This window comes from Lactuca virosa, chromosome 8, assembly GCF_052849685.1.
Source record: "Lactuca virosa cultivar CGN04683 chromosome 8, Lactuca_virosa_CGN04683_v6, whole genome shotgun sequence".
Classification (NCBI taxonomy): Eukaryota; Viridiplantae; Streptophyta; class Magnoliopsida; order Asterales; family Asteraceae; genus Lactuca; species Lactuca virosa.
This window is the reverse complement of record NC_136433.1, coordinates 256,472,694-256,544,782: the sequence shown is the minus strand read 5'-3', so window position 1 is coordinate 256,544,782 and position 72,089 is coordinate 256,472,694. Positions and strand designations below refer to the sequence as shown.

The following is a 72,089-nucleotide window of genomic DNA, read 5'->3' as shown; positions in this document are numbered from 1 at the left end:
AAGGAAATTATTTTTAAGAAGCGAAGCGCTGTCTGAGTTCGGAATCACCACGTTAACAAGTGAGTGCATAGTTACTTTCATCTTACACATAGATATGAAGTATTTAATATAAATTACGTGCTATGTATGAATATTATCTGTATACTTGCTATCTATGTTGGATGAACAATTTTATACATGTTTTAAATGATTTAAACTGTATATATATTTTATATCTACATAATATGTTGGGTAAAACATGGGTAGATGAAATATGAGTTGGATGACGAGTTGAGAGGTGATATAGACCATGAGGTAAGGGTGAAAGGTGGACGATGTGAGAAGCCTTGTTCCTAAATGCTGGCCACGTCATCTAGCAGAGTATGGATGACAACCACAGACTATTCTAGACAGTCCAGTAGAACACTAGCAGGCTCGCAACCTGTAGGTGTTGTGAACGATGTGTTCACCGGTGTACTCTAAAAACCCATTGACATGTATTGCGAGTGGACTCTCGAAAACGATACTGTCAATAAACGAGATAAACCTCAGCGACTATGGAGTTAGCGCCTGTTGAGTAAACCCCGACGACTATGGAGTTAGCGCCTGTTGAGCAAACCTTGGTAACTATGGATTTAGTGCCCGTTGAGAAAACCCTGGAAACGATGGATTTCGTGCCGATTCCTTAGGAAAATCCTTACGAATAAATGAACGGGGAATAGCTGATTCTTAGGGTAGATCCTTAGGAGTAAAGAAGATAATGGGGATGGGTAATTGGGTTGATTGTTTGATTTTTAAACATAATAATTATATTATTGTGGGTTGAAAACCCTATATACTCACCAGGTTTTCCAACCTGACCTACTCAAGCTTATTTGAATCACAGGTGCTGATACGAAGTTACTTTACACTGAGGGATTTAAAAGAGATGTGGATCACTAGTGTAAATGAATGTAAGTTATGTTTATGCTTATGTTTTCGTATTGACGATGACATCCCAAATGTTTTAAAATGGATAAAAATACATTTCTTTGGAAATACTTTGATAACTTATTTATCATGTTTTTCTTGGAAAAAATTCCGCAACATTTTTATTAAAAAAGGTACTCTGATTTTTATAAAGCATAAACAAAATAAGTGTTTTCTGGCCGTGAAAATGGGGACGTCACATTAGCCGAGTACGCTGGGCGTACACAAAGAGTATGTTGGGCGTACTAGTGAAGAAGGCAGTACGCTGGGCGTACTTTGGAGTACGTTGGGCGTACTGACCAGGATGGTCGCGAATGTTCTTCGGAGTACGCTGGGCGTATGCCAATCAGACCTGAACCCTATTTTAGGGTCTTGGACCCTATTTAAGCTCCTTATCTCATAACCTAACCCTAATATCTTCATCCTCCACCCTCTAAACCCTAGAAATCGACCATTTGCCCTCATTTGAGTGATTTTGGAGCTTGGATATCCATTGGAGGAGTATTTTGGTGTTTTTAAAGAAGAAGGTGTTTAGAGAAGAAGCAAGAGATTGAAGATAGCTTGTAGATCCAGAGGTTTTACATCATTTCCAGCCTATTAAAGATATAAAGTTCTCATTTTGGCGCTTCTACATCATAGATCTAGGTTTTCATGGATTTTGTCCCTATTTGGTTTCAAGAATGTATTTTTATGGTGCAAATTCGTTTCTGGACTTAGGGTTGCCACCCATGAAGCTATTTGAGTCCCTTGAGCAGTAAGTTGCAATCTTTAAGGCCCATTTGCATCCATGCAAGAGATCTAGACATTTCCATGAAGATAGTTGCTATTTTTCCAAGTTTGATTTCATTTGGTGGGGTGCAAGCCACCAAGTGATCAACTTTATGGGTTAAGAAGGATTATTAGACTCAGATCTGAAGTTTCGAAGTTGTCTCTTAAGGGATTAAGCAGCTTTGAAGAAAATGGATTATCAGGGGAGTAAGTTGGGCGTACACGCCAGTACGCGCAGCGTACAAGCCAGTACGCGCAGCGTACAAGCCATGCAAGCTGTACGCACAGCGTACGGAAGAGTACGCTCAGCGTACGCTCAGTCAGTGGACTTTTGTTATTGGGCCTTGGTTTGGGCCAAGGTTTTGACATAGTGGTAATGGGTTGTGATGGGCCTTTAGAAGTCAGTTAAGGGCCCAAGGATTAGTGGGCTTGGAAGGAAAACCCATTTGAAGAGTTGGGCCCAATTCAGAAAATTGGGCCATTTAGGTAATTAATGGGCCTTAGTGAGGACTAGAAAGGATTGGGCCTAGGTCATGGCCCAAAATAGATCAGAGGGGTAAAATGGTCATTTTAGCCATGGGAGAGTTATCAGTTTTTGACTAAATGTTTATTTGGTCATTATAGTCGGGGAGTAGTTAGATCAGCAGACGGTGTCACCGTTGCACGAGTTTTTCAGCAGTCAGTTGCGAGGTGAGTCCTCTTCCGGTAGGAACGGGTCTAATGCCACAATGTCGGCCCGTTTAGATGATAGTAGTTCCGGACTATGGTCCGATGTCGGGGCGGTCCCGAGAAGAGTATATGTATGCTTGAAGTCTTTGTGATTCATGCTTGTTATCTGTTATTTGTTCCGGGGCAAGCCCGATGCCCGGGTAAGCCCAATGTATGTTAGTTATATGTTATGTGTCATGTGTTCCGGGGCAAGCCCGATGTATGTTAGTCATTATGCCATATATTATGTATTTTGGGGCAAGCCCGATGTATGCAAGCTTATGTGTTATATGTCATTTGTTCCGGGCTTCAGTCTGATGTCGGGCAAGCCCGATGCAGATTATGTGATTATGTTATGTATTTATGATATATATGTTATGCTATGTATGTTCTGGGGTAAGCCCGATGCCGGGGTGAGCCCGATGCACGATACGGTCGGATGCCGGGGTGAGCCCGATGTCGGGCAGGAGTCCGATGTCGGGTAAGACGATGCCGGGATTCATCCCGATGCAGTTGGGAGTAGTCCCAGAATTATGTTATTTGTGATATGCTGTGTGGGTGGTATGTGGTAGATTGGGGGAGACTCACTAAACTTATTGATTACAGTTTTCAGTTTTGGTTTCAGGTATTCAGTTTTCAAAAGAGGAGCTCGGGAAGATTGCAGTGCACACATCATTTGTTTAGCCTGGGATGTTTATACTCTGATATATTTTGACATGTGACTTTGATACATGACTTATGATTTTTATGTGATGAGGATATTTATGGTTTTAATAATGATTTGAAAATGAAATTTTCGGGCCGTATTTTTGGGATGTTTCAAGTTGGTATCAGAGCCTTGGTTTGAGGGATTCGGGCGCACTCTTGGGTGTGTCTGAACTCAAACTGAGGATTTGGTATGAAAACTTTTAAATGTAAATTTTTTTATAAAAAGAATCTAGAAAAGAGAATAGAATTTTGAAAACACAAAAGAACTTGGAAAAGAGAAAATGGTGTGGTGCATGCAATCAGCCGAGCTCAAGTAAGTTCTCCCAAATTACCCATACATGTTTTCTTAGATATGTTATGCTTATGATAAATGCATCCTAGATTAGGAGTAAGGATCTATGAGGATGCCTTATGTGCCTGTTATATGTGTATGAGCTTTATGTGTTGAATGATAGTACAGATTCCTGAGTAGCGATAGAGCAGTATGATTGGATTATGTGGTTAGATTTTCCTTTTGTCTGAATGATACTTTCTTTGTGCTTTGTGGGACACTGAGTGATGGGAGTTAGCCATTAGGTGAATACGTCATGTCACTTGTGATCAGGGTTGAATAAACTCAGAGTGCTGGATTTGGCCCTACTGCGCAACTCTCGTCTGAGTCTAACCGTTGTAGGGATGAGTCCTTTACTCGAAGGATTATCCGAGCCTCGTCACATGTGATGGTATTCAGGTAGTGGCTAATTAGCATTATGAAGATACCTTTAGTAGCTGAGGACTGAGTGCGGGTTGGAGGTTACCCTAGGGCAAGCCTAGAATGAGAGTAGAGCTGGGAGCAGTAGTAGTAGTAAGGGACTTGGTGGAGTCGAGCAATTCTTAAGGAAAGTACGGATAGATGTGGAAGGTAGTAGGGGCCCATACTAGTGAAAGCATAGGATCTGTACTCGAGTCAAGGAGGGCTGAGATAAAATCGGGGAACTTGTAGTGAGTGTGAGATTCCTCAACAGTGATGAGTATTTTGATGATAGTTATGTTATGACTCGTGCAGTATGGTGACGCTACGGGGTAGACCAGTGGGCAGTTCAGGTGCCGAGGAGGGATCAGGCTCGGGTTCAGGAGCCGAGCAGCTCGGAGAGCATATGAGAGAGTTCATTTCAGCTGAGATTACGTGCAGTATATTGGACCAGACTCCTTTCATCTTCGGTACAGTCAAGGAGGGGAATTTGGAGCTTTTGGATAGCTGCCTCAAGGCCTTTCGGGCCGAGATCGCTGCAGGACAGTTAGGGGCTCCTCTGGGGCCCAATGTTTATGGATCTCTGGGATTCCTCGGAAGGGAGGATCCCGTTATTAGCTCCTATCATCAGGGATCAGAGGTGGGTTACACACCTATCTCCAGGATAGTCCACTACAGAATTGGATCGTTGTAGAGGTTTCGCGAGCCGTACGCGAGGAGTTACCCGTCATTATTTAGCGTGTTACTGGCAGGGTGTCGGCTAGGTTTCAGGGTCAGACAGCGACTTTGCAGGCGTTTGATGCAGTAGTCGGGGTGACTCGGGAGCAAGAGATTGGTTTGGATAAACAACCAGATAGTGTGACTAGGTGTTGTAAGTCTGAAGGTGTAGCCATAGCATTCGCTAGTAGCCAGATAGTGTTAGAGTGTTGTAAGTCTGCGGGTGTAGCCGTAGCATTCACTAGCAGCCAGATAGTGTGAGAAGGTGTTGTAAGCCATAGCATTCACTAGCAACAGGTAGTGTTAGAGTGTTGTGACTCTGCGGGTGTAGTCGTAGCATTCACTAGGTTGGTAGATATCATGGGGTGTCATCAGATCGCAGAAGGAATAGTGGTACCCACCAGTTCGAGTGTAGCAGTGAGGGCGTGACAAATCCACAGATTGGTTACAAATTTCTCCAGATGAATTAGGCTTGTTTGAGCCAGTGATGAGACTGTGGGATCACCACTGCGGTTATGAGATCAAGGAAGTAATGGGTTGTTTAGGGTCCTTTGAGATATAAGGCTACCGTTGGTCGCGTAGCAGTCACTTTTAGCCTTGGAATTTGTTAATGTCAGGACTCGACGTATGGACTCGATCTGTAGGTCACCAGGTCGTTAGAGCCACGGTGGCAAAAGAACTTGTGGCAATTGTTGATAGAAAAGGATTATGCTTGGAAGTCGTGCGGGGCGACTGTGAGATTACTCTTGACTCAGCAACCGGACGGGGCGTCCGCATTCCAGATAGGCTGGAACCAGGGAGGTCCTGGTAGACCTTGACGAAGCATCCATATAGAAGCGTGTTGTTCAGACATTTCATTGTTTTAGGCAGTTCAGTGTTTCAGGCAGTTCAGTGTTTCAGATAGTTTAGTGTTTTAGGCAGTTCATTGTTTCAGGCAGTTAAGTGTTTCAGACAATTCAGTGTTTCAGACAGTTCAGTGTTTCAGGCAATTCAGTGTTTCAGGCAGTTCACTGTTTCAGGCATTTTCGTGCTTCGTACAGTTCTATATTTCAGGCAATTCTGTGTTGCGGATAGTTTCAGAGTATCAGATAGTATTGGTGTCTTAGGATTTCCGGTACAGGCGAAGCAACTGAATGATTTGGAAGTGACTAGTTGTTTGTAGTGGGATTAAATAATCTTAGAGTAGTTGATTTGAACCTGTTGCGCAGCTCTCGTATGAGTCTAACCGTTACAAAGATGAATCTTCTACTCGAAGGATTATCTGATCCTTCTGTCAAGTACAAGTACTCTACAACTAGTTATGGACAGAGATTTTGTTTCTGATGGTAGCTTTGAGATAAATAGCAATGGGGAGTGTGCATCGGTCAGTTACTCGATGAGGTTTTGGCATGGTAGTGAGAATAGGCGGTCAGTCAGGAAGATAGACCATTATGGAACTCAGACCTTGGGAAGGTTATGGTATTTTCGGGTTTGTGGCCGTATTGTTCAGGTCGTCTGGTATATCGGGGACGGCAACAAATGATTTCGACGAAGAAATCTAATTTAAGTTGGGGAGAGTTGTAACGCCCTATTCTCAATTGACTTCTATTCTGAGGCAATGGCCCGAAGGCCGGTCATCATAAGGATTATGGCTTTTGAAAAAGGGTAAGATCTAGGCCATTTTTGGTGCGAGTGATGTATTAGAAGCGATCCGGATGTTCGGTTTGTGTTTTGGAGCCTAGGGGTATTTCGGTAAAGTGTCAGTTTGGGCTTTTGTGGAAAATGGACTTTTTATCGGAAGGTCTTGAGGAAGATATGAGTTCATAGAAGTATAGGGCTTCTCATTACCTTTTCGTGGATATAAGGATGGCCGAAAACGGATTTATAACGAAGAAGTTATGGCATTCGGAAGTTTAGTGATGTCAGGCTTAGCCGAGTACGTTGGGCGTACACAAAGAGTACGATGGGCGTACTAGTGAAGAAGGCAGTACGATGGGCGCACTTTGGAGTACACTGGGCGTACTGACCAGGATGGTCACTAATGTTCTTCGGAGTATGCTGGGCGTACCATATGTACGTTGGGCGTACGCCAATCAGACCGGAACCCTATTTTAGGGTATTGGACCCAATTTAAGCTCCTTATCTCATAACCTAACCCTAATATCTTCATCCTCCACCCTCTAAACCCTAGAAATCGACCCTTAGCCCTCATTTGAATGATTTTGGAGCTTGGATGGCCATTAGAGGAGTATTTTGGTGTTTTTGAAGAAGAAGGTGTTTAGAGAAGAAGCAAGAGATTGAAGAGAGCTTGTAGATCAAGAGGTTTTACATCATTTCCAGCCTATTAAAGGTATAAAGTTCTCATCTTGGTGCTTCTACATCATAGATCTAGGTTTTCATGGATTTTGTCCCTATTTGGTTTCAAGAATGGATTTTTATGGTGCAAATCCGTTTCTGGAGTTAGGGTTGCCACCCATGAAGCTATTTGAGTCCCTTGAGCAGTAAAGTTGCAATCTTTAATGCCCATTTGCATCCATGCAAGAGATCTAGCCATTTCCATGAAGATAGTTGCTATTTTTCCAAGTTTGATTTCATTTGGTGGGGTGTAAGCCACCAAGTGATCAACTTTATGGGTTAAGAAGGATTATTAGACTCAAATCTGAAGTTTGGAAGTTGTGTCTTAAGGGATTAAGCAGCTTTGAAGAAAATGGATTATCAGGGGAGTACGTTGGGCGTACATGCCAGTACGCGCAGCGTACAAGCCATGCAAGCTATATGCGCAGCGTACAGAAGAGTACGCTCAGCGTACGCTTAGTCAGTGGACTTTTGTTATTGGGCCTTGGTTTGGGCCAAGTTTTGGACATAGTGGTAATGGGCTGTGATGGGCCTTTAGAAGTCAGTTAAGGGCCCAAGGATTAGTGGGCCTGGAAGGAAAGCCCATTTGAAGAGTTGGGACCAATTCAGAAAATTGGGTCATTTGGGTACCTAATGGTCTTTAGTGAGGACTAGAAAGGATTGGGCCTAGGTCATGGCCCAAAATAGATCATAGGGGTAAAATGGTCATTTTACCCATTGGAGAGTTATTAGTTTTTGACTAAATGTTTATTTGGTCATTATAGTCGGGGAGTAGTTGGAGTAGCAGACGGTGTCACCTTTGCACGAGTTTTTCAGCAGTCAGTTGAGAGGTGAGTCCTCTTCTAGTAGGAACATGTCTAAGGCCACAATGCCGACCCGTTTAGATGATAGTAGTTCTGGATTACGGTCCGATGCCGGGGCGGTCTCGAGAAGAGTATATGTATGCTTGATGTCGTTGTGATTCATGCTTGTTATGTGTTATTTGTTCCGGGGTAAGCCCGATGTATGTTAGTTATATGTTATGTGTCATGTGTTCTGGGGCAAGCCCGATGTCGGGGTAAGCCCGATGTATGATAGTCATTATGCCATGTATTATGCATTTCGGGGCAAGCCCGATGTATGCTAGCTTATGTGTTATATGTCATTTGTTCTGGGCTTCGGTCCGATGTCGGGACAAGCCCGATGCAGATTATGTGATTATGTTATGTGTTTATGATATATATTTTATGCTGTGTATGTTTCGGGGTAAACCCGATGCCGGGGCAAGCCCGATGTCGGGGTGAGCCCGATGCCCGATGCGGTCGGATGCCGAGGTGAGCCCGATGCCGGGCAGGAGTCCGATGTCGGGATTCGTCCCGATGCAGTTGGGAGTAGTCCCAGAGTTATGTTATTTGTGATATGCTATGTGTATGGTATGTGGTAGATTGGGGGAGACTCACTAAGCTTCGTGCTTACAGTTTTTAGTTTTGATTTCAGGTATTCAGTTTTCAAAAGTGGAGCTCAGGAAGATTACAGTGCACACACCATTTGTTTAGCCTGTGATGTTTATACTCTGATATATTTTGACATGTGACTTTGATACATGACTTATGATTTTTATGTGATGTGGATATTTATGGTTTTAATAATGATTTGAAAACGAAATTTTTGGGCTGTATTTTTGGGATGTTTCACCCCAGATGTATTTCTCCACCTTCTTACTTTCTGGGGTGACCAACCCGGGACATAGTATGGCCAGGTCGCTGAATCTGGCAGTGTAAGATGCCATGTCAGAGCCGGTCATCTTGAGGCCCCAGAGTTCCTGTTCTAGTTTCTGAATCTCGCCGCTCGGGCAGTACTCGGTCAGCATTAGGGCCTTCAAATCCCCCCAGCCCATTGCATTCGCCACTGGAAGAGTTAATGGCTTTACGCGACGTTCCACCAGGTAAGGGCTCGGTCAGTGAAAGTACAAGCTGCGAATTTGACTTGTTAGCTTCCGAACAGGCACAAATCTCGAAGACTGAGTCAGTCTTCTCGAACCATTGCATCAGAGTGATGACGCCCCCGCTTCCATCGAAGGATTTGGGTTTGCCATTTGTAAAATCCTTGTAGGAACATTCTTTTGCGCGTCCCTGACTGTCTCCATGAGTAGATTTAATAGTACCGCTCCCCGTCCACATGGTATCGTCAGTGCTGATTTGTGACATGGCAGCTGCCACTACGGCTGTGACGGCAACCTGGAAATCAGCATGATTGTACTAGGGAGGTGGCGGCGGTGGTGGATTTGTTTGTGCTCCGTTAACGCGTCTGGTAGATCTACGAGGTGGCATCTTTCTGCCATAGAGTTTAAAGACGAAACGATGGTAAGTTTCCGATAGTGGTTATAAGTCGGGTATTCTAGAACTATGTTATCCTAATTCTCTATATAATATGCCCCGACCTTATTGTATTTGCAAACAATCCATAATAGAAGTCTATATAAATAAACTTATGAATTTAGTAGTAATGACTCAAATGTAATTTTGTGACTTGTACCATGCCTGATCATCTCCTAATATCACTTGATGTATACCAGTCGTGTGTAACTAAGGCTCAATAGGCTGTTGAACTTAATGAGTCTGCCCTAAGTCCACAACCAAACAAGGAACAGGACCCAAGGCGGACTCACCATTTCTAAGTCGCTCGTCTCTTAATTACACATAACTTTGACGTATACATTAAGTAATCATAGAGTTACCATAAGCAAATCGTTTGTAATACCAAGTAATGATATATAAGGTAAACTCCCAATGAAATAAAATGCATGCCAATATCATTTATATAATTTAGTACATATTGTTAGGAAAATTTTACCTTATAGAAGGTCTACATTATACCAATGTAAAGGGAAAATTTTGACATCACATAGACCCTTCGAATAGTGTTGTCACTTAATCGCAGGGTCGATCCTACATGCATAGTTTATAAAAAAATGTGAGTAGTGCAAGCACTACTCGAGGCGTGTGACATCAGTTGGTCCCTGCAAGGAGGCCATGTGTGTACGCATTGCCCTAACCTCTTCCCTATCCTCAGCCTCTTGGCATTCTGCTTCCGTCAATCGCCTTTCCATCATGGCCTGACGTTCTTGATATTCTCGAATTTCGCTCTGGGCGGTGGTAACTTACCTATGTAGGGCCTTAGTGTGATCTCTAGTGCGGTCATGATTCTCGTTTAAGCGACGAAGGTGGACTGCAGTGACCTCTGTGGTTACACCAACCTCCAAAATCTGGTTGGCGGATGCCCTAGCCTACTGCTCATGGCGAACAATGCGGTGAACAATGACAGGGAGAGCCATGTCTGCTGAGCCTCCTCTGTCGAGGTTGTATAAACCTCTGTCTATTCCACAAGGAGGGCGTTGGCCCTGTTCTCGGCTCCACAATCTCATATTCACTCCCCATTGGGGCGTCGGGCCCTGGAAGTCTCGTCCAGGGGCATGAGAAGGGAGTGGATCGTAAACCTCGGGTTCCTCTTCGGAGTCATATTCTTCATCCTCTTCTTCTTCTTCTGGATCTTCTTCAGGATCTTCCTCAGGATCCTCCTCATTTATTTCTTCAGGTTGTTCCTCGATCCATCCAACGTTTCCATGATTGGGGAAGTAGGGGTCTCCCGGTAGGTGAAATCCTGCCATGACGTCTGTGCGAGAATAGGGGTGTAAGAGGCACATAATGAATCTAGAAATATTGTGCTAAAGCAACATAAAATACTACTATAGTATTTTAAAGGTTGTGTTGGTTCTTAGTGCGTTTCTTGTATGGTGATGTTAGGTTATTAGACTTGTTATCCACTACGACTATCCCCCAGAATATGCGAGTCACTTCTGGAACAAATATAGTTGATCCGGCTATATTCCTCCCAGACTTGATTACATGTCCCAAGGCATAATCATAGTGTACAACTTGTCCATTTTTATTTTTCATGTTTTCTTAGATGTGATACTATACCATCATGCATGCATGTACCTATACTTTTCATAAAAATATTGTTTTATTTTTAAAAGTATAGTTGTATGAAAATGTTTAATCAGAGAGTTTTAGTCCCAAAGTGTTTATAGTTGATATATCTTATGTGGTTCGATATACTTAGTTCACTATAAACAATGATCTGATACCAATTTGTCACACCCCCAAACCAAGGATCGTGGAAACGTCCGGGGGTGGCGGACTTCATGTATAGTATCATAACAACGAGTATAATAGTGATCACAGTACATACAACCAATCATAAATATAATCGAGAAGGTTACATGGTTTCAAGTGTTACATGTTTCAAAATCGATTACAATATGATGTCAAAAATAGTTTGTCAAACGCCATAGCGTTCCATCCTCAAAAGCTTGTAGTTACTTGACTTCATTGATTACCTGAGAATACAAGTAATTTTGAAAGAGTGTCAACAATTAAGTTGGTGAGTGCATAAACTTTTTGTAGGTATGATAGAAAAACCTTTCTTTGTGAGTGTAGTGTATGTTCAAGAAAAATCCAATATTTTCCTTATAAAATGAATTGTAGTCTTAGTACCCAAAGACCGAGATGTATAAGTATATTTTCCATACTTATGATAGTGTATGTAGTTTTATATAAATAAAACCCCTTTTGAATGTATGTAGTTTTAAATGAATAAAACCCCTTTTGAATGTAATAATTTCCCCGTAAACTATATGTGTCGTTGTCTCCCTATGTGAGTTATTATAACCTTGCAATTGACATAGTAGGCCTGTTACGACGTTCTTCAGGCGTCGGAATGTTTTGACATTTGTCACCCCAGACCTGCCGGTCTAGCTGTTGCATGCTGCTAAAGTGTGGGATTGGCAGTCCCAATATAGATCTATACACAAGTATCACGCTCTCCCTACAAGAGACTAGGGTTATAATACAGGACTTTAACCAATATTCTAAGGAATATAATGAAGTAAGTGTCTCACAACTTTGATTCAACGAGTTTACGTATTGTAATCATGAAAACCTTTTTGTAGTGTAATGGAAACTTCCTTAGTATGTTTGTATGTTAATGTACCATAAACTATACCTGTTATAGTTTATCGTGTGTATTTGTACTTGATGAAAATTCTTATGATAAATAACTACTTCTATTTCATGAAGGTAAAAAAGCATGAAATGCGATTTATATGTAGCTAAACATTGTTATACACTTTGCTCAACATGTTACAAAGTGTTAATGAATATACAAACTATTTTACTAGTTTAACATTTCTATAATTGTTATTAGAAAAATCACAGAAAAATCACTATAAGTCAAGAACTGATTCCGTAAACTCTGAGATTTTAAAAACGTGTCTAGTTTGTTCATAATTTTTGTCATGAATTTTAGAGGTCTCTAACCAGTGTGAAAATGTCCATCTTCACAGACTGGTCCGAAATCATTTCAGAAATGTTAGGCTGTCTTGTAAAAATCGCCATCAATTGTAGAAAATTTGTATGAACGAGTGCAAGTAGTAATTTGAAAGGTATAAACCTGAACTAATTTAATATTAAACAGCTTTGAAAGAAATTAAGTTTAATTTGATCAAAACAGTTTGTGAATGAACCTTAACTTTCTGTTGAAAGTTGTTGGTTGTATTAGAGTATGTTTTTGGTGTTGTAACTTGTATTCTCCCCCTTAAAATTTGAAGAAAACATAAAAAGATAGGGTATGAACTCACCTTGAGTGATTCCCTGAGATGCATGTTGAAGTAAAGAGGTTTCCAAGTCAATAACACTTGGAGAATGCTTGAGGATTTGAAGATCCTAAGAACAAATATGACGATATTTGTATAAGGAATCCATGATTTGAGTGAAGGAGTGTAGAATATTCAAGATTGGAAATAAAGAACTTACCAACAATGGAGGAAGAGCTCGTGACTTCCTGAAGTTCTTGGTTCCGGGGAGAAATAATTGAGAAGGAAAGAGAGAGAGAGAGAGAGAGAGAGAGAGAGAGAGAGAGAGAGTATTTGTTTTAAGAATATGGTGGATGATTCTTTTGGGGAGTGTGTGAGATATAGATCTTTTAGGTGGATTTGGTGTAAGAGATTTGATGGAGTGTTTGGGGATGTGTACAAAAGGACAATGATTTTACTAGGTAAAGTGTGAATAGTGGCGTAAAGTAGGTATGGTGTCATAGCTTCTTGGAAAAGTCAACAACTCCTAGATAATATCTTGTACAAAAGATATTACCTATAGTAAAGATTTCCCCAAAATATGATTAAAATATGAATTTGTGGCGTCTAATATGTTAAAATATGAGTTTGGGTGAAAATCCTCCGTCAAAATCATAAAAAACGAGCTTATAAAGCGAAAGTGGTCGAAAACCGGGAAAAAGGGGCGAAGCTGCGAAGTTCCGAGGGTCAGAAGTGAAGGTTCGGTCCATGAGGCTGAGACCCGAAGGTAGGTTAGGTCTGAGAAGGCTCTCAGGCGAAGCTTGTCAAGGCGAAGCGAACCTTGTCGAGTGCGAACCAAAAGCGAGATGAACCGAGGACCGAAAGTGGGTCTCGGTTAGGGTTCCGTTCTAAGAGGGGCTTCGGCCCTATATGGTTGTTTTTCAAGTAATATTCCCGTTTCGAGTGCTTTTTGACTAAGTTAAGGGTCGGGATGCCCCGAGTGAATATAAAAAGTTAAAAGAGATTTTGAGAGAGATTTGGGAGAGAGAGAGAGTGTGAGAGAGAGAGAGCGAGAGAGATTGAGAGAGACTTTGTTTGTAAACCTCATTATGCCTCGCTATTAGTGTTATACGCCCCCGAAGGGTATGTAATAGTGTTTTATCGAGTCGTTGCACCACTTACCTTGTTTAGGGTTTAGATTTCCTGAACATATGAAACCTCTAAATGATACTTTGTATTAACATCAAGAATTGATCACTAGAATTTTTAAAGTAAGCCCTAACATACAAGAGCTAGTTGAGTGAACCGGTTTGACCCTTTGACTTTATTTGACTTCGACTTGACCAGAAATTGGCGGTTGTCACAGCAAGTTTTACCAAAACTCTAAAAGTGCTTAATGGCTTAAGCACTTAAGCCCAAATTCCAGATCCATCGACCAAATGTGTCTTTGAACCACAAAGTCTCGAACTTTAATACTTTGGATGTCCAGAAAATTCTTAATACATGGTCTTAACCCATTGAGACCTTCCTACTATATGCACGGGACATTTTAAGCCATTGGGACATCATTTTTATCACTTAGGACCCTTTCTATGGTCTAAAAGGACATCTTATTACGTTCAAACCATAACATGCACCAGCTTGGGACTTTTGGGACAAGAAATGGTTTCATAAAGCTACTAAGGCTAGATCTACATCATACACACATAAAGGTTGGAGCTTTTTACCTTCTTGAGCTTCTAGATCACACAGAAACTTCAGATCTACAAGCTAGTCCTCCTTCTCCAACTTCTTGATGCAACACCTTCTTCTCCAACTACTCAAAGCACACTCTATTAGCTCACACACTCAAGAAAGAGGTTAGGGCTTGGAGAAAACGGCTCAAATCTACGGAGGCTGAGGTGATGGAGGGTTTTGAGCTCATAAGGATGTTTATATAGCACTCAAACCCTAAATATTAGGGTTTCCATATGTCGTGAGTACGCTTAGCATACACAAGTGTACGTCCAGCGTACTAGGGCGCGCCTAGTACGCTTAGCGTACTCATATTGTCTTCAAAGTTTCAACTCTATCCCTTACGCTTCTCATGGCTCGACTCTTCCAGCCCTAGGGAATACAAATGACAAAATAAACAGAGAGGATTCAGAAATATCTGCAAAATCTCAGGATGTTACAGAACGGAAATAAGTGAAGTCTAAATGAATCTCTGTTAGTTCCTTGCGGAGTATTCGCGTTAGCAATTGCAAGGAACTCATAGAGGTGATTGTATGGATCGTCATTTTTATGAAATCTAAAGACAGGTAAGACACTAATTAGTTGTGGTCTTACTTCCACATGGTGCTCATTTCCTTCCGCGAAGAGTATAGGTGAAGCATCATCATACTCTCCCGTTTGAAAATGAGACGCCACAAAGTGTCAATGAGGATGTGGAAAATAAAGATGGGGGAATTGGTTACCTTCATTGTAGTACCCTCCATTTTTATTATTGAATCCACCATTTGGATTCCTTCGGTAATAATTCACAAAGCCTTGATTCCCGAACCCATCATTGTACTCATTGTTGCCACCGTTGTGGAAATTCTAGTTGTTCCTGTTGTTGTTGTAGTTCCTATTTCCATCCTGATTGCCTTGATTCCGCCTATTACCACTGTTGTGAACTGATTCCAACCATTTCCATTGTCACTTCCATCATCAAAGTCCCAGTCATCCTCGTTACCGCAATTACCACCATTAACAAATTGACGACCAACATTTCTAGGATTAGGGTTCTGATTTCTACCATTACCGTTGTTGTGGTTTCCTCCATTGCCTCCCATATTTTTGCCCAATTTCCTCCGTTTCTACGGTTGTTTCTATTCGGTTGTGGTTGTACCGGTGGGATGATTGGTGCATCGGTATTATTGTTGTTTCCGTTGTTGTTGTTGTTTGGGAATTGAGGAGCTACTAGTTGAAATAGTGGTGGATAATTGTTGACTGCATCCTCATGATCCCCGGTCACAAATTCCACGACCACATTGACTACACTCATTGTGTTGATGTTCCTTCTGGTGACCCAATTTGAGCGAGCTGTTCGTTCAATTTCTGAATCAAATGAAAGCAATGAAGAGCCTCCACTATGTCTCGTATGTATGTACCAGTGTCCCTGCACAACAAAAATAAAGAAAACGTGAACTGGAAACAAGAAATAAAAATGAAAACAAAAGACTATGACTACTTAAACGCAATAGTTCAAGCGCAAAATCTTCGTAGCAATGGCGCCAAATTTTGATCGAGGTCGTTGTCTCAATCAAAAATAAACCAACTAACCTACGTAGATAGGGTAAGTCAGGTCCAACCCACGAGGAGATCGTGGTCAAACCTTGTGTTGAATAGTCAATAAGGAAGAAATTATAATTTCAACTGTTATAAAACAAATTAAACTTAAAACAAAGCAAAAAGCTTGAAACTTTGTTAACTAAGATGAAACTTTTAATAAGAAAAGTAGGGTACTCCCGCTCCAGTTGTCGGACAGTGGAGATTCACACACTTTCTTCAATAAAATCCTAGTTCAATTACTTAGATGTAATTGGGGTTCATTATCTAGTAAACCATAGTTTGGGTACATCATATGTTCATTCAACTAGCAGGCTTACTCCTTAGTTCCAATTGGATTAGGAACATTTAGTGAATTGGCAATAGAATGTCTTGCAACTACTAACTACAATATTAAGCATTCAATATCACAAGTTGGAATAACACATGTGGATTCAACCAATTGTATTTATTCCTAACCTACTTGAACTTGGAACAATCAGTGAGTTGACAATGCACTATTTTAATTATGAAATAAAACATATTTGTATAACCCAATTTCAATCATTATCACCAAAAGATTATCACTTGAAGCATGAAACAACAATCGAAATTAACTAGAATAAATTAATAATCAAGTATGTTCATCCAAAATTCCTAAACATTCCCGGAAGTAACCTAATAGTTTAGCCTGCCATTGAGTTTATAAAACAAATAACTTGAATGAAATGAACAAAATGCATACTAGAATTCATAGAATAACTTGAAATCATCAAATAAATGTAACCTAATGATTCTTAATCTTTGAAACAACAAAATCTTTAGAAACAAGTAAGAAAATTCTGGAGATTAATGAAATGAATAGAGATTCACCGGTTGAATGATCTTCAAATGTTGATTGATAATGAAATCGATGAACTCTCGTCTTGAATATGGATTGAAATAGAATGGAATAGAGTTTGGAGATGTTTCTAAGGGTATGAAAACCTCAAAAACACAGGAAAAATCATAAGGAAGAAGGGGAAAAGTACCCTAGGGTTTTGGAATTAATGGGTATCTATAGGTGATAAAAGGCTTGAAATTTCGTGAATGTCCATCACCTTATTTCTCATCACCATCCTATTAAATAACCCAAACCGTCCTACTAAAAAAGTAGGACGACTTTTGATTTTTCTTTTTCTGTTTCTTTCTGTTTGAAGTGTCCGAGAAAAGGACCCGCCCGTCCAAGAATAAAAGTAGGACTACTATGCTTCTTATGTCAACGTCCACTTTATGAATCAATTTAATTTCATTCCATATTTCATATTTGATCCTTCTCTCCTTTTTAGTATTCACTTCCACCCCTTATCTTTAATGCATTTATTTATTTCTTCTCCATTCTCTTTTAACTAACATTGTTTTGTCTTCATTTACCCATTTTGCCTACAGGTTCCGCCCAATTTCTTTACGTTTGATTACCTGCACATTTATTCAACAATTCATCAATGTAGTGTCATTCTTTGGCAAATACATATCAATTCAACATATTTAGCACTATTTATTATGTTTTAAATATAAAACAATCATTTGGCCCCTGGCATTTGCATGTAAGACCAGGGTTTGGCTCTTAGCAATTGTATGGAAGACAAAGATCTAGCCCATGGCACTTATACAAGTAAAGACCATGATTTAGCCTATGGCACGGAGTAAGAATATGATGTGGCCCATAGCATCATCTTGGGATTGAAATAGACCAGTTTTGTTTTGTATGGTATGTGGTATTTTTTGGAACTCACTAAGATTTGTGCTTACAGTTTTGTGGTTTAAATATTCCAGGTACTTATGGTTCCAAGGGGAAGAGTCTGACATGATTGCATCGTATCCACAGGAGATTTCATACTTATAATTTTGTCACCACTATGATGTTATTGGAAATACTATTGATTATATATTTATTATTGGAAGTAATGAATAAATGTCTTGGTTGATTTAAAAAAACATCTAGTATTCTTAGGATGTTACATGCTTCTATAACCTTCATCCTTGAGAGGCATTGTATTGGCATCATCAATACACCAGTAGCACCTCAGGTATCATTGACTGGCACCCCTTATAACTTAGTGGCACCTCCTGCCACTTGGTAGCACCTCCAGTGCATGGATCTTTGAGGTTCCATGAAGTAGCACCTTATCACTCGGTGGCACCTCCTATGCATGTCCTTGAGTATCTTCACCTTTTGAGCATCCATGGACAATATTAAGCATCATAGTGTATATCATAGCATAAGTGACACATTCAAGGGGTGTCATGGCACATCAGGAACACATGTGGCACACAAGGAACATGTGTGGTGCATCAAGCCACCTAATGGAAAACTATGATGACATATTGGCGCATCATGATCATTAGTGGCACATCTATGTTTCACTAACACATCAAAAGAATATCAATATTTCGGAGTACACCATGGCACACTAGAGTTGTGTACCTTGTTCCCAGGAATGGTGCATCCACCTTCAATATGGAACAACCTCCTTAAGATGGCATATCCTCCTTCAAGATGGTGCATCTTCAGCAATTGTGGCACATGTTCCTCTATGTTGACACATCCTCCTTGTAGATGGAACATCTTGATTCCAAATTGGCATACTTTGTCTATAGATGGCATACCCTCTTACTAAATGGCACATCCAGCATTCTAAGTGCCACACCTACTCTTAATGTGTGCATATTCATCATGGATGTCGCATCCATGCTCCAAGATGTACAATTCCTTTCCAAATTGATCCATATCCCCTTTAAGATGATTCGTTCCTTTGTCACGTGAATCATTGAACTTGAAGTGCTCCATTAAGTTCCAGGTGCTCCAAATGTTGGACAAGAATGGTGCATCCACCTTTAATATGGAACAACCTCCTTCAATATGGTGCAGCCTCCTTATTGTGGCACATGTTCCTCTATGTTGACGCATGCTCCTTCGAGATGACACATCCTCCTTCTAGATGGAACATCTTGATTCCAAAGTGGAACACCTTGTCTATAGGTGGGATACCCTATTCCTAAATGGCACATCCAACATTCTAAGTGGCACATGCACTCTTAAAGTGGCACATCTTCATCATGGATGTCGCATCCATGCTCCAAGATGTTCCATTCCTTTCCAAATTGCTCCATACCCCCTTTAACATGACCCGATCCTTTGTCACATGAATCATTGAATTCACAGTGCTCCATTAAGTTCCAAGTGCTCCAAATGTTGGACAAGACTTCGTACCCCAATAATATCTCTCCTCTCTCTCTCTTTCTCTCTCTATCTCTCTCTCTATCTCTCTCTCTCTATCTCTCTCTCTCTCTCCCTCTCTCTCCTTCCAAATCCTTCTCTTTAAACTTGTGGAAGGCCAGTTGAGGCCATGAAAAGGTTCAACTTCTCAGTGGTAAACACCTTTGTACCTTTAACTGTTGATTTCATCATACTAATGACTTCTTTCAGCTTAACAGTCACTTGGTTCATTACATTGAACTCTCCGGTCAGCCACATATTTAGCTTATTGATTTTCTATGTGTTGGAACTAGCTATCAACACAACATCAACAATTAACATGAGGATGATGTAGGAAGATCTTAACTTCTTTCAGTAACAACCGTTATCAACTTCACATCTTCAAAACCCGCTCCATTTCATGAAGTTATCAAATTTTAAGTACCACTGGTTAGATGTTTTTTCAGGCTATAAAAGTTTCTTTTTTTATTTAACATCGTTATTTTCTTACAAGTTGTAAGAGCGCTTTTTACTCGTGCCTTCTATATGTATCCTTCCAGGTTATCATCAAGGAGATCAATTATATTCACATCTAGTTACTATAGATGAATATTATCAGATGAAACTGCATTCATGGTGAAACTGATTATAGTCATCTTCGCAACTGGAGGATTTTCATCCACCCATCTTCCCTTGCAAGTTTTCCGTCATAAATCTCATACTAACCTGCAATCCATTCAACTCATCATCCATAGCCTTCTACCACTGTATGCAGTTCATCTTCAAGGCCTTTGCTTTTGACCCATTCTCACACATCAACAAGTCATTGGTTGATGGAGAATACCTCACTGGACTACTTTTCTTAGTGGTCCTCTGGATAATAACAGGTCTGGTCTTTAAAACACCTAAAACAACAACTTCATAACTATTATTACAATAGCTCCCACTCTTTCTATATTTATAAGAGCTCCCACTGCTTCGTGAATATTTGACTATTTGTTGACCAATGATAGGTCTTGCATGATTCTGGGATCCTCCCACTCAAGTAACTGAAGTAAGATTGTGACAATTTTGAAATTCAGGTCATTCTCTAACTCGAGCATCTTTGCATAAACTGTATACACACCTAATACATTCGACTTAGTAGTAGAAATTAGGTCAAAAGCTTGTAGAAACATGGATTCAACTAAAATCAAGAACTAATATACTTGTCTCATATAATTCGATTGAACTGTTCAACTACTGTAGGAATGCCAATACCCGAATTAAAACAAACTACAAACATCATTTATAGTTGAAAAGGAGTTATGAAACCCTAAAATAAATTAAAATCTTCTAATTTCACATCAATATGTTGTTAAATATCTAACAAAATCACAAAATCCGGAAAACCCTAAAAACTCACATTTTAAAACTTGAACAATTAAAGCTCCATAAAATTTTATAAAACTTATGACATCAATTAGAATAATTAAAAATTGGAAACATGATCAAGGAAATAATTTTTTTTAGTCATTAGCATTAACCCTAAATTTTTAGATAAAAATCAAGCATTTTATAATAAGCAAAATTGTTTATTATTAATATTATTATTATTATTATTATTATTATTATTATTATTATTATTATTATTATTATTATATTGGAAGGTATATAAAAATGAGTGTTATTTTTATAAAATTAAAAGAGTGAGAGAGGGCATTATGCCTCTCAAATTTTGGCCCTCTCACATCCCCAAGAATCCTTCTCCCAAAGCTAATCATTTAATCCAAAACGTCACTCCTTCTTTCACTCATTCTCTCTAACACTCTATCACCATCACCACTCAAACTCTCTCATTTTCAGATTTGGCAGCCAAGAACACACTCTCAACCACAAAATCATCTTCATCAAATGTTAATCTTATAGGTAATCACGAAAACCCCTTCTTCCTCTTTCAAAGTTACACCATTTCATGCATTTCTTTCTACTTCTACACCATTCTATAGATGGATTATGAATCATATATCCGCTAACCACGATTTTGATGATGGTGGTTGTAGGATTTCTCCCAAAAAACAACATACATGTTGCAGATGGTGAAATCCCATTATCTAAACCTATGTCAAAATCAAAATAAACCATTTTTATACTAGTTTTCATGAAAGAATAACAACATGAACCATAGTTTTTTTTCAAAAACGATTTTTAAAACTTTTCAAACTCATCAATGGCCTTAAACCAACATGCATGTGTTGATCTCCAAGCCAAAGATGCTTGATGATGAAAGTATGTTGATAAATTAATGGTTCAAACTTATACATCAAAGATTTTAAATCCACCAAACTATCTAAAACTCATTTTTAACCCAAGTCTTATTTTTCTCAGAAACTCATCAACAAAATAAGAAGATCTGGAAATTTTTAGAAAATAATTTATTTTTCTTAAATTATTATACTTATTGCAAGAAAATAGAGCAATAATTCACATAAAAGACTTTTTGAGGTCAATAAATTCTAGGAAAATTTTTAGATGACTTATACATTGATCAAAGACATTTTATCAAGTTGCATGAATTTTTATGGCTATTTTCTATTTGTTTCGTTTTAGTTTTTTTTCAAAGAGAAATAAATAGTAAACTATAGTTATGAATATCAAAAACCATTTTTGATAAGTTTTCACCAATGGTACATCATAAAATCTCCATGCAAAAATTTACATATTTTTCCATGACTATATCCTATTTTTACCAGATTTAATGAATGTTTAACGAGTTAAATTGATAAAAAAAAATAGCTACACTTATCCAAAAATTTTAAAACTTTATAAGAATATCATATATTACATATGAATCTTAAATAAAAACTTTAGTGAATTTTATTTACTATTTAATAATTTTCCACGAATTAATGAGTATTTATGAAAATAAATCGAAGAAAAATAGTTACACTATTCTAAAAATTACATAAAATTACAATAAAATCTTGTATTTATTTCCCTTTTTGATAGAATAAATACAAAAAAATTATAAAATCCATTTAAACTAATTAAAAACCAATTTCGATATTTTTCTCAATTTGTATTACATTAAGTAACAATTGTACAAAAATTTTGAGGAATTATCTAATCTTGTTACTATTTATGTTATTTTTCTTACATTTAATACACATAAATCATGAAAACCAAACTCTACTATATTAAAACCACTTTTGATATTTTTTTCCAGCTTATATACATTGTATATCAGTGGCACAAAACGTTTGGAGAATTTTTTTTAAGGTTTTTCTATTTTTCATGAATTTGTGTTGATTTGAGGAATTAAATAATTGAAAAACAACTAACCATATCAAAAATTCAAGAAAAAATTTATGGAATACCTTCACTATAGTTGGAATGAAAATGTAAAGTTTGAAGATCTTTAGAAACAGTTTAATAATATTTTTGGATTTTTCTTAATTAAAGCACCTTTGAAAGTATTAAAATGCTCCACAATTAATAACACAAAAATCTGGAAAATATTATCTAAAATTTGTTACTAAATCACATGAGTTATAAAAATTCAACATTTCAGAATATTATTTACCAAATAAGTAAAACCAAACTCTTAGAATAAAATTGGCATTTCTCTATATATAGAATTTAGTATATTAGTGTTAGATTTTCAACAAAGAAACTCACTAGCGTGTGTTGTTATCATAGGATCCCAGTAGTAAGACGTGTTGGTGTATCTCGAGGTATCACTTTTGACTTTTTGAAGCATTATGAGTACTCACGGCCCCTATTTTCGGTTTTTAATATTTTTGGGTGGAAAAGTATCGGTTATTCAATTATCTTTGTTGTACTTATTTTAAATTATATCAAATGTGATTTGGTATGTATGTATATGCTAATGTTACAACATGAGGCCTTATCAAATGTGATTAGCAATGCACATTCATTTATTGAAAATTATTTACTCAATTTAGCAATGCACGTTCATTTATGGAAACTTTTATCAAAACATTGATTATGATTCCTGAAACCACTATTTTTGTAAACATGTTAACTCACCAGCTATTTTCGTCGTTGACGATAGTTTTACATGCTTTTTCAGGGATTACTTAGTAAGTGGTCGAAAGATTCCTCATCATAAAGCATGCTTCAATATCGAGAGTATCTCCACCACAGGTTATTGGAATGCCTGTTCGGCAAACATGTCTAACCCCGAAGGAGTCGATGAGGATTCAGTGGATGGCAGCAGACCTACGTAAAAGTCAGACGGTAATTGCGGGACAACAGGAGACATTGGATGAGCTGAGACATGAACGGATATCATGCATCAGTATGCGGCAAAGGCTACCATGACTGCCAGGACTGTAGAGACAGTTGGGGGTTGCTTGATGACCGCATGTTATATGTTTAGGGGACTGTTACTGAGCATGATATTTATGTTTCTTGTTGGGATCGCGATCCATGTTTGGTTCTGATTTATGTACTTTATTTTATCATGTATTGAAAACCCATGTGGGATGTCTTTTGGAAGAAAACTAAAACCTTATTTTGGTAGTGATGTATTGTTTTAATAAAAAAACTATTTTAAATGATTATGGAAAAGATTATGGTATATATATATATATATATATATATATATATATATATATATATATATTATAAATTCTGATGTGAAATCAAACCCTAAAAATTTTTTAGTCAATGACCAAATGAAAGATCTTTTGTGGAGTCTCAAATCTATATGCATAGTAATAATGAAAGGGGTTATTTGGCAGTGTACGTAGTTTAAAAATGGTTGTGAACCAAATATTATACACTATTTTAAAACAATTACTTATATGTATTTTATTATTGTGTTTTAGAAACATGCCTCTAAGAAGGCCTAATCGCGAACATCGACAGGACGAAACACCCAATGTTGCTCAATTGGTAGTACAACAACTCGTGGCAGCAATGCCAAACATTGTCACTCAAGTAACTGCAATTCTCAATGCGAACCAAGGAAACAGAGAAGGAAACTACAAGTTATTCATGACATGTAATCCTAAGGAATTCTACTGGGAAGAAGGTGCGGTCTGGATATTAAAATGTATTGACAACACCGAATCGGTCTTTCACATTCGATTATTGATGTGATTCAAACTGGGAATTCGGTAAAGGGAAGCTCTAGTAGCAAGAGGAAGCCAGAAAATCAAGGAGAAAAGGAGACGGGAGATCAGTCAAGAAGGAAGCAGAAAGTCACAAGAATTTTCATGATGAATGCTCTGGAACACGGACCGGTGAAGATCCAAGAGCGAGGTGGAAAAGTATCGGTTATTCAATTATGTTTGTTGTACTTATTTTAAATTATATCAAATGTGATTTGCTATGTATGTATATGCTAATGTTACAACATGAGGCCTTATCGTGGTTATGTCCCTGGAAGCATTTTACACAACTCATTAACTCTTTTGAGCCTATTGTCATTATGGATAGCGATATTCGGAGGTAGACAACTCTGCACTCGCACGGTTCGCGGAGTGCATTTTGCCATATTTATCACTATGTAGCGATAGACAAAGTATTCAAGAGGGCACCCCTCGATCATTAGGGTTAGGTTGTGAACTCATGGTTTGATTATTATGCACATATGAACTTTGTGTCTCATTTTAGCAATGAACTTTGTTTCTCATTCCGGAAATGAATTTTGTTTCTCATTCTAACAATGAACTTTGTATCTCATGTTAGCAATGCACTTTCATTTATTGAAAATTATTTACTCAATTTAGCAATGCATGTTCATTTATGTAAACTTTTATCAAAACATTGATTATGATTCCTGAAACCACTATTTTTGTAAACCTGTTAACTCACCAGCTATTTTCGTCGTTGACACTTGTTTTACATGCTTTTTCAGGGATTACTTAGTAAGTGGTCGAAAGATTCATCATCATAAAGCATGCTTCAATATCGTGAGTATCTCCACCACAGGTTATTGGAATGCCTGTTCGGCAAACAGGTCTAACCCCGAAGGAGTCGATGAGGATTCAGTAGATGGCAGCAGACCTACGTAAAAGTCAGACGGTAATTGCGGGACAAAAGGAGACATTGGATGAGCTGATACATGATTGGATATCATGTATCAGTATGCGGCAAAGGCTACCATGACTGCCAGGACTGTAGAGACAGTTGGGGGTTGCTTGATGACCGCATGTTATATGTTTAGGGGACTGTTACTGAGCATGATATTTATGTTTCTTGTTGGGATCGCGATCCATGTTTGGTTCTGATTTATGTACTTTATTTTATCATGTAATGAAAACCCATGTGGGATGTCTTTTGGAAGAAAACTAAAACCTTATTTTGGTAATGATGTATTGTTTTAATAAAAAAACTATTTTAAATGATTATGGAAAAGATTATGTTATATATATATATATATATATATATATATATATATATATATATATATATATATATATATATATATTATAAATTCTGATGTGAAATCAAACCCTAAAATTTTTTTAGTCAATGACCAAATGAAAGATCTTTTGTGGAGTCTCAAATCTATATGCATAGTAATAATGAAAGGGGTTAATTTGGCAGTGTACGTAGTTTAAAAATGGTTGGGAACCAAATATTATACACTATTTTAAAACAATTACTTATATGTATTTTATTATTATGTTTTAGAACCATGCCTCTAAGAAGGCCTACTCGCGAACATCGACAGGACGAAACACCCAATGTTGCTCAATTGGTAGTACAACAACTCGTGGCAGCAATGCCAAACATTGTCACTGAAGTAACTGCAATTCTCAATGCGAACCAAGGAAACAGAGAAGGAAACTACAAGTCATTCATGACATGTAATCCTAAGGAATTCTACTGGGAAGAAGGTGTGGTCTGGATATTAAAATGTATTGACAACACCGAATCGGTCTTTCACATTCGATTAGTAATGTGATTCAAACTGGGAATTCGGTAAAGGGAAGCTCTAGTAGCAAGAGGAAGCCAGAAAATCAAGGAGAAAAGGAGACTGGAGATCAGTCAAGAAGGAAGCAGAAAGTCACAAGAATTTTCATGATGAATGCTCTGGAACACGGACCGGTGAAGACCCAAGAGCGAGGATAGTACTTAGGACCGCACTCAAAGTGCGACAAGTGTAGGTTCCATCATGAAGGAGCCTATCCCGTGTGCCAAAAGTGTAATCGAATTGGCCATTTCCCCAAGTATTGTAAGCAGAAAAAGGATGGGAAAAGGGCATGTTACAAGTGTGGGAGTATTGATCACTTTCGAAATACTTGTCCCAAATTGAACAAAGAACCAGATAACAATGGTCAGAACCCAGCAATGTAAAATTACCAAGGAAGCCAAGGTGGGCATGCTAGGGGTATAGCCTTTTTTATTGGTGCAGAAAAAGCTCGTCAAAACCCTGAAGTGATAACATGGAGGTTCCTCCTAAAAAATCACTTTGCCTCAGTAATATTAGATGCGGGAGCATATAGGAGTTTTGTTTCCTTAGAATTTAGACCATTAATTGACTTGCAATCGAAAAAGATGAAGAATTATTATGCTATTGAAGTTGTTGATGGATATGAAATTAGGGCTAATGATATAATTCTGAATTGTACTTTGAACTTAGCTGATAAACTCTTTAACATTGACCTAATTCCCATAGATATAGTAAGCTTTGACATAATAGTAGGTATAGATTGGTTATCCAAGATTAAGGTGGACATTGGTTGCTAGGAGAAAGTCATTAGAATACCTCTTCCGAACGTGGAAACCCTTATGATACATGGTGAAAAGCCGGGAAGAAGCCTAAACATTGTGTCGAGCATAAATATTCACAAGCACCTAAAGAAGGATTATGTTGCATTCATGTCCCATGTGGTAGAAAGAAACCCGAAGTAAAGAAAATCAAAGATATCCCGGTGGTGTAGGACTATCCCGAAGTGTTTCCGGAGGAATTTTCCGATCTTCCCCCAGAGAGACAAGTCGAATTCCGGATCGACCTAATTCCTTTAATGGCACCTGTATCAAAAGCTTCATATTGCTTAGAACCATCCGAGATGCAAGATTTGTCAGGGGAACTTCAAGAACTTCTAGACAAAGGATTCATTTGACCGAGTTCTTCACCTTGGGGAGCCCTAGTCTTCTTCGTCAAGAAGAAAGACAGATCGTTCTGGATGTGTATCGATTATAGAGAATTAAACAAGTTGACGATCAAGAATCGTTATCCCCTCCCTCAAATTGACAACTTGTTTGATCAGTTGTAGGGTGCTACATACTTCTCAGAGATCGATCTTTGGTCTGGATATCATCAACTAAGATTTCATGAAGGAGACATTCATAAAATAGCATCTAGAACACGTTACGGACACTATGAGTTCTTAGTCATGCCTTTTAGTCTAACGAACACGCCAGCCGTATTCATGGATTTAATGAATACGGATTGTAGACCGTACCTAGACAATTTGGTGATCGTATATATTGATGACATACTCGTTTACTTATAAACCAAAGAAGATCATGGACGACGTCTGAAGCTAATGTTGGAACTACTCTAGGAGCAAAAGTTGTATGACAAGTTCAATAAGTGTGAATTCTAGATTCGGAAAGTACATTTCCTTGGTCATGTAGTCGGCGAAAAAGGAATTCACATAGATCCAGCTATAATTGAGGCAATCAAGAAGTGGGAAGCCCTAAGAACTCGGACAAAAATACGACAGTTTCTGGAATTAGTTGGGTACCACAAAAACTTCATCGAAATTTTTTCAAGCATTGCTCAACCATTAACATTTTTAACCCAAAAGGAAAAAAAGCCTTTGGGAAGAGAAACATGAAGAAGCTTTTCGAATTCTGAAGAACAAGTTGTGCAATGCACCAATTCTGGCCTTAATAGAGGGATCAGAAAACTTTGTAGTGTATTGTGATGCATCTCATCAGGGTTTAGGTTGTATGTTAATGCAAAAAGACAAGGTCATTGTGTATACTTCCATACAACTCAAACCGCATGAGAAGAATGATATAACCCATGATCTAGAACTAGGAGCAATAGTTTTCGCTCTTAAGATATGGAGACATTATTTATACGGAACCAAGTGCATCATTTATACCAACCACAAAAGCCTTCAGCATATCCTAGATCAGAAAATGTTAAATATGCAACAAAGGAGATGGGTAGAGTTGTTTAGTGATTATGATTGTGAAATACGATACAACCCATGCAAGGATAACGTATTAGCCGACGCACTTAGCAGGAAGGAAAGAGCGAAACCTTCAACATATCCTAAATCATGAAACTCGGACTCTACAATATGAAAACCACTTTTGATATTTTTCCAGCTTCTGTACATTTTATATCAGTAGTACAAAAAGTTTGGAGAATTTTCTTAACTTTTTGCTATTTTTCATTAATTTGTGTTGATTTGAGGAATTAAATAAAGGAAAAATAACTAAACATATCAAAAATTCAAGAAAAATATTTTGGAAGACCTTCACTATAGTTGGAATGAAAATATAAAGATTGAAGATATTTGGAAACTGTTTGATAGTATTTTTGGATTTTTCTTAATTAAAACACCTTAAAAAGTATTAAAATGTTCCACAATTAATAATATAAAAATCCGGAAAATATTATCTAAAATTTGTCTTTAAACCACATGAGTTATAAAATTCCAACATTTTAGAATATTAGTTACCAAATAAGTAAAACCAAACTCTTAGAATGAAATTGGCATTTCTCTATAGGTAGAATTTAGTATATTAGTGTTAGATTTTTGACATAGAAACTCACTAGCGTGTGTTGTTATCATAGGATCCCGGTAGTAAGACGTGTTGGTGTATCCCAAGGCATCACTTGTGACTTTTTGAAGCATTGTGAGAATTCACGGCCCCTATTTTCAGTTTTTAATATTTTAGGGTGGAAAAGCATATCGTTTATTCAATTATACTCGTTGTACTTATTTTAAATTGTATGAAATGTGTTTTGTTATGTGTGTGTATGCTAATGTTAATTCATAAGGCCTTGTCATGGTTAAGTCTGTGGAATCATTTTGCACAACTCATTTACTCTGTTGAGCCCATGGTCGTTATGGATAGCGTTATTATGAGGTACACAACTCCTTACTCACACGGTTCGTGGAGTGCATTTTACCATATTTCTCACTATGTTAGCGATAGACATAGCATTCAAGAGGGCACCCCTTGGTCAATAGGATTGGGTTGTGAACTCATGGTTTGATCATTATGCACATATGAACTTTGTATCTCATTTTAGCAATGAACTTTGTTTCTTATTTTGGCAATGAATTTTGTTTCTCATTTTAACAACGAACTTTGTATCTCATGTTAGCAATGCACTTTCATTTGTGGAAACTTTTATCAAAACTTTAATTATGATTCAAGAAACCACTATTTTTGTAAACATGTGAAGTCACCAACTATTTCCATAGTTGACGCTCGTTTTACATGCCTTTTCAGGGGATAATTAGTAAGTGGTCGAAAGATTCATCATCATAAAGCATGTTGCATCAAGTGGAAAATGTTATGTCATTTTAATTTTTGAACAATGATGTTTTGGAGACTTTTCTTTGATGTGTTTAAATTTGGATTGTAAACATCAAATGTTTTTATTATGGTAATGTACTTTTAACTTTTTCTATGAAAACTTTTATTACTGTCATGCCTCGTGTTTCCACTTTAGCGGGGTGTGACACTTCCTCATACCTTCCTCACTCATATGAACAAGTATTTGGTGGCATAGAGTGGATGTCCCAACTGCTGCAATATCGTGTGTTTCATCTTCAGAAACCTCCACCATATATAGTGTACACTTTTTCTGTCCCTTAGCAACGATCAAGTTTCCCTTTTTCACTTTCCACTTCTGATCACCAAATATAATATCATGAACTTCATTATCAAGCTGCCCAACTGATATCAACATCCTCTTTAGGTCTGGAATGAACTTGACATTCTTCAAAGTCCAATCCATACCCAATGTCGTCTTGAGAAGCACATCTTCGACACCTATGATATCCATACACTTGTTATCTGCTAGTTTGACCTTCCCTTGTTAACGCCTAAATTTCTGCATTACATCTTTGGAATGCCTACTGTGACCTGACGCACTAGAATCCAAGACCCAAGATTCTATTGAGTTTCCAACTGAACAAATGAGTGTGTCACTTTCAAATATGATGTCACATTCATTTCTTTTTTACCTTTATTTGTCGTGAAAATTGGGCAATAAATTATTACATGACCACTCTCTTTGTAGTTCCAATATGTAATGTCCCTCTTGTTGTTCTGTCTACCTCTCCTTCTCAACCTCGATATTCTACTACCCCACACCCTCTATTAGACTCCCTTCCTCTGTATTTAGTACTAGAACACTATTAGAAGCATGTCCACCACTCCATCTACTCACATCCTCACCAAGGATTAAATATCGAATGCATGATAATGTCAACTTAGCACCCCTAGTTGAGCTATTAACCGATGTCACTGTATCGGACCAACTATCAGGAAAATATGATAATAGTAGCACTTCTTTGATTTCATCTTCAAATTTAATCTCAATCGACATCAACCTTGATAGGATTGAATTAAATTTATTAACATGATCAATCACAGACCCATCCTCCTTTATCTTTAGATTTACCAATTGTCGAATGAAGTGAAATCTTTTCCATTGAATTTGTGGATCTTAACTCTTTTATCTATAACCATAGCTCTGATATCAGTTTCTTGGGATGACAACAAAAAAATTTAAGCACTTCAAACAAATGTTAAAGAAACATTGGTGACCCGTAAGGAATAAAACTTCTGAAAAAATTAAATTAAAAACTGAATATAATATTAAACGTGGCTCAGTCAATGTGAGCTACATCCACGGGAAAATGAGAGAGAGAGAGAGAGAGAGAGAGAGAGAAATGATTTTATTAACTTTTAGGAACTGTTACAAACACTTAATGTGGTATCTCACTTTGAGCTCTCATTAAAATATAGTAATTTACAAAGATGGGGATTTGAACCTATTTATAAGCAAGCATTGGAAACCCTAATTCTAATGGGGTAGGCCAATCCATAACTAGCCAATGAAGGGGATACCCTAAACTCTAACCGATCATGGAATTCCATTCATAGGGTTCTAGAACCTTCATTCTTGAGAGACATTGTATTGACACCATCAAAACACCACTCACATATCATGGGTCATTGAGTGGCACTCTTTATAACTTAGTGGCACCTCCAGTGCATCAAACTTCGTTGAGGACCCATGAGAGCACATTAGGTGGCATGGAGTGGCACCTTTTCACTTGGTGGAACCTCTTGTGCATGTCCTTGAGCATCTTCAACTTCGGAGCATCCTTGGATAATCTTAAGAATCATATTATACATCATAGCCTATGTAGCACCTTCAAGGGATTTCATGGCACATCAAGAACACATGTGGCACACACGGAATATGTGTGGCACATCATGATACCTTAGTGGTGCATCATGATCATTAGTGGCACATTTGTGCTTCAACAACACATCAGGAGAGCATTAATACTTCAGAGTACACCATGGAAAACTAGACTCGCGCAAATTGTTCTCGGGATGGCACATCCACCTTCAATATGGCAAATCCTCCCTCAAGAGGGTGCATCCTCCTCAATTGTGGCACATGTTCCTCTATGTTGGTGCATCCTCCTTCTAGATGGCACATCTTGGTTCCAAAAAGTATGCTGAGAGTAAAACGTAACGAATAGTAAATATGGTAGTACATAATTTGAGACTAGAATTTATACTAGAGATAAATATTTGTATTCAGCTTATGAAATATTTTATATAAATATGAAGTACACAACACTAGCCTTACTTCAACAGGAAAACATTGCATGTTCAGTTTTGTTCTATGTTCTATATTTTTTTTTGTTTTTTACCATAGTTTGTTTTATATATATTTCATAATGCATTTTCAGTTTAAAGAAAACGAAAAATCAGCCTGATACCTATGGAGCTCACACATTTATAACTTGATTTTCATTGGAAGAGAACTAGAGGACCTGCTAGAATCTGATAGCTATTAGTGGAGGAATGCAAACACATTTAATACAAATATACAAGAGTTGCTCATCGGGCAAGATTATTCTTGCAATGGGCTACATAGGGCTAACTTAATGAATCAGATGAAGAGTTTTGGCTTGTTTTAATCATAAATAATTAAGGACCCACATACATACAATTTGTTTCGATGATGTCCTCTTTTTTATATATAAATTTTTAATTCATATGAAAATGGTAGAATCCATCTAAGTGTGAATATCTCCACCCCCTTGTGACAACTCGAAAAAATTTTGCTTTTAAAATCATAGTCAGTCAACTCAACTGAGTGTCAGACTTATTGGAAATGAGTCCTAGTCTGGTTATAGGTCATTCTAAGGAGTTTTAAGCCAAGTACACTTAAGGAAGGAGTGTTAGAATGTACCAGCTAGAGACACTGTACAACACTAAAGCCCTAAACTCCAACATGTGGAGTTTACGGCCGTAAACATGGAGTTTACGACGGTAAACATGGAGTTTACGGCCGTAAACCTAACCCTGGCCGTAAACCCAAGAGTATATATGTGGTCCTTGATCATTTTCAGCCATTTCTCACATTTCCACCTCAAGAACACTCCAATTCTCTCTCAACTATCATCCCGATCTTCACTCGAGATCTTCAAAAACATCTTCAAATCTTCAAGTTTCACCAAGAACACACACTAGTGTTCTTGGCCAAAATCGACTATTTCAAGCCTCTACATCGACTCGTTAAGTCTCGGGACTTCATTCGTGGAACTTCTCATCCTTACACGTGTATTCGTTGAATCACCCACATCAGGTGAGTTCATACCCCGTAATGAATCTTTTAACTATTTTTAATGTTTTAAGGGGGCGAATACAAGTTGAACACAATGATAATTGTGTAATTTTTTGTTTCAAATATCTTTCAAAATATTGTTTATGCCTTTTATAAGTGATCAAAACGTTTCAAAAACTCTTTTAAAGTTATGTTACTTTATAGTTTCACAAAACTCCGTTTTTAAAGTCCTGGCATAACTTGGTAGATAAAAGAGTCTTTTCAATATCAGTTCAAAGAAAACATTAGTAAACTATAATAGGTATAGTTTAGGAATCCAGTTCATGCTAGATACAATACACGATAATATAAAGAGAACCCACTATAAAGAGAAACAGGGAGGAATACACCATACTAAGTACCGGGAAAAATCACGTTAATACATCTTGTCGGGTTTGCATTGACACTGGTATGATTTCACGTACTAGGACTAGAAGACGCGAGATGATAAACCTAACAATATCTCTTGCCGGGTTTGCATTGACACTGGTACGTTTTCACGTACCAGGACTAGCAGACGCGAGATGATAACCTAATAATATCACTTGCCGGGTTTGCATTCACACTGGTACGCCAGGACTAGTAGACGCGAGATGATAAACCTAATAATATCTCTTGCCGGGTTTGCATTGACACTGGTACGATTTCACGTACCAGGACTAGCAGACGTGAGATGATAAAACTATCATAATACATCTTCCTAGTTATATACTAATTCACATTTAAACCTTTAATTAACCGACTTAGGATTAAAGGCTACTTTAGACTCCCCGAGGTGTATCGTTCATTTAATACTACCTGGAGTCTGTATTTTATTACTTTATAGCCAGCAGTGTCATTGCTGAGGTAAAACATTATTTTCCCTATTACATTTACTTGTGATCTTCTCACATAGTCATTAATGTATAAACTATATTTAGTGAAAGATAGTCTCACTTGGGAAAATACCTACTAATACAAGGAAAGAACACCCATAATATTTGATGCCTTGGTAGAAGGCTACGTTTAGTAGAAAGGACCATAATGCTAACCTTATGATTCCCTAATGTATACATCAAAGGATACATATATATCAATAGGATCCGACAGGTAATAGGATGTGTGTTTTCCGCTTCATTTCCTGTTCCTTGTTTGGTTGTGGGCTTGGAACAGATTCACCCAGTCTACTATCTATCCGATTCTAGATATATATGTCCAGTATACATTGAGTCATCATGAGGGTACCAGGTATGGGTCAAGTCATAGGACACAGAGTCATGGCACAGTCTTCTAGTACAAAACACATTTTCCAAATCAGTCGTTTGGTATACAAAACTAGAAACTTACCAGTTAAGGGTTTAATCCATTTTATTAAACCAGTATATATACTCAAAGGATCTTCGGTGCCTAACTCTATAATACTTTAGTTTATACAGCACGATTATATATCATTAATACCCAATAGGTAGTTGGATGAGTGTTTTCCGCCTTACTTCCTGTTCCTTGTTTGGTTGTGGGCTTAGGGCAGATTCACTCAATTAACTATCTAGTCGATATTAGATCATATATATCTAATATAAACTAAGTGATTATAGGAGTAATCACTGTGGTCACCATTTTACCATATGAAATAAGGGTTTTCTGAAAGAATCTTTTCATTCATATACAAAGGAACTATTACAGTTAACTCCATGAGTACCAAGAGGATACACCAGGGTTATATACCATAAGGATCTAACAACCAATGAGATGTGTGTTATCTGCCTCATTCCCTGTTCCTTGTTTGGTTGTGGGCTTAGGGCGGATACACACAACCGATTGTTTGTTTACTCTGAGTTTTATGTAACTTGTATCCATTTAGTACACATAGAAAGGACTGTAGAGTCATTTTTACTCATCTTTCATTCAAGGCAGGAAATATAGGATTTCCTGGAGGAACTGGCGAACTTTTCTAAATAGAATTTACGATTTATTAATATCACTAAAATCTTATGAACTCACCAGCTTAATTGCTGATCAACTCTTTCAAATAACTTGTATTCTCAGGAGCCTAATAGACAGGTACTTGCACTGGGATTCAGAAGATGGAGCAGTATAGCTTCAAGTCTTGTTTTGTTATTTGTATACGTATTCTATGTTTTGTGATCATACATTGTAAACACTTTCTTTCTAATGAAATGGTTGCTTATTACTTTGATTACTATGATGCATGTCTTGTGATACTAAACATGACGTCCTCCACCCCAAAACGTTTTTGCCGTTCCGGTTTTGGGGTGTGACACCCCTCCTCCTATCCCCTCGCATAAAGCCAAGTCCATAATGATAAATGGGATGTTTGGGCTAATTTGGCAATGGGTATTGATTACTGGTTTCCTCTCACATGGTGTTTTTGCTTACGTGAGAATCTAATTTGGCAAGGAGATACTCATAATATGCCTTAGTTAGGTGTTTAATGCTTCAAACCTACTATTAAAAATTATAATAAGAAATTTTTGGTATCTACCCTTTCCGAGTATTAGCTATGGAGAACGCTTATCGTAAAACTTTTCTTACGGATTCAAACTTGTGCACATTGTTATAGATTCTATATATATTAAGACTCCGTTTTTTGGCCATAACTTTTTTTTTCTTTAAATTTAATTCTATATAAAATGGGCACATGCAATCATGAAAATTTGAAAAAAAAAAATTGTAAAACAACCATTAAAGAATTCTCCAAAAATCATAAAAATTTAAAGGACACTTCTACTTAATATACTAGAGACATTGTAAAAAGAATTTTTCAAAAATAAGTTTTTGAAATATTTATTTTTAATTCTAAGAAATATTAATTTTTTTTTTAAATGTTGAATATAATATGATCCAAAATGTGATGATTCATTTATGATTCAAATAAAACTTTTGATTTAACTTGTAAATGATCCTTAATTTGTTATGATCCAAAAATATTGAGACTCAAATATTTTATTATCCTTAATTATATGTTTTATGATCCAAAATTAAATGACTCAAAATATATAATGATCCATAAGTTTTTTTAAACAAAAACTATATTTAATTGAATAGACCAACGGAAATAAAAAGAGAAAGAAATGGGATTGTGTCAAGAGGCCCCTCTTCGATATTATTGATCCAAAATCATATGATTCAAAAATGATTTGATTCAAAATAGTATGATTCAAAATATTTTGATTTAAATTTAATGATTCAAAAATAATATGATTCAAAAAAAAAGTATGAAGGAAAAATATTATGATCCTTAATATTTTTTTATTTAAAATTTTATAATTGCTAAACATTAGAAGCTCAAATCAATATTTAATTTAAAAAATCAAAAAATCAAAAAGACAAAAGAAAAAAAAATAAAAAAAAAAATAGAAACAAAAATAAAGAAAAACACTAGTATCTTCAAGTATGTAGTATACATATTAAAAAAAACAAAAAAAAAAGAAAAAATATGAAAAAAAGAAAAAATATATATTTTTTTAAAAAAAAACGAAAAAAAATTGAAAACGTAATAACCGAGCATATATCTGTTTAAATTTATTTTTAAACGAAAAATAAAAAATAATAAAAATGGAAAAAATAAACGAAAATAAATAATAAAACCCCTTAAATGATGTTTCATTGACGTTCACCGCTCGTTTGTCGCAATAAGAAATGTTCCAGATTGAACGCTATATATATATATATATATATATATATATATATATATATATATATATATATATATATATATATATATATATATGTCGAACATAGTTTTTTTTCCTTGACTAGATAAATAAAAAATTGGGTTCTTAAACAATATATTCATGCAGCTGCAAAAAGTTTTTCCCTCTGGAAAGCAATTTCTTCTAGAGAAAATAGTACCCATTGAATGGAGACATGTATATATACTCTTATAATAATGTTTAAACATGTATATATATTTCTTATTTTTCATATATGTACGCAATGATCTTGTTAAGGACAGACACCGAGTCCTATATAGAAATCTGTACATTTTACTTATCACAACATAATTGTGTGATTCTTTGATAATAATATTACAACCAAACATGCAACAAGAGTGGTACAAATATTACGTTTTATTCATGGTTATCCTCTCTGAGTTTTAGGAACAGGAAAGAGAGAATAACAGTAATGCTTGATCTTTGAATTGCTCGTATCGGTCAAAGCATAAGCTGATTCTAGCTCAGGAACCCAAGGAGGAAATATGTATACAATGCTTATATCAGTCTACAGACAATCTTCAAATTGAGTCAAACATATCTTGAGAAAACTATTTACAATGAATTTTGTTTGTCATTCAAGTCTAGATTATATAATTAATCAATACATAGTGGATTCGAATGATGTCCGAATTCGAGTTTCAAAACAACCTGGACAACTGATGAGGTGTCACATGTTGCAAAAAGGTCAGTGATTAGTACTTTATAAAAGAAACTATTTACAAATTCAATGCAATAACTTGAACTCATAATGCGCCCAGACGAGTTGCGAGATCAAAGAATGTGTGCTCACTACATGGGATTGTGAGGCCACCCATTGGATGGTCATATCCATACTCTTCCTCTGCCTGATGTAATAAGTCTTGAAATGAAGGTTGGCTTAACAGTGACACAGGAACCACAAAGCGCTTCTTTTCTTGCTCCCCAATATAAACTGCAAAATAACCTTTTGGTAGATCCATTGTTGATGTGCGAGTTCCATTTGACAAAGACCTTTGGAGAATTTGTTTTGCTTGAATGATCCGAGGCATACGAATACCCATTTTTCTGAAGGTTGCTGAAGGAAGTAAAACAATGTGAGCGTATTTTCTTTGTTAAAAGATGTTGTGGGGGAGTTACATAGGAAAGTGTGCTGGTGCTTTGCCTATCGGATGCTTTATATAATGGCTTATTGAAGCTTCAAATGTACAATAGATGATAAAAAGGCAATTAAACTACAGATAGCGACATCGTGACAGAATGGCAGTATCATGTGCTCTGTTTCTCAACTTGGAAGAAAGTATGATCTTACATATCACAACCATATATTCAGAGATAGTATAATGGCTTAGACATGTACTTGTATACCCAAAAGAATTAAACATAGAGGATAACATGTATGGCCAGTATTCTCTACAGAAGGTAAACGGTGAAGAACACTACAAACATCATGGGCCCATGTGATATTAATGGGAGTGTGGCTCTGCTTCCTAACAAACCCACAGTTCTGGCTAAACCTTTGTATAGGCATCATCACATGGTTTTTTTATTTGGATGGACCAACCAATCCTTGAAATATTTGTGATCCTATAATTTCCTTTAGATTCATAAATTAATTATGTATTTTCTTCCTTTTAACAACAGGAAAGACAAAGGCATGTGGTATTGATCCCATTTCCACCATATGTCACCATCCTTGGTCTAATTTTCCATATATCATATGGATATATAAACCATTCAAGATGAATAACACAACCACAGATTCACAGCTTTTCCCCAAGAAGTCGTGCTTTGAGAATTTTCATTCACCGTAAGCCTTTTGAAGTTAAAAGACAATACCCTCTTTATAAAATGGCCATCCTTATGCCCCGCATCACTCAAGCAAAGCAAATTCTTAAACGGTCTTTCTCTAATGGAAGTAGCACAACAAAATCTATGGATATCCCAAAAGGCTGTTTAGCGGTTTATGTTGGTGAGCAAGAGAAGAGGAGATTTGTAGTTCCCGTATGGTTGTTAATGCAACCTACTTTTCAAGAACTGCTGGATCAGGCTGAGAAAGAATTTGGGTATAGTCATCCAATGGGCGGCCTGACTATTCCATGTAGTGAATATATGTTCACGGATTTAGCTTCTCGTTTAAGCGCATTATGACTTGTATACAACATTCTTAGTTATCATGAGTAGGTGACTGACCAGTAGAATTTTTTTATCATTTGTAATTAGAGACAATTGTCCCATTTTTGTAAGAAACTTGAACAAGGAACTATTTAGACTTCATTGTATTCTGTTTAGCTTTATGAGATAAGACATGAAATGCAGTAAATTGCACAATCTACTATTTTGGGTATAAATATTTCTCATACGTTGAAGTGTGTCCCTACTATACACAGATAAAATCACCTCATACGTCAGTTTCTTATTTCAGAAACCGATATATAAAATGATAAAATGAATTAAGAAAAGGCTACATGAGAACCGATCATCAGCTTTGTTGCAATCCATCTTCCTGTATGTAATAAAATTATGTTTTTGTATTCAAAGGGCATACCATATACATACATATATAATGAAACAACACCTAAAAGGTATGCCGGCCATAAAAGTTAATAAATAATAAACACAGTAGTACATGAGAATGAGACTGAGCATAAAAAGTAATAAATACTAAACATACTAGTACATGAGAATGAGAGTGTAGTTTACACAAGATATAATTATATGTATTCAGCTTAGGAAAATTTTATTTAAATATGAACTACACAACACTAGGCTTACTTCAACGGAAAACACTGCATGTTCTGTTTCATTTTATGTTCTATTTTTATTTTTTTCCTGTTTTGTACCCTCTAGTGTTTTTATATATATTTCATAATGCATTTTCTGTTTAAAGGAAACATAAAATCAACCTGATGCCTATTGAGCTCACACATCTAGAACTTGAATTTCACTGGAAGAGAACTAGAGGACCTGCTACAATCTGATAGCTATTACTGGAGGAATGCAAACACATTTATTAAAAATATACAAGAGTTTCTTATCGGGCAAGATTATTCTGACCACAGGCTACATAGGACTACCTTAATGTATCAGATGAACAGTTTTGGTTTTTTTTAACCATAAATAATTAAGGACCCACAAACGTAAAATTTGATTTGATGATGTCCCCTTTTTATATATAAATCTTCAATTCGTATGAAAATGGTAGAATCTCTCTGGGTGTGTGTGTCACCACCCCCTCCTCCTCCTATCCCCTCACATAAAGCCTAATCCATAATGAAAAATCGGAAGTTTGGACTAAAGTGGCAACGAATACTGATTACATGTTGCCCCCACATGGAGTTTATGCTTACGTGAGAGTTTAATTTGGCAAGGAGATACTCCTAGTGTGCTTTAGTTAGTTGTTTGATGCTTCAAATATAGTAAAAAAATTATTATAAGAAATTATGGGTATCTCCCCTTTCCGAGTGTTAACCTTGGAGAACGTTTATCTTAAGAGTTGTCTTACGGATTGAAACTTGTACACATGGTTAACGATTCGTTTAATTTAGCCTTAATTGGATTGTAATAAATTCATTAACATGATCAGTCACTGAGCCACCCTCCTTTATATTCAGATTTACCAATTGTCGAATCAAATGAACCTTATTTGTTGTTGAAGGTTTTTCGTACATCTTAGATAGCGCTTTGAGCAACCCATAAGCATTCTTTTCATGAAAATGTTGTAAGCTACATTCTATGCCAAGGACAATCTCACCACTCCATGTGCCTGCTCATCTAAAAGTTCCCAATCCTCCTGCTTCATAAGAAAATGCTTCGTAAGAAAAGGCTTCTCTTCGGACAAAGTTTCATGTAAATTCTCCTAGTAGAGGTAGTCTTCGGTTTGCATTTTCCGAAATTTTTTCCATTGAATTAGTCGATCTTAAATCTCTAATCTTTAACCATAGCTCTGATACCAGTTTCTTGGGATGACAACAAAACAAGTTAAGCACTTTAAACAAATGTTAAAGAAACTTCGGTGACGCTCGAGGAAAAACACTTCTGAAAAACTTAAATAAAAAATTGAACATAATATTTAAGGTGGTTCGGTCAAGGTGACCTAGGTCCACAATCGAATGAGAGAGAGAGAGAGAGAGAGAGAGAGAGAGAGAGAGAGAGATAATTTTGTTAACTTTCAGGTACTATTACAAACACTCAATGTTATATGTCACTTTGAGCTCTCACTAAAATCTAGCAATTTACAATGATAGGTAAATGGACATGTTTATAGGCAAGCATAAGAAAACCTAATTCTAATGGGCCAAGATCATCCATAACTAGCAGACGAAGGGGATAACCTAAACACCAACCAATCACGGAATGTAATGTAGAGGCTTCTAGAACCTTCATTCTTGAGAGACATTGTATTGACACCATTAATACACCACAGACACACAAGTGTCATCGAGTGGCACCCATTGTCAATTAGTGGCACCTCCGGTGCATGACACTTCGGTGAGGTACCATGACGGCACATCAGGTGCCATGGAGTGGCACCTTGTCCCTTGCTGGCACCCCCTATGCATGTCCTTAAGCATCTTCATCTTTTGAGAATTCTTGGATAATCTTGAGCATCATAGTATACATCAGAGCAGATGTGACACCTTCAAGGGATGACATGGCACATCAGGAACACATGTGCACACCAGGAACATGTGTGGCACATCAAGACAACTAACGGTACATCATGATGCCCTACCGGTGCATCATGATCATCAGTGGCACATTCATGCTTCAGCAACACACATCAACACATCAGCAGAACATTAATACTCCGAAGTACACGATGGCACACTAAGTGGTGCACCTTGTTCCCAAGATGGCGCATCCACCATCAATATGGCAGATCCTCCCTCAAGATGGCGCATCCTCTTCAATTATGGCGCATGTTCCTCTATGTTGGCAGATCCTCCTTCTAGATGACACATCTTCGTTCCAAAAAGTATGTTGAGCATAAAAAGTATGTTGAGCATAAAAAGTAATGAATAGTAAACATAATACTACATAAATTGAGACTGTAGTTTATACAAGAGATAAATATGTGTTCAGCTCATGAAATATTTTATTTAAATATGAAGCACACAACACTAGCCTTATTTTAATAGAAAACGTTGCATGTTCTGCTTTGTTCTATGTTCTATTTTTTTATTCTTTACCGTCTAGTGTTTTTATATATATTATATAATGCATTTTCAGTTTAAAGAAAATGTAAAACCAACCTGATGCCTATGGAGCTCGGATGTTTATAACTTGATTTTCATTGGAAGATAACTATAAGTCCTGCAATAATTATTAGTGGAGGAATGCAAGCACATTTACTAGAAATATACAAGAGTTTCTTATCGGGCAAGATTATTCTTGCAATAAGCTACATAGGACAAATTTAATGAATCACATGAAGAGTTTTGGCTTGTTTTAATCATAAATGATTAAGGACCCGCATACGTAAAATTCGGTTTGATGATGTCCGCTTTTTATGTAAATTTTTAATTCATATGAAAATCGTAGAATCCATATGGGTGTGTATATCTCCACCCCCTCCTTCTCCTATCCCTTCCCGTAAAGCCTATTCCATAATGATAAATGGGAAGTTTGGACTAACGTGGCAGTGGATATTGATTACTTTTCCCCCCACATGGAGTTTTTGCCTACGCGAGAGTCTAATTTGGCAAGGAGATACTCCTAGTATGCTTTAGTTAGGTGTTTAATGCTTTAAATCTACTATACCAAATTATAATACGAAATTTTCGGTATCTCCCCTTTCCGAGTACTAGCTCTGGAGAACGCTTATCTTAAGACTTTTGTTATGGATTGAAACTTTTGAACATAGTTATAGATTCTGGTAATTTAGCTCTATGACTGGTGCTACTTTTTATAATGGATGACATACTTGTCACTCAAATGGAGTGCTGAACAATACTTATATATATATATATATATATATATATATATATATATATATATATATATATATATATATATATATATATATATATATATATATTGTGTGTGTCAGTTTCAGAACCCGATATACAAAATGATAAAATGAATTAAGAAAAGCCTACATGAGAACGGATCATGAGCTTTGTCACAATCCATCTTCCTGTATGCAATAAATTTATGTTTTTTGTATTCAAAGGGCATAACATATAGATACACATATAATGAAACAACTCCCAAAAAGTATGTTGGGCATAAAAAGTATGTTTTTGGCACTGTAGCACAACAAAGTTTGGTCATTTTACACATTTAGTCGCTCAAGTTTTTTTGTGCCTAATAGACCATTAATGTTGAATTTTACCTATCAATTACACCATTATATAACCTCATACAGGAACAGTTGGTTACTTGAGTGACTAAATATGTAAATTCGTCAATCTTTGTTGTGATACAATGCCACAAACCCCATATGATTTTTACTCAAAACATTCAGCCATGTCACGATGTCACTCATGAACCGGATAAAATTTCCCCCAAACCCTTAATTAGTCGGTATTTCCTAACGTTAAGGACCAATTGAGCACAAAAATTACTTGAGTGACTAAATGTGTAAATTCGCCAAACTTTGTTGTGCTACAGTGCCAAAAAACCTTAAAAAGTAATAAATCGTAAACATAGTAGTACATGAGAATGAGACTTTAGTTTATACCGCCTTTGTTGTTATATATGTATTGAATACCTTTGTTCACGGAAAACGTAAAAAACAATCTGATTCTCCAGGCATCTATAACTCGTCATTCAACGGAATAGAAATGAGGACACATATATATACTACCATATGCAAAGGATAGTATCTCTCTCCCTCCCTTTCTCCCTCTATCTATCCATAATATAAATAGAAAATTTTATCAATTTTGCAATGACCGTTGAATACTTGTTCCCCCAATTAGATGTTTTGCTTATGTAGTAGTTTCGTCAAGGTTCTTCTCCTTGTATGCATTACATAGGTGTTCGATGCCTCACATTTGATATAACTAATGCTATAAAGGCATTTTTATAAGAACTTAGGGTCAAGTATCCTTTTCTTTCATGATTTCGGGGTTTTCAAGTATCCTTTTCAAACAAGAAAAACAAAAAGTGGTGTGTTTAATATAGTAACCTTAAAAACAATTTCCACTACGGGGTGCCAAGATACATACAACATTTTTAAGTGCTTCTACTAGACCACCGAACTTAAAGAAGGCTTGGATTTTACCATCAAGTAGCAAAAAGGAGTAGTTACCATCAAGTAGCAAAAAGGAGTAGAGGAGAAGATTAGAGGAGTGTATTGTGATTTTATAGTGTGTCCAAATGGTGGTCTTGAAGTTATATTTATACAACAAAATAAACCAACACACTCTAATGGTGGTATTGTGTAACCGACCAAAGATTAAAAGGAGAATTTCATATACCCGTCTTAAACATAAAAAATTAATATATATATATATATATATATATATATATATATATATATATATATATATATATATATATATATATATATATATATATATATATCAAACCTAGTTTCTAAATATAATATTTACCCTTAATACGTTTAAATATTGTATTTACCCAAATCTTTTTTCTTAAACATTATAATAATTTTAACGTTTTTATCAATTGACTACTATACCCCGTTATAAATCTATGTTTAAAAACAATGTTTATATACTTCATAAACATCCAAAACCCTTACTCGACCACACGTTGCTGAAATTTACCTCCAAAGTTTCATCCTAATATAGAAATAAATATAAAAAGCTTAGAAAAAACGTCCATAGGTTGTTAATTTCACAAAATTAAAAGTTTTGTTTCATTCATCCTACAAATTTGTGTATCTATTTCTCCATTCTCCTTATGTGTTGTTGTATTGCAATAAAAAAAATTAAACTCTATTTCCTCCAAATATTATCAGTTATGAAAGTTGGTTATACTATTCACCTATTGTGTGTATCAGTAATTACGTAAGTATTGCATACTATAGCATCCAATTTCGGGATGTTTCTTATTTACGGATAGCGGACCATAATTTGATCAAATAAAGGTCTAGGGTTTCATGGATTAAAGTTCGGACCTTACTAGATGTTGATAATGTTGGTTAAGTGATTTAAGCCCATGAAGTGTGTTTTGGAGCCAAAGGGATAAAATGGGAAAAGTGATATTACGAACTCTTTTCATGTATTAATGAATTAAGTTCGGTATGTTTTAAGTCAAAAATAATTAGATATAATTGTGACGCTTGTTAATACCTTTGTGTGCATATAAAGATCACGACATGGTGAGTTGTGCAGCCCAAGCCTATAAAATTAGTGTTTTGCTCCGTATTTAAACGCATTTTTCTATGTTTTAGGTCATTTTTCAGCCTCCATCACATCAAGAGCTCTGTGGGAGCAAACCCTAGCCTCCTTTTCACAACTATGAGCCTCTTCTCTCCTCTATTTTTGGTACTTTTTGGGCATGTTTTTCTCGTTGAAGGTTTTTGAGTGCTCATTTGGAAGCAAGGAAACAAGAAGCTTTTTATTATCTGGTTTGCTAGTCATCTTTTGGGCTTATGTAAGTCATCAAGCTTGTTACTTTATACTTCATTCTTAGTAGGTCTAGGTTTTGAGCTAGTTTCTCCTTGTTTATGATATTTTGAGAGATTTATTGCAATAAAGTTTGCATGTTTATTGCTCTTTTAAGTCCCACGAGTATTATATGTTTCAGATCTAGATTCACAACTTGATTTGGTGCCATGCATGCGGATTTCACCACATTTTCCTTTATTTTAACCTAGTTTGGTGAAGGACATGTATGACCATAAAGTTATGATTTTTATGAACCATTAGGGTGCCATGAAGCTTTTTGTAAAGTATTAGGATTTATCTTCACAGATTAAGGACTAAATAAGGTTTGGAATCTATCAAGCAGACCACAGCGTAGCTAAGGACCAACCACGATGTTGTGGGCAGATTCATCATGATTGTTATCTGAGCCAGACCACGCTCCGGTCAAGGTCTCGCCATGGTGCGGTGGTCGTTTACCGTTGACTTTTGACCAAGTTTAAGTTTTTTCATTTATTAGTAAAAGTGTATCTTAGACCAGTTGGGAAAAATGGACTTTTACCCTAAAGAAGGGGGTTTAAAGAGAAATTTTTGTTAGAAGAGCTAGTTAATTAGATTTTATACCTTAAATAGTAAATTAGGGTCATTATTGTGTAGTAGTTCGAGACAGTATCGGTACCGCTCAGCTCAGTGTGAGTGGATTGCTTTATCATTCACTTAGATGAGTTCTCGCGAACTTAATTACTACATATATTATGTGTTATATGCTATCCAGACTATAGATAGACCTCTTAGATAGAATCTAGTGGAATCTAGTGGAATCAGGACCATGACATACCTATCTAAGGGAAGTGGTCAAGACCATGATAGACCAGGGAAGTGGTCAATACCAAGTCAAGTAGAGATAGAACACTCAGAGGGAATCTTTTGATCGTGGTCAGTTATGTTAACATGCTAATAGGTTTACATTTCATTGTATATGCTTATGTGTTCAGTTATATGCTTATGTGCTCAGTTATATGTTTATGTGTAAGTTTCAAAATGCATATAATTTATATAGTGATTAAGTGTTGTGATTACTCACTAAGACTTAGGCTTAAAATTATTACTTTATGTTTTTAGTTGTAGGTCTTTTAAGTTCGAATGGCAAGGAGCTGGCATGATTGAGACATCTGGACATTCGCAGAGGGGCATGGCATCTGGTTTATCTACTTTATTTTGTGATATGGTTTGCAAAACAAGACTTAGGTTCCGTTCTGTACTGTGATTATGTTGATGTAACATGAAAAGACAATTTTATGATTTGTTAATGATTATGAATAAAACGTTTTGGTAAAACCTACACTCTAATTTTCTAAAACGTTTATGGATGATTTTGGGATTTTACACATACCCTCGCCTTTGATGTGCGAGTTCCACTTGACAAAGACCTTTGAAGAATTTGTTTTGCTTGAATGATCTGAGGCATACGAATACCCATTTTTCTGAAGGTTGCTGAAGGAAGTAAAACAATGTGAGAGTATTTTCTTTGTTAAAAGATGTCGTGTGGGAGTTACATAGGAAAGTGTGTTGGTGCTTTGCTTATTGGATGCTTTATATAATGGCTTATTGAAGCTTCAAATGTACAATAGATGATAAAAAGGCAATTAAACTACAGATAGCGGCATCGTGACAGAATTCCAGTATCATGTGCTCTGTTTCTCAACTTGGAAGAAAGTATGATCTTACATATCACAACCATATATTTAGAGATAGTATAATGGCTTAAAAGTGTACTTGTATACCCAAAAGAATTAAACATAGAGGATAACATGAAAGTAAACAGTGAAGCACACTACAAACATCATGGGCCCATGTGATATTAATGGGAGTATGGCTCTGCTTCCTAACAAACCTAAAGTTCCGGCTAAAATCATTGGTTTTTCTTAAACAGGTGTGGCATATGATGTATTATGTTTATGGATATAATTCATCGTATTGATTAGGAAACCTTAGTATAGGCATCATCACATGGTTTTTGTATTTCATTGGACCAACCAATCCTTGAAATATTTGTGATCCTATATTGGCCTTTAGATTCAAAAATTAATTATGTATTTTTTTCCTTTTTACAATAGGAAAGACAAAGGCATGTGGTATTGATCCCATTTCCACCATATGTCACCATCCTTCATCTAATTTTCCATATATCATATGGATATATAAACCATTCAAGATGAATAACACAACCACAGATTCACAGCTTTTCCCCAAGAAGTCGTGCTTTGAGAATTTTCATTCACCGTAAGCCTTTTGAAGTTAACAGACAATACCCTCTTATAAAATGGTCATCCTTATGCCCCGCATCACTCAAGCAAAGCAAATTCTTAAACGGTCATTCTCAAATGGAAGTAGCACAACAACATCTATGGATATCCCAAAAGGCTGTTTAGTGGTTTATGCTGGTGAGCAAGAGAAGAAGATATTTGTAGTTCCCATATGGTTCTTAATGCAACCTACTTTTCAGGAACTGCTAGATCAGGCTGAGGAAGAATTTGGGTATAGTCATCCGATGGGCGGCCTGGCTATTCCATGTAGTGAATATACGTTCACGGATTTAGCTTCTCGTTTGGGCGCATTATGACTTGTATACAGCATTCTTAGTTTTCATGAGTAGTTAAATGACCAGTCGTAGAATTTTTTTATCATTTGTAATTAGAGACAATTGTCCCATTTTTGTAAGAAACTCGAACCAGAACTATTTAGAGTTTATTGGATTTTGTTTAGCGTTATGAGATAAGAAATGCAGAAAATTGCATCATCCACAATTTTGGCTATAATAATTTCTCATAACTTGATGTGCGTCCCTAAGAAGATAAAAGCACGTCATATCAGTTTGTTTTTTCAGAAACCGGTATGCAAAATGATAAAATGAATTAAGAAAAGTCTATATGAGAACGGATCATGAGCTTTGTCGCCATCCATTTTCCTGCATGTAATAGATTTATATTTTTCTACTCAAAGGGCATATCATATAGATACACATATCATGAAACAACTCTAAAAAAGTATGCTGAGCATAAAAAGTAATAAATATAGTAGTAGATTAGAATCGGACTTTAGTTTACACATATAATGAAATAACTCCAAAAGAGTACGCTGACGCCTATGGAGCTCACACATTTGTAACTTGATATTCATTGGAAGAGAACTAGAGGACCTGCTACAATCTGATAGCTATTACTGGAGGAATGCAAACTTATTTAATACAAACACTACTACACAAATGGCTTTCACCCACAAAAATTACCCACAGACAAAATCTGTGGGTAATTACCCACACATTTGCCACGGATTTCCCACTACTGAAAAAATCCTAATTTATAAATCAATTGTCACGGAATACAAGAGTTTCTTATAGATTATTCTGGCAATAGGCTACATAGGGCTACCTTAGTGAATCAGATGAAGGGTTATGGCTTGTTTAATCATATATAATTAAAGAGCCACATACACAAAATTTATTTTGATGATGTCCGCTTTTTTATAGATAAATCTTTAATTCATATGAAAATGGTAGAATCCCTCTAGGTGTGTATGTCTCCACACCTCTCCTGCTATACCTTCGCGTAAAGCCTAATACATAGTGATAAATGGAAAGTTTGGACTAATCTGGCAACAAATATTGATTACTTGTTGCCCCCCACATGGATATTTTTTCTTATATATTTGAGAGTTTAATTTGGGAAGAAGATACTCCTAGTATGCTTCATTTAGGAGTTTGATGCTTCAAATGTACTATAAGAAATTATGGGCATCTCCCCTTTCCGAGTATTAGCTCTGGAGAATTCTTCTTAAGACTTGTCTTACAGTTAAAGCATAAGATGATTCTATCTTAGGAACCCTAGGAGAAAATACGTATAAGATGCTTATATCAATCTACAGACAATCTTAAATCGAGTTAAAACTGTTCTTGAGAAAACTATTTACACTGAATTTTGTTTGTCATTCAAGTCTAAATTATATCATTAATCAATACAGAGTGGATTTGAAAGAAGTCCGAATTTGATTTTCAAAACAACCTGGACAACTGATGAGCGTCACATGTTGCAAAAAGGTCAGTGATCAGTGCTAATAAAAAAACTGTTACAACTATAATGCAATAACTTGAACTCATAATGCGCCCAGACGAGTTGCGAGATCAAAGAATATGTGCTCGCTACATGGGATTGTGAGGCCACCCATTGGATGGTCATATCCATACTCTTCCTCTGCCTGATGTAATAAGTCTTGAAATGAAGGTTGGTTTAACAGTGACACAGGAACCACAAAGCGCTTCTTTTCTTGCTCTTGCTCCCCAACATAAACTGCAAAATAGCCTTTTGGTAGATCCATTGTTGATATGCGAGTTCCATTTGACAAAGACCTTTGGACAATTTGTTTTGCTTGAATGATCCGAGGCATACGAATACCCATTTTTATGAAGGTTGCTGAAGGAAGTAAAACAATGTGATTATTTTCTTTGTTAAAAGATGCTGCAGAGGAGCTATAGAGGAAAGTGTGCTGATGCTTTGCCTATCATATGCTTTATATAATGGTTTATTGAAACTTTAAATTAATGTACTGTAGTTGATAAGAAAGCAATTAAATTACAGATAGGGACGTTGTGACAGAAAGGCAATATCATGTGCTCTGTTTCTCAACTTGCAAGAAAGTATGATCTTACATATCACAACCATATATTCAGAGATAAAATAATGGATTAAACTTGTACTTGTATACCCAAAAGAATTAATCATGGAGGAAAACATGTATGGCCAGTATTCTCTACAGAAGGTAAGCGGTGAAGAACTCTACAAACATCATGGGCCCATGTGATATTAATGGGAGTGTGGCTCTGCTTCCTAACAAACCCATAGTATTGTCTAAAAGCACTGGGGTTTTCTTACAACAGGTGTGGCCTATAATGTATTTTGTATATGGATATAATTCATCGCATTGATTAGGAAACCTTTGTATAGGCATCATCACATGGTTTTTTTATTTGGATGGACCAACCAATCCTTGAAATATTTGTGATCCTATAATTTCCTTTAGATTCATAAATTAATTATGTATTTTCTTCCTTTTAACAACAGGAAAGACAAAGGCATGTGGTATTGATCCCATTTCCACCATATGTCACCATCCTTGGTCTAATTTTCCATATATCATATGGATATATAAACCATTCAAGATGAATAACACAACCACAGATTCACAGCTTTTCCCCAAGAAGTCGTGCTTTGAGAATTTTCATTCACCGTAAGCCTTTTGAAGTTAAAAGACAATACCCTCTTTATAAAATGGCCATCCTTATGCCCCGCATCACTCAAGCAAAGCAAATTCTTAAACGGTCTTTCTCTAATGGAAGTAGCACAACAAAATCTATGGATATCCCAAAAGGCTGTTTAGCGGTTTATGTTGGTGAGCAAGAGAAGAGGTGATTTGTAGTTCCCGTATGGTTGTTAATGCAACCTACTTTTCAAGAACTGCTGGATCAGGCTGAGAAAGAATTTGGGTATAGTCATCCAATGGGCGGCCTGACTATTCCATGTAGTGAATATATGTTCACGGATTTAGCTTCTCGTTTGAGCGCATTATGACTTGTATACAACATTCTTAGTTATCATGAGTAGGTGACTGACCAGTAGAATTTTTTTATCATTTGTAATTAGAGACAATTGTCCCATTTTTGTAAGAAACTTGAACAAGGAACTATTTAGACTTCATTGTATTCTGTTTAGCTTTATGAGATAAGACATGAAATGCAGTAAATTGCACAATCTACTATTTTGGGTATAAATATTTCTCATACGTTGAAGTGTGTCCCTACTATACACAGATAAAATCACCTCATACGTCAGTTTCTTATTTCAGAAACCGATATATAAAATGATAAAATGAATTAAGAAAAGGCTACATGAGAACCGATCATCAGCTTTGTTGCAATCCATCTTCCTGTATGTAATAAAATTATGTTTTTGTATTCAAAGGGCATACCATATACATACATATATAATGAAACAACACCTAAAAGGTATGCCGGCCATAAAAGTTAATAAATAATAAACACAGTAGTACATGAGAATGAGACTGAGCATAAAAAGTAATAAATACACAGTAGTACATGAGAGTGTAGTTTATACAAGAGATAAATATATGTATTCAGCATAGGAAATATTTTATTTAAATATAAAGTACACAATACTAGGCTTACTTCAACGGAAAACACTGCATGTTCTGTTTCATTTTATGTTCTATTTTTTTTTTCTTGTTTTGTACCCTCTAGTGTTTTTATATATATTTCATAATGCATGTTTTTTTTAAAGAAAACATAAAATCAACCTGATGCCTATTGAGCTCACACATCTAGAACTTGAATTTCACTGCAAGAGAACTAGAGGACCTGCTACGAATACTGATTACATGTTGCCCCCACATGGAGTTAATGCTTATGTGAGAGTTAGTTCGGCAAGGAGATACTCCTAGCATGCTTTAGTTAGTTGTTTGATGCTTCAAATATACTAAAAAAATTTATCATAAGAAATTATGGGTATCTCCCCTTTCCGAGTGTTAACTCTGGAGAATGCTTATCTTAACACTTTTCTTACGGATTGAAACTTGTACACGTGGTTAACGATTCTTTTAATTTAGCCTTAATTGGATTGAATTAAATTCATTAATATAATCGGTCACTGAGCCACCCTCTTTTATCTTCAGATTTACCAATTATCGAATCAAGTGAACCTTATTTGTTGTTGAAGGTTTTTCGTACATGTTAGATAGCGCTTTGAGCAACCCATAAACAGTCTTTTCATGAAAACGATCGGAACACCACCGTAATGACCGGCACACCATTAGAATGCTTCCTCTTAGCTCTGTCCAGATCTTGCCATTTGCTTGCTTCACCTATGCTTCTACTCTTCCTAAATCGCCGCCCTAAACCACCTCATTAAATAATTCGGAAAAACATCTCCTGAGAAATCACCTTGTCTAAAACCACCTTATTCACGTCTCCTTTATGATCTTGTTTCCAACATCCACCAGATCTCGTTTCACCGGATCTGAAGTAGAATGCGATCAGATCTGGTTTCCGGTCTCCTTTCGCCGGCTAGCCATGCCACGACTCTTTTCCGATCAGCTTTCACCGGCCGTTGTCGATATGCATCTTGTTGGTTTAAACTTCTTAAACAATGATAATTTGCTTGCTTTAATCTGCTATTATGAATCAAAACAAAGCAGGAAGAAAGCAAAACAAACAAAGAAGGACAATAGACAGCAAGGGAAAAAAAACGTGCTGGGAAAAAAATATGGAGCAAGGAGAAAACTTTTTTAATGCTTAAGGCTCAAGTTCTTCATCTAAGAAAAAGTAAATAATTACACCTATATATAGAAAAAAAACGTGACCTCTACTTTCCTAGACTTGTTGACCAAGCAAAACTTCCTAATTCCTAATTAGACTTATATACAAACTTTTAATATTCTGAATTACATTTACATTCTCCCCTGTAATTCAGAAACTCTTATCTCTTCAACTCCAAGCAACTTTCTCATGCTTTCAAACTTCACTTTGTTCATAGGCTTGGTCAAGATGTCAGCTTTCTGCTCATTAGTATTCACATGTTTTACTATAACATTGCCTCTTTCTATATGATCACGAATGAAGTGATATCTTGTATCAATATGTTTACTTCTTCCATGAAAGACTGGATTTTTCATCAAATCCAAAGCTGACTTGTTATCCACATTCAATTCAAATGGACCAAGTTTTCTTCCGGTCAACACACCAAGCAACCTACTTATCCAAATGCCTTGACATGTTGCATTATTAGCTGCCATAAATTCTGCTTCACATGATGACAATGCAACACACTTTTGCTTTTGTGAACTCCAAGTAACAAGATTGTTGTCTAAGTAAAACGCCATTCCACTTGTACTTTTTCTATCTTCAACATCTCTTGCTAGATCACTATCAGTGTATCCAATCACGCAATTCTTTCCACCTTTCGTATATGATAAACCATAGTCCACAGTTCCTTTTACATACCTTAGTATGTGCTTCACTGCTACTTGATGTTGCTTGGTTGGTTTCTCCATGAAACGACTCACAATGCCTACAGAATAAGCTATGTCGGGTCGTGTGTGAGTAAGATATCTTAGCCCTCCTATGATGCTTCGATATGAGGTAGGGTCCACGAGTTCACCTTCTTCATCCTTAGTCAATTGTAGCTTTGACTCCATGGGGTACCTGCAAGGATTACAATCAAACATCCCGGCCTTCTTTAGGATGGTGTTAGCATAATTCGTTTGTCTCAATGTGAGACCATTTTTATGTTGATTAACCTCGATGCCTAAATAGTAAGTTAGCATCCCAAGGTCACTCATTTCAAACTCCTTGCTCATTTGTTGTTTGAACTTGATTATCTCATCCTTGTGACTTCCGGTGACAATTAGATCATCAACATAGACACCAATTATTAGTATGCTCCCCTTGTTTTTCTTCGTGTAAACTGCATACTCTTGTGGACACCTTTCAAACCCCATCTCTTTCATGCATTGGTTTAAGCGAAAATTCCAAGCTCGTGGAGCTTGGCGCAAACCATACAAAGCTTTTGCTAATTTGTACACCATTTTTGGTTTATCTTTCTTCACGAATCCCTCCGGTTGTGTCACATAAACTTCTTCTTCTAGATTGCCATTTAAGAAAGCTGATTTTACATCAAGGTGATGTACATTCCATTGATTTGAAGCAGCAAGAGCAAGTATGATTCGAATGGTTTCCAAACGAGCAACCGGTGCGAACACTTCATCAAAATCTATGCCTTGTTTTTGTACGTAGCCTTTAGCGACTAGCCTTGCTTTATATTTTAATATTTTTCCATTCGGGTCTCGTTTGATCTTGTACACCCACTTTAAGCCAATGGGTCTTCTATCCTTTGGCAACTCAACTAAACTCCATGTTTTATTTTTCTCAATTGCACTTAACTCACTTTTCATAGCTTCCATCCATTCTTCACTTTCACTTGCACTTGAGAAATTTACTGGTTCTTCTTCGTCTTGTAAAAACATAAGTTCATCACTTTCTTCGTAAATATCGGCCAAACTACGATATCTTTGTGGAGCTTCACTTTCGGATGAACTATCAAGTGATGATTGAGGTGTAACCGGGCTATCGTGTGGTGTATATTCTTCATTAAAATCTGGATGGATATCTTCTTCCTGTTCAGCTTCAATATCAAGCATGATATCAAAGGTGAATGTTTCATTTGTCATGGTTTTGAACTTTGTTGTAGGTCCCCACTCCCACTTAGCATCTTCTTCGAGAATTACATCTCTTCCCACTCGAATTGCTCCGGTTTCCGGATCAAGTAGCCGATAACCTTTTGTACCTTTTTCAACTCCCAAGTGTACTAGCTTCTTACTTCTATCATCTAGTTTTTTTAGATGTGTGCCAACTATTTTTGCATAAGCAACACACCCAAAAACTCTCATATGATCAATGTTTGGCTTTCGACCGGTCCATAGCTCGTAAGGTGTTGACTCTTTTAAGGCTTTTGTGGTTATACGATTTAGGATGTAGACTGAGTGACTTACGGCTTCACCCCATAGGACTTCTGGAACATTCATCCCTTTTAGATTGCTTCTCGCCATCTCTACTACTGTTCGGTTGCGTCTTTCTACAACACCGTTTTGTTGAGGGGAATATGGTGTTGTATAGTGGCGTTTCAACCCGGTTTCTTCACAATATGTAGTGAATTGTGTTGATAAAAATTCACCACCCCGGTCGGTTCGAAAGTTTTTTAATTTTAAACCCGTTTCAACTTCAACTTGTGCTCTAAATTTCTTAAAAGCAATTAAAGCGTCATCCTTGTTTTTCAACATATAAACCCACATAACTCGTGTATAGTCATCGACAAGTAACATAAAATATCTATTTCCAGCTGGTGTTGGTGGTGTGATCGGACCACAAAGATCTCCATGCACGAGTTCTAGTCGTTCTTTAGCTCTAAATTTGGTGTGCTTTGGATAGGATTTTCGAGCTTGCTTGGAGATTAAGCAAGCTTCACACAAGCTTGTAGGAATTTCAATTCTGGGTAAGCCTTCCACCATACTTGTATCAGCCATGTGTTTTAGTGCATTGAAGTTAACATGTCCAAACCGCTTGTGCCATAGCCAAGATGCCTCGCCTTGTTCTGCAAGTAAGCACTTTGAAACTTCTTCTTCAAGTATGGCCTTGTACAAACGATTACTTGATTGTTGAACCTTCAATAATAGTTTTCCTTGTGGATCATGAATCCATAAATATAATCCAAGCATCACAATCCGATCTCCATGTTGAGCTAATTGTCCCAAACTAATAATGTTGCTACATAACCTTGGTATATAGTATACCTCTTTCAACAATCTACTTTCACCATTCTTGCATTTGAACATGATTGAACCCTTCCCCTCTATTCGAACTTTAGATCCATCACCAAATTTCACATAACCTCTAGTAGACAGATCAAGTGTTCGGAATTTGCTTTTTTCGCCAGTCATGTGGTTGCTTGCTCCATTGTCGAGATACCACACTTTTGATTGGGTTGGAGTTTGTTCACTTGATCTTAGCTTGGGATTAACTTTTTCCTCATTCAAGTAAACTTCATCGTTTACTTGGGCTGCAAGCAGAAGTGCCGGCTCATGATCATTCTGTCCTTGAGTTAGGTTAGCTTCATGATTCCTCTCACGACGTGGGTTCTTACACTCAGCAGCGTAATGACCAAACTCTTGACAATTATAACATTGAACTTTTGATTTGTCACGAGGTTGATACGATTCATTCTTTCCTTTGTTTTGTTGATTACCACCACCTCGTCCTTTGTTGGAGTTGTTGTAACCACCTTTTCCTTGTCCTCGTCCTTTTCCACCTCGATTATTGTTATAATTGTTTTTGCGTTGTTTTGAACGATCTTCATTAATTTTCTTCTTTGCTCGTTCCGTCCACTCTTCATGCGTTAACAATAGCTTCTTCTCCTCGGGTTCTTTATGAGCCCCAATACGAATCTCATGAGCTTTTAATCTTCCGACCACCTCTTCAAACGTCATCTCGTCTAGATCTCCAAATTGTTCAATTGTTGATGCAAGTTGAACAAATTTGGAAGGCACGGCTCGTAATAACTTTTTTACTATGTAGGATTCTTGAACGGTTTCACCAAGAGCACGAATATTGCTCACAATACCTCCAAGTTTTGTAGAAAAATCGTCCACGGTCTCTGATTCACTCATGTTCATCATCTCAAATTCAGCTTTGAGAGTTTGAACTTTGGCTGTTTTGACTCGATCTGCTCCCAAGTACATCGTCTTGAGTGTTTCCCAAGCTTCCTTTGCCGTTTGCTTCTCCGCAATTGTCAATAGAACCTCCTCAGGAATTGCTTGGTAGATGGCAGCCATCGCCATCTTGTCTCTCTTTACACCCACCGGATTTTGTGGGTTCTTCGGCTCTATGGCTTCCCACACCTCTTGAGCTTGCATATAAATCTTCATCTTTATCGACCATGCTGCGTAATTCGTCTTAGACAGCATTGGGTATTGAAGAGTAACCGATCCTTCTTTGTTCGACATCGCACCAGATTCGCTCTGATACCAAATGTTGGTTTAAACTTCTTAAACAATGATAATTTGCTTGCTTTAATCTGCTATTATGAATCAAAACAAAGCAGGAAGAAAGCAAAACAAACAAAGAAGGACAATAGACAGCAAGGGAAAAAAAACGTGCTGGGAAAAAAATATGGAGCAAGGAGAAAACTTTTTTAATGCTTAAGGCTCAAGTTCTTCATCTAAGAAAAAGTAAATAATTACACCTATATATAGAAAAAAAACGTGACCTCTACTTTCCTAGACTTGTTGACCAAGCAAAACTTCTTAATTCCTAATTAGACTTATATACAAACTTTTAATATTCTGAATTACATTTACACATCTTAGACAGTGAGGTAGTGATCTCTTCACCGGTGATCTCAATCTCTTTACTGCCTCTGCCGGAAAAAACATCTGTTTTGATTTCACGGTATCTGTTTTTAGTTTCGCGATTTTTGTTTTGATTTTTAAGGATTCTGTTTTGATTTTCATGATTCGGCATCTCTTATGGTTTTGATTTCAGATGACGAACCCTAAACATTTTAAAAACACCGATCTGTGTTCTCTTAAATGAGTTTCCGCCTGAAATAGCCATCGGCCGTCCAAATCTGTCGTTACTTCTCTGAGGTCGTACCTCTTACTCTCATGTATGAACTCTTTATAGGAAACTGCATAAGAAATATTTTCAAATTATGCAAATTATTTTAACTCTTTTCTATGGATTTTAGACTCAATGAAGTTCCATTTCAATCTTGATATGGCTTTCTTTTAATTAAGTTTGTGATGCTGAATTAATGTTATTGGTTTCATGGGCGGTGGAATTTATGGCTTTTTAATTCAATTTAATGGCAAAGGAATGGTGGTTGGGTTTGACACAAAGTTTATTGTGAATTTATAAACTGAACGAAATAGAAAGCTTTGAACTTTTTACATAATTAATGGTCAAAATTTATCTTTGACTATTAGATGTTATATTGGAAATACATTATTCTTTTTTAAAGGTGAATTTAATTTCACGGGGATAAATACATCAGAATAAATATAAAATTCATGATATTGTGAAGTTGTCGGATCGATGAGTAGCACGAATCAACCATATTTTAGACAACTTTCTATAAATATTAATTAGACATCTTTTTATTATTGGTTGTACTCAATCTATTTGATTAATTTTGTGTAAAGGTTTTACCTATTGTGATAATAAGGTTTAATCACATGTGATTAATACATATAATCATACATGATTAAATACACGAAATACACTATTGAATTGAAAACACGAAAACAAATAAGCCCATATAAATTATATGTGACTATAAATATATAATCACATGTCATTATATACACGAGATAAACTAATGAATCAAGGAAATGAAAATAAATATTTTCTACATAAATCATATGAGATTAAATATAAATAATCATGTATGATTAAATACAAGAGAACAACTATTGAATAAAGACCGTGAAACGAATTTTGCCCACATAAATCATATGTGATTAAATACATATAATCAAATATATTAAATACATGATACCAATTATTAATCAAAAACATGAAAATAAATATTGTTCATTTAAATCATATGTGATTAAATACATATAGTTACATGTGATTATATGTATCTAATCGCATATGATTTATGTCGACAATATTCATTTTGCATTTTCGATTCATTAGTTGGTCCAATATAAAATATGATTTATGTGTATAAACTTTATTTTCGTGTTTTTTATTTAATAGTTGTTTGTGTGTATTTAATCACATTTGATTATATGCATCTACTTATACATGATTTATATGGACAAAATTCATTTTTGTTTTTTCGATTCGATAATTGTTCTCATCTATTTAGTCATGCGTGATTATATGTATTTAATCACATATAATTTGTGTGAACAAGATTCGTTTTCACATTCTCAATTTAATAGTTGTTTATTGTCCATATTTTTCATATGTGATTAAATACATATAGTCATATGTGATTGGATACATATAATCACATGTGATTATATGTATTTAATCACATATGTGATTATATGTATCTAATCACATATGATTTATATGGAGAAAAAAGAATATTTTCCATATAAATCATATGTGATTAGACACATATAATTACATGTTATTATATACACATAATCACAAGATGTGGTGTGTGGTGATGTTTAGTGGTGGTAGGTGGTAGGTGGTGGTGGTGATGAAGGGTGGTAGTGGTGACATGTGGGGTGGTGGGTGGTGGGTGGTGGTAGGGGTGTTGATTATAGTGGTGGTGGTGGGTGGTGGTGGCGGGTGGTGGTGATGGTTGGCGGTGATAGGGTTACTGATGGGTGGTGGTGGTGGTGTATGGTTGTTTTGGTGGGTGATGGGTAGGGTTGTGGTGGAGGGTGGTGGGTAATGAGTGGTGGAGGTGGGTGGTAGTGATAGGTGGAGGTGGGTGGTGGTGGTGGTGGTGGTGGTAGTGGTCAGTGATGATAGTGGTAGGTGGTGGTGGTCTTGGTGGGTGGTGGGTGGGGGAAGTCATGGTGGGTGGTGGAGACGGGTAGTGGTAATAGGTGGTAGCGGTGGGTGGGTAGGGTGGTTGTGGTGGGTAGTGGTGTCGGGTGGTAGTGATGGTTGGTGGTAGTGGCTGGTGCTGGTCATAATGGTGGGCGGTGAGTGGTTAGTAGTGATAGTTTGTGGAGGTGGGTGTGGTGGGTGGTGGTTTTGTTGGGAGGTGGGTGGGGGTGATGGTGGTGGATGGTGCTAAAGGGTGGTGGTGGTCGTTGGTGAATGGGTTGTGGTTGTAGGGGTGGTGGTGGAGGGTGGTGGTGATGAGTGGTGGAGACGGGAGGTGGTGATGGGTGGTAGGTGGTGGTTGGTAGTAGTTACAAGTGGTGGTCATAATGGTGGGTGGTGGGTAGGTGGTAATGACGGGTGGTGGTTGTGGTGGGTGGTGGTGGCGGGTGGTGGTTTTGGTGGGTGGTGGTGGGGGTGGTAGCAGCGGGTGGTGGTGGTCGGTGGTGATAGGTGGTGGTGGAGGATGGTGGCTGTGGTTGGCGGTGGCGGGTGGTGGTGGTGGGTGGTTGAGGTGGGTGGTGGTGGTGATGGGTGGTGTTGTTTGGGTGGTGAGTGGTGGTGGTTAGCGGGTTTTTTTAATTTTTTACTTAATTTTTTATTTATATTAATATTATTTGATGATTTTAATTTAAAAAAATTGTGTGGTCTAAATTTGTTCTCAAATGTTGTCGCAATTAGAAATGTTCTAGATTGAACTCTCTCTCTCTCTCTCTCTCTCTCTCTATATATATATATATATATATATATATATATATATATATATATATATATATATATATATATATATATATATATATATATATATATATATATATATATAGAGAGAGAGAGAGAGAGAGAGCTAGGTTCAAATGTGGATTGACATATATTGTGCGGACATGTGGACAGTGCTATTCTGTGACAATAATAAAGAAAATATGTTGTTTGATGATATGAATACGTTTAATCTTACATAACTATTGTAATTATCACACATTCTTACTAATTAAATGGTCTATAAGGTTTTTATAGACTTTTTATTATTATTCTCATTCTGTCAGAATGTTCTCCGAATGTTTATTGAGTCGTATTCTGTCAGAATGAAAATGAGTGAAAAACGATGTGTGAGAACAAAAATGAATAAAAATCAGTGAGAATGCATGAAAATGATGATATTTTTGTAAGGTTGAACGTATTCGTATTACTAAACAACTTATTGTCTTAGTAATTCTCATATAATAGTACTGTCCACTCGTCCGCACAATAATTGTCCATCCACATTATAACCTAGCCCTATATTTTTACTATCTTATAAAAGAAATCTCACTATTTCTATAAATAGATCCAATATAATAATAATATTTTTTTAAGACGTTCAAATCTCTAAGCTTAAAGTACAACTAACCATCAATAAAATAATAATATATTCTTAAATATCCGACTGTTTAAACTAAAAGTACAATTATCCTATGCATATACCTCTTTACCCAGTCTATGCATACTTTGAGCTCCGTTATATATCTGATGCATAAGGTAACTGTGAGATTCAAATTTGAAATCCCAAACTTTTAGGCCCCTGTATCGGTTTCCATCCCGTATATCTCCCTTCCTCCTCTCTGCTTCATCTATTTTGTGGTAAACCCTACTACTCCCCATACCAGAGGAATAATAGACGTAAAACACAGGGCTTGCTAGAATCAAGAGTCCTCAACCACACTGTTAACCTCTTTCACACATAAATCTCCAATCATGCATCTTTTCTATAATTTTCCAGGCAACAACCTCAAATATATCTCCTCTCTTCTACTATTTCCCCCCAATTCAAATATTTTGATTTTTACTCAAAATATAACTTGATTCTATTTTAAAGGAAGGTTTCGTTTTTGTTTTTGTTTCTTGAATCTATGGCAACAATCTCTATGAAGGTGGAAAGAGGCACGAGGTAAAGTTTTGTTAGGTGGAGATATTACAGTAATAGGTAAATCTATCCCCTCTACTTTATATGTTTTCCACCAGGTTCAAAGATTCTCTAAATCCCCTAATCCTTCAAAACCCTCTTGTAATTATCTACTCACTGAAGGTTCTCTAAATCCCTCATCACGACCGAAAGAAACCACCCTGCTCCTCCTTCCTTCGTTCATCACCACAAACAACCACACTATACCACCAAACGATGACCACTACACCCCTGGTTTTTTCCTATGCTCACCAACCTCCACCCCCGTTTTTTCTATTGCAATCGAATGAGCGAAAGATGTATTCCATTTTATCCTAGCCATATAAAATCTCAGTTTGTTCATCATTTTGTTTGAAAAATGTTTCTTCTCTTTTGTTGATTTTTATATTCTCTTTGTAGAAGATGATACAGATCTGGTCATCTGGAATAAATTTAGTTCAAATTTCAGAAGATGAAGCACATCGGGTTCTTTTCCCTTATCTATCTATTTTTTGGTTTTGATATGTTTCGTTTTGATGTAGATCTAATATGAGTTCGTGTGTGTTTTTTGAAGTTGCTTGTATAGGCTCATGAACTCATAGATAAGCACACAAAAGTTCCATCTCTTTATCTGTTTTGTGAAGAATATTAGAGAAGTTAGAAGAGATTTTGAAAGAAGTTCAACATTTAAGTGTAAATTGAGGAATTCTTCATACGACACCAAAAAACCAGACTCTGAAATCATCTTTTCACTCTGTTAGGTTCGTAAACCTAATTTTGAACCTAACCCTAATCTTAATTGTTTTAGTTTCTCAAATTATCAGTTTTAACCAAACCTCAAGTGTTAGATTCAATTTCGTTGTATTTTGAGATTAATTAGATATTTATGGGTTTTTAATGTTTTATTCAGGTGTTTTTATGGAAATGATCATCAAGAAGTAACTTTTCTTCCTTCTTCTTTCTTTAGGTTATGACCTCTAATTTTAATAACAAAATGATTGTTGGTAAGACTTTGATTATGGTGTAGACAGTTCAATTATGCAAATATATCTATATATACATATGTCAGAATGAAGAAATGATGTGCTCTGCTCATGATGTTTCTTCCCATATTACCACATAACAATATGTTGACAGGTGGAGTAAGGCTTAGATGTTGCATTTGATTTCTTTTTTACAATTCTACAGAGAAACAAAATGGCCTAGATCCAAGCAGCACTCCAATGGCCTATCATGGTAAGTTAATAAGATGTAGTTGTATTTATGGGTTTCCTGGCTTAGTTGTTGATTCATGAAGTTTTATATTTCTAAAAATCATTTGATTCTTTTCTTGTACACAATAGGTTTTAGTTGATGTTTTGTGCATATAAAACCCAATGACCAGATGTAATTCAAATGACACGATGTAAATTCCATCAACGTGGTGTGGTATGTATCCAATTAATAAGACAAATACCAGTAATAATGTCTTTTTTGTTTTATGGGGCTAAAATTCAATTTTCATAATCACTCTTTTTATGATTTACCAATTATATTCTTTACCCTACAGTTGTGTGATTTTTTGTTATCTTAATGCACTAATCAAACACATATTTGTGGGGTTTTGTCATAACACATGTGATCAAAAGGTTGATGTGCAGTCTTGTTGCTGCCCCAAGAAGAAGAAAGAGGATGGTTTGGCTGATAAGGTGGAAATTAAGTGAATCGAGATGAGGACCTAAGAGATTATCTCTCAGGTCAAATCTTTTTCTTGGACAATTCCAAATGAAGCATCAAGGAATTATGTAGTTTTTACTTATCCAAAATCAGCTACTCTTACCCCAAGCAGGCTAAAACTAGCACGATGGATAGAGGTATTTGTGTCTTTCGTTCTTCTCATAAATATAAAATATCACAATTATGTATTTATTTAGGTATTGTAAACATGTTATACCATTTTTAAAAAATTTTTAAATATAGATTCCTTCAGCTCAGTAATGGATGGAAGTTATATATTTTTTTTAAACTTTGGATTTGGTATTGTATTTTGGAGCTGATTTTGTTTCATGATTGAATGAGTTTTGAACAGATGGAATATCTGGAATTTCTTTTCTTGCAACATAAACAAGTTTCTAATTAAAGTAGCAGCAGGTCGATTTTGGTTTTCATTTGTGTAAAGGGACTTGTGATTTTGATTTTTTGAGAATTAGATCGAGACTTTGGGCTTATGTGCAGCCCCTATCCAAACTTATCTCAAACCCCTCGATTATAAATTAGTTTTCATTATGTAGATTAAGTTTCTTTTTTTTTTCTTTTTTTTCGATTAATCATTTTAGGAGTAAGTGGTGTTTTTGAATTATATAAGAAACTTACATAACACTTGCGGCAATCCAAAGACAAATTAAGTAAATCTAGGCGACAAAAATTGACTAATTTCAAGACACTTGCCATATTGTACAAGATATTATCATTTTGTATGGTAATTATAAAAAGAGTAAATTACATGAATGGTCCTTATGGTTTGGGGTAATTTGCATGCTTGGTCCCTAATTTTGTTTTTTTTAACTCAGAAGGTCCCTACTATTTGTTTTTGTTATGTATTTGGTCTCTACTGTTTGTTTTTGTTACGCGTTTGGTCGCCATATTGTACATATTGTTTTTGAATGTATTTTGCCCTTGCCATATTGTACAAGATATTATCATTTTGAACCGTTTCTTTTTTACCGATTATCTGATGTATCATGTTGCAAATAACACCAAAGTTGGATTCTATTGACTTAGATATGTATTATCTTTGGAACATGATATTTTTGTAAAAAAAAACATATAGTCTAAATAAATTATTCATTGCCGCCGCTTTGCGCGGGTCCACCACTAGTATATATATATATATATATATATATATATATATATATATATATATATATATATATATATATATATATATATATATATATATATATATAATTTTGTTCCTTGACTAGATAAATAAAAAATTGGGTTCTTAAACAATATATTCATGCAGCTGCAGAAAGTTGGTTCCCTCTAGCAAACAATTTATTCTAGAGAAAATAGTACCTATTAACTGGACAAATGTATATATACTCTTATAACAATGTTTAAACATGTATATATATTTCTTATTTTTCATATATGTGCGCAATGATCTTGTTAAGGACAGACACCGAGTCCTATAAAGAAATCTGTACATTTTACTGATCACAACATAATTGTGTGATTCTTTGATAATAATATTACAACCAAACATGCAACAAGAGTGGTACAAATATTATGTTTAATCCTGGTTATGCTCTCTGAGTTTTAGGAACAGGAAAGAGAGAATAACAGTAATGCTTGATCTTTGAATTTCTCGTATCGGTCAAAGCATAAGCTGATTCTAGCTTAGGAACCCAAGGAGGAAATAGATGCTTATATCAGTCTACAGACAATCTTCAAATTGATTCAAACTTTTCTTGAGAAAACTATTTACAATGAATTTTGTTTGTCATTCAAGTCTAGATTATATAATTAATCAATACATAATGGATTCGAATGAAGTCCGAATTCGAGTTTCAAAACAACCTGGACAACTGATGAGGTGTCACATGTTGCAAAAAGGTCACTAATTAGTAATTTACAAAAAAAAAAAAAAAAAAAAAAAAAAAGAACTATTTACAATCTCAATGCAATAAATTGAATTCATAATGCGCCTAAACTAGTTGCGAGATCAAAGAATATGTGCTCACTACATGGGATTGTGAGGCCACCCATTGGATGGTCACAGCCATACTCTTCCTCTGCCTGATGTAATAAGTCTTGAAATAAAGATTGGCTTAACAGTGACACAGGAACCACAAAGCGCTTCTTTTCTTGCTCCCTCTAGTGTTTTACATATATTTCATAACACAACCACAGATTCACAACTTTTCCCCCAAGAAGTCGTGCTTTGAGAATTTTCATTCACCGTAAGCCTTTTGAAGTTAACAGACAATACCCTCCTTATAAAATGGCCATCCTTATGCCCCGCATCACTCAAGAAAAGCAAATTCTTAAACGGTCATTCTCAAATGGAAGTAGCACAACAAAATCTATGAATATCCCAAAAGGTTGTTTAGCGGTTTATATTGGTGAGCAAGAGAAGCAAAGATTAGTAGTTCCCGTATGGTTGTTAATGCAACCTACTTTTCAAGAACTGCTAGATCAGGCTGAGGAAGAATTTTGGTATAGTCATCCAATAGGCGGCCTGACTATTCCATGTAGTGAGTATATGTTCACGGATCCAGCTTCTTGTTTGGGCGCATTATGACATGTATACAGCATTCTTAGTTATCATGAGTTGGTGATTGACCAGTAGAATTTTTTATCATTTGTAATTGGGACATTTGTCTTAATTTTGTAAGAAACTTGAACAAGGAACTATTTAGACTTCATTGTATTCTGTTTAGCGTTATGAGATAAGACATGAAATGCAGAAAAATGCAAAATCTACTATTTTGGCTATAAACATTTCTCATACCTTGAAGTGTGTCCCTACACAGATAAAATCACCTCATACATCAGTTTCTTTTTTCAGAATCCGATATATAAAATGATAAAATGAATTAAGAAAAGGCTACATGAGAACGGATCATGACCTTTGTCGCAATCCATCTTCCTATATGTAATAAATTTATGTTTTTGTATTCAAAGGGCATACCATGTAGATACACATATAAAGAAACAACTCCCAAAAAGTATGTTGGGCATAAAAAGTAGGGTTTTTGGCACTATAGCACAACAAAGTTTTGTCATTTTACACATTTAGTCACTCAAGTTTTTTTGTGCCTGATAGACCATTAAAGTTGAATTTTACCTATCAATTACATCATTACATAACCTAATATGATACAGGAACAGCCGGTTACTTGAGTGACTAAATACGTAAATTCGCCAAACTTTGTTGTGATACATTGCCAAAAACCCCATATGGGTTTGCTCAAAACATTCAGCCATGTCAGCATGTCACCCGTGAACCGGATACAATTTCCCCCAAACCCATAATTAGCCACTATTTCCTAACGTTAAGGACCAATAGAACACACAAAATACTTGAGTGACTAAATGTGTAAATTCGCCAAACTTTGTTGTGCTGCAGTGCCAAAAACCTTAAAAAGTAATAAATCATAAACATATTAGTACATGAGAATGAGACTGAAGTTTATACCGCCTTTGTTGTCATAGAAATGACAAACCGATTCCTAAGGAGGCCTGGCATCTATAACTCGCCATTCAACATAATAGAAATGAGGACATATATATATATATATATATATATATATATATATATATATATATATATATATACTACAATATGCAAAGGATAGTTTCTCTCTCCCTCCCTTCCTCCCTCTATATATCCATAATATAAACGGAAAATGTTATCAATTTTGCAATGACCGTTGAATAATTGTTCCCCCACTTAGATATTCTGCTTATGTAGTAGTTTTGTCCAGGTTCTTCTCCATGTATGCATTACATAGGTGTTAGATGCCTCCCATTTAATATAACTAATGCTATAAAGGCATTTTTATAAGAACTTAGGGTCAAGTATCCTTTTCTTGCATGATTTCGGGGTTTTCGTTGATGATATTGTGGGAACTAAGATATGGAAAATATATGAAAATCAAACAAGAAAAACAAAAAGTGTTGTGTTTAACATAGTAAGCTTAAAAAAATCCACTACAGGGTGTTTGTTTCCCATGATACTGACAACAATTTTAAGTGGTTCTACTAGACCACCAAATTCTACTAGACCACCGAACTTATAGAAGGCTTCGATTTTACCTTGAAGTAGCAAAAATGAGCAGAGGAGAAAAATAGAGGAGTGTATTGTGATTTTATAGTGTGCCAGATGGTGGTCTTGAAGTTGTATTTATACAACAAAAGAAACCAACACACTCTAATGGTGGTATTGTATAACCGACCAAAGATTAAAGGGAGAATTTCGTATACCTGTCTTAAACATAAAAAATTTATATAATATATATATATATATATATATATATATATATATATATATATATATATATATATATATATATATATATCAAACCTAATTTCTAAATATCATATTTAGCCTTGATAAGTTTAAAAATATTGTATTTCCCAAATCTTTTTTCTTAAACATTATTATAATTTTAATGTTTTATTTTTATCAATTAACTACTATACCCCTTTATAAATCTATGTCTAAAAACAATGTTTATATACTTCATAAACATCCAAAACCCTGACTCGACCACATGTTGCTGAAATTTACCTCCAAAGTTTCATCCTAATATAGAAATAAATATAAAAAGCTTAGAAACGCCATCCATAGATTGTTAATTTCACAAAATAAAAAGTTTTGTTACATCCATCCCACAAATTTGTGTATCTATTTCTCCATTCTCCTTATATGTTGTTGTATTCCAATAAAAAAAATGAAACTTTGTTTCCTCCAAAAATTATCAGTTATGAATGTTGGTTATACTATTTACCTATTATGTGTATCAATAATTGCGTAAGTATTCCATACTGTAACATCCAATTTCGGGATGTTTCTTATTTACAGATAGCGGACCGTAATTTGATCAAGTAAAGGTCTCAGGTTTCATGGTTTAAAGTTTGGACCTTATTAGATGTTGATAATGTTGGTTAAGTGATATTGCAAACTCTTTTCATGTATTAATGAACTGTGTTGTGGAGCCAAAGGGGTAAAATGGGAAAAAGTGATATTGCAAACTCTTTTCATGTATTAATGAATTAAGTCTGGATGTTTTAAGTCAAAAGTAATTAGATATCATTGTGAGGCTTGTAAATACCTTTGTAGGCATATAAATATCACGACATGGTGAGTTGTGCAGCCCAAGCCCATAAAATTAGTGTTTTGTTTCGTATTTAAACACATTTTTCTATGTTTTAGGTTATTTTTCAGCCTCCATCACATCAAGAGCTCTGTGGGAGCAAACCCTAGCCTCATTTTCACAACTATGAGCCTCTTCTCTCTTCTCTCCACTATTTTTGGTACCTTTTGGGCTTGTTTTGCTCGTTGAAGGTTTTTGAGTGCTCATTTGGAAGCAAGGAGGCAAGAAGCTTGTTAGAATCTGGTTTCCTAGTCATCTTTTGGGCTTATGTAAGTCATCAAGCTTGTTACTTTATAGTTCATTATTAGTAGGTTTAGGTTTTGAGCTAGTTTCTCCTTGTTTATGATGTTTTGAGAGATTTATTGCAATAAAGTTTACAACTTTATTGCTCTTTTAAGTCCCAGGAGTATTATATGTTTCAGATCTAGATTCACAACTTGTTTTGGTGCCATGCATGCGGATTTCACCATATTTTCCTTTATTTTAACCTAGTTTTGTGAAGGACATGCATGACCATAAAGTTATGATTTTTATAAACCATTAGGGTGCCATGAAGCTTTTTGGAAAGTATTAGGATTTGTCTTCATAGATTAAGGACTAAATAAGGTTTGGAATCTACCAAACAGAACACGGCGTAGCTAAGGACCGACCACGATGTGGTGGGCAGATTCATCGTGATTGTTCTGTCTGAGTCGGACCACGGTCCGGTCAAGGTCTCGCCACGGCGCTGTGGTCGTTGACCGTTGACTTTTGACCAAGTTTGAGTTTTTTCAAATTTTAGTAAAAGTGTATCTTAGATCAGTTGGGCAAAATGGACTTTTACCCTAAAGAAGGAGGTTTAAAGAGAAAAGTTTGCTAGAAGAGCTAGTTAATTAGATTTTATACCTTAAATAGTAAATTAGGGTCATTATTGTGTAGTAGTTCGAGACAGTATCGGTACCGCTTAGCTCGGTGTGAGTGGATTACTTTATCATTCACTCATGTGAGTTCTCACGAACTTACTTACTATGTAGATTATGTATCATATGCTATCTAGAATATAGATAGACCTCTTAGAGAGAATCTAGTGGAATCAGGACCATGACATACCTCTCTAAGGGAAGTGGTCAAGACCATGATAGACCGATCAAAGGGAAGTGGTCAATACCAATTCAAGTAGAGATAGACCACTCAGAGGGAATCTTGTTATCGTGGTCAGTTATGTTAGCATGCTAATAGGTTTACATTTCATTTTATATGCTTATGTGTTCAATTATATGCTTATGTGATTAGTTATATGCTTATGTGATCAGTTATATGTTTATGTGTAAGTTTCAGAATGCATATAAATTATATAGTGATTAAGTGTTGTGATTACTCACTAAGCCTTAGGCTTAAAATTATTGCTTTATGTTTTTGGTTGTAGGTCTTTTAGGTTCGAAGGGAAAGGAGCTGGCATGATTGGGACATCTGGACATTCTCAAAGGGGCATGGCATCTGGTTTATCTGCTCTAGTTTTCAAAACAAGACTTAGTTTCTGTTTTGTACTGTGATTATGTTGATGTAACGTGAAAATATATTTTTATGATTTGTTAATGATTATGAATAAAACCTTTTGGTAAAACCTACACTCTAATTTTCAAAAACGTTTATGGATGATTTTGGGATGTTACACATACCCTCTCCTTTGAATCTCTCGCCTTTCTCACTTGTGCCTCAATCTCTCTCGATACCATACATAATGTTTTCACATAAAATTTAAACTATAGAACCGTTGATACATTACGATGAGGAAAGTTTAAACATCAGTTACTTAGTTAACTGAATGGTTGCTTTCTGTTTGAAACTTAAACAAGGTTCCCTTCCATGTAACAAGAATCACATAGCCACGGTCGTGTTTCATATTAAATGTTTTGTGAAATTAATAGTTCATGTTGTTTCTATGCAGTTTGTCTAAAACTATATACTAGTATGAAACGGTGGAGGTAAATGCCGACAACATTTGGTCGAGTAAAGGTTTTGGGGAATTTTATGAAGGGTATTGAACATATTTCAAAATTATATTTATGAGAGGGGTATAATAGTAAATTGATAATAATAATAAAGATTTACAATGGTTATAAAATGTTTAAAAAAGATTTGGGCAAATACGATAATTTGAAAGTTATGAAGGGTAAATACGATATTTATAAATTAGGTTGGGTAAATATAATACTTTTATGCTTAAGAAGGGTATATACAAAATTTTTCTAAGATTAAATACACAATATGCAACCGAAATTGGTGTTTAAAATGTAATTAAATGTTAATCTTAATTACGGTCATCCAGTATTGTGCATTCATACCCACAAGACGGGCGCTCGCACACCTGTTTAGTGAACTCAACCCAATTTGGTTTGCATTTGCGCCCCGTACATGTACAAAAGAGAGCATTTGTTGTTTAAGTCTTACAAGGCTTAGAAACCTTCTTACTTATAAACCAACTTTCTTTACCTTCCCCAACCTATGTGGGTGAACTAAAAATCCATTAAACTCCTTTTTAACTTTTTCCAACACCCTTACTTTAAATATTATCTTTGCATTCATCTTAAATCCCATTTTCGTGTGTGATGTACCAAAATGAAGGTGTCACATAGGAGAACATAAACATATAACCATTTATTCATTTCAATAATGTTTTAGGATTCGAATTTCGTGTTCAAAAATGAGAAAATCCCATTTTTATAAATCGGTTAAAACCATTTTTCCAACAATCCCCCCACATGAATGAAAATTGATCACATATTTTCAAGTCACCCAAATAAAATCCAACAGTTGAACCATGTTTATGATAGGTAGGTGTTACCCTTATTACCATCCCTTAAGATATATATTTATTTTACTAGCATACTAGTAGATTACATGTCTTTTAACTATTCTGTCATTTGTGTAAATAATCAATATGTGTCTCACATGTTCTCAATGACCTAGTTAGGTTCTCATTGATGTGTATGTTATGGTAATAGACATTTGCATGGTTCTGTAAGACCTCTGAGGAATGTGCCCACACAATTTCCTTTAAAGCGAACATACTTCTCTCTTACATAAATGACTACATCATAATCATTAAAAGTTAATGCATAATGATTTCCAATTTATCATGGATGTTAGCTAGTAAATTTAACATGCATCACTATCTGTTTTAGGAATGGGTTGGGTTTGACGCCCACAATGATTCACAAATGTTCTATACAAGTACGTTGTCATGTTGAACCTAGATCTTGGGATCTCACTCAACTAGGTTGGGTTTTCCTTCTTAATAACTTATTAATCCATGGGTTTTAATCTTATTCCTCATAATGACCTCTCACTTTAAGCATTTCATTAGTGCATCTACAATCTTATTTTGAATGATGTAGTCATTACAGATAAATCATCTTGGGAGTAATTTTTTAATGGTATTGTGTCTTTAACAAATACATCTAGACTCACCATTATTTACGTCACCATGAAATATTGGTGATATTAGATCATATTAGGACATCTCTCAGGAAACTGAAGACCTACTTATCTCATTGTCCAAACTTGTATAGAATTATAAATTTACTCTCTTATATATATTTACCAAAAGATGTTAACTAGTATCAATATGGTTATGTCTATACAAACATCACCACTATTATATATATATATATATATATATATATATATATATATATATATATATATATATATATATATTATGTCAACATAATACGATAAACACACATACATACATATATTGGTGTATTCACAATAACATTGGCCAAATGTAATTATGAATATATTTTACCTGAGTCTCCCTGCCAATATTATATTTTTTTTCATGCAATTTTTTGCTTTAACCATCTACAAGTAAAATTTAAGGCATCATATCCCAAGGATCATTCTATGACACAAAATGGAGTATCATTTCAAAGTGTCATTTATAGATCTATTTCATCACATTCATTGATTTTTAA

At 35.9% G+C, this 72,089-nt stretch overlaps 3 protein-coding genes and 1 pseudogene across 3 annotated transcripts; 2 read left to right on the top strand and 2 right to left on the bottom strand.

Moving 5' to 3' along the window:
- Positions 1-37,035: 37,035 nt before the first annotated feature.
- On the bottom strand, positions 37,036-37,790 carry LOC145132094 (auxin-responsive protein SAUR21-like). Its single transcript, XM_079066743.1, has one exon. It carries the CDS (start codon positions 37,656-37,658, stop codon positions 37,362-37,364), a length of 297 nt encoding a protein of 98 aa, XP_078922869.1. The 5' UTR covers positions 37,659-37,790; the 3' UTR covers positions 37,036-37,361.
- A 655-nt stretch (positions 37,791-38,445) lies between these two features.
- LOC145131459 (auxin-induced protein 15A-like) lies at positions 38,446-38,745 on the top strand. The gene has a single exon (XM_079066139.1). The coding sequence runs from the start codon at positions 38,446-38,448 to the stop codon at positions 38,743-38,745; it is 300 nt and encodes a 99-aa protein (XP_078922265.1).
- An 8,733-nt stretch (positions 38,746-47,478) lies between these two features.
- Positions 47,479-47,778, top strand: LOC145131458 (auxin-responsive protein SAUR19 pseudogene; annotated as a pseudogene).
- A 1,341-nt stretch (positions 47,779-49,119) lies between these two features.
- On the bottom strand, positions 49,120-49,696 carry LOC145132077 (auxin-induced protein 15A-like). The gene has a single exon (XM_079066729.1). The coding sequence runs from the start codon at positions 49,608-49,610 to the stop codon at positions 49,308-49,310; it is 303 nt and encodes a 100-aa protein (XP_078922855.1). The 5' UTR covers positions 49,611-49,696; the 3' UTR covers positions 49,120-49,307.
- Positions 49,697-72,089: the final 22,393 nt, after the last annotated feature.

Bases quoted from the DNA above. Each gene is read 5' to 3' on its own strand.
- LOC145132094 (XM_079066743.1), bottom strand. From the start codon at position 37,658: ATGGGTATTCGTATGCCTCGGATCATTCAAGCAAAACAAATTCTCCAA.
- LOC145131459 (XM_079066139.1), top strand. From the start codon at position 38,446: ATGGCCATCCTTATGCCCCGCATCACTCAAGCAAAGCAAATTCTTAAA.
- LOC145132077 (XM_079066729.1), bottom strand. From the start codon at position 49,610: ATGGGTATTCGTATGCCTCGGATCATTCAAGCAAAACAAATTGTCCAA.